This window comes from Anarrhichthys ocellatus, unplaced genomic scaffold (genome assembly GCF_004355925.1).
Source record: "Anarrhichthys ocellatus isolate YVR2014 unplaced genomic scaffold, GSC_Weel_1.0 scaffold143, whole genome shotgun sequence".
NCBI lineage: Eukaryota > Metazoa > Chordata > Actinopteri > Perciformes > Anarhichadidae > Anarrhichthys > Anarrhichthys ocellatus.
In genome coordinates, this window is record NW_022280173.1 from 1 (window position 1) to 70356 (window position 70356).

The 70356-nt window shown below is 40.5% G+C and overlaps 7 protein-coding genes and 1 non-coding gene across 14 annotated transcripts; 3 read left to right on the top strand and 5 right to left on the bottom strand.

Moving 5' to 3' along the window:
- The first annotated feature begins 449 nt into the window (after positions 1-449).
- Positions 450-4866, top strand: lim2.1 (lens intrinsic membrane protein 2.1). The gene is made up of 5 exons (XM_031877659.1): positions 450-642; positions 1859-2040; positions 3232-3381; positions 3614-3748; positions 4653-4866. Exons 2-5 carry the CDS (start codon positions 1866-1868, stop codon positions 4712-4714), a joined length of 522 nt encoding a protein of 173 aa, XP_031733519.1. The 5' UTR covers positions 450-642; positions 1859-1865; the 3' UTR covers positions 4715-4866.
- A 3554-nt stretch (positions 4867-8420) lies between these two features.
- Positions 8421-10463, top strand: bsx (brain-specific homeobox). Its single transcript, XM_031877666.1, has 3 exons — positions 8421-8664; positions 9290-9480; positions 9997-10463. The coding sequence occupies exons 1-3, from the start codon at positions 8421-8423 to the stop codon at positions 10237-10239; spliced, it is 678 nt and encodes a 225-aa protein (XP_031733526.1). The 3' UTR covers positions 10240-10463.
- A 3443-nt stretch (positions 10464-13906) lies between these two features.
- On the bottom strand, positions 13907-44414 carry jhy (junctional cadherin complex regulator). 5 transcript variants are annotated; one of them, XM_031877654.1, is made up of 9 exons: positions 44281-44327; positions 43517-43552; positions 42471-42900; positions 35380-36094; positions 30483-30958; positions 29871-30138; positions 24808-24894; positions 20238-20366; positions 13907-16749 (listed from the first exon to the last, which is right to left on the bottom strand). In XM_031877654.1, exons 3-9 carry the CDS (start codon positions 42845-42847, stop codon positions 16549-16551), a joined length of 2253 nt encoding a protein of 750 aa, XP_031733514.1. In that variant the 5' UTR covers positions 42848-42900; positions 43517-43552; positions 44281-44327; the 3' UTR covers positions 13907-16548. The 5 variants fall into 5 exon arrangements, with proteins under 5 accessions (XP_031733514.1, XP_031733512.1, XP_031733511.1 ...); XM_031877652.1 differs by lacking the exon at positions 43517-43552 and having other exon boundaries at positions 20238-20360; positions 44281-44414; XM_031877651.1 differs by lacking the exon at positions 43517-43552 and having other exon boundaries at positions 44281-44413.
- A 2064-nt stretch (positions 44415-46478) lies between these two features.
- hspa8 (heat shock protein 8) lies at positions 46479-51078 on the bottom strand. Its single transcript, XM_031877634.1, has 9 exons — positions 50964-51078; positions 49735-49944; positions 49095-49300; positions 48862-49014; positions 48093-48648; positions 47712-47914; positions 47315-47513; positions 47003-47235; positions 46479-46917 (listed from the first exon to the last, which is right to left on the bottom strand). Exons 2-9 carry the CDS (start codon positions 49937-49939, stop codon positions 46729-46731), a joined length of 1944 nt encoding a protein of 647 aa, XP_031733494.1. The 5' UTR covers positions 49940-49944; positions 50964-51078; the 3' UTR covers positions 46479-46728.
- Positions 49367-49459, bottom strand: LOC116400050 (small nucleolar RNA SNORD14). Its single transcript, XR_004213882.1, has one exon. It is a non-coding gene; the product is annotated as a small nucleolar RNA SNORD14 (small nucleolar RNA).
- A 1296-nt stretch (positions 51079-52374) lies between the features above and the next one.
- Positions 52375-59200, bottom strand: crtam (cytotoxic and regulatory T cell molecule). 3 transcript variants are annotated; one of them, XM_031877636.1, is made up of 11 exons: positions 59140-59200; positions 57649-57789; positions 57373-57525; positions 57085-57204; positions 56285-56449; positions 55580-55861; positions 54265-54342; positions 54017-54085; positions 53740-53889; positions 53535-53621; positions 52375-52856 (listed from the first exon to the last, which is right to left on the bottom strand). In XM_031877636.1, the coding sequence occupies exons 1-11, from the start codon at positions 59183-59185 to the stop codon at positions 52681-52683; spliced, it is 1467 nt and encodes a 488-aa protein (XP_031733496.1). In that variant the 5' UTR covers positions 59186-59200; the 3' UTR covers positions 52375-52680. The 3 variants fall into 3 exon arrangements, with proteins under 3 accessions (XP_031733496.1, XP_031733495.1, XP_031733497.1); XM_031877635.1 differs by having other exon boundaries at positions 53535-53636; XM_031877637.1 differs by lacking the exon at positions 59140-59200 and adding an exon at positions 57947-57967 and having other exon boundaries at positions 53535-53636.
- Positions 59201-61297: 2097 nt separating this feature from the next.
- Positions 61298-62395, bottom strand: h2ax1 (H2A.X variant histone family member 1). The gene has a single exon (XM_031877638.1). It carries the CDS (start codon positions 61706-61708, stop codon positions 61322-61324), a length of 387 nt encoding a protein of 128 aa, XP_031733498.1. The 5' UTR covers positions 61709-62395; the 3' UTR covers positions 61298-61321.
- Positions 61773-63835, top strand: LOC116400033 (late histone H2B.L4; the record flags this gene model as incomplete). The annotated part of the gene is given in 1 exon segment (XM_075447404.1): positions 61773-63835. A coding segment is annotated over 1 exon segment (540 nt), but the record flags the coding sequence as incomplete, so codon positions are not given.
- Between the last annotated feature and the right edge of the window lie 6521 nt (positions 63836-70356).

Here is a 70356-nt window from a genome sequence, read left to right on the forward strand (position 1 = left end):
TGACATCATGCTGATACAATATCTGCTGTCTCAACATTTTACATTGAATGTCTGATTCTCTCTCTCCTTCTCCTCCTTTGTGATTCGTATAGACTTCAGCACATTTTAAATGATGATATAGATGACCTGTATGTGATAATATTGCTTCACATTTACTGAAAGTGAAACTAAAGTTCATTGTAGCAAATTTACAAGTGAAAAACCGGCATATTGAGACTTAATAAGACTTTTAAAACGGGGTGATAGAGTTTGCTTGAAAAATTAGCCAGAACTCAGAAGCAGAGCAGCCAATGACTGATTTACTGCCTGGCTTACCCTCCACTAAAGCCAGTTCAGCCCTCTACTTTCAATCAAAACCATGAAGTCATCAGTATTACTTCAGCTTGCCAAGCTTTAACCATTTCTGTTTTTTCAGCAGATTCCCAAACCACAAAACTGGTGCGTGCTGATTGGCCAGTGTCCGGCCTGGCCTATTGTCTGAGCGCTGTGTTTGTTGGAACCCCAGTTTCTCCCTATTCAACCGTCAAACGCTAGTGTTATTAGCCTGCGGGAAATCTGCCTGTCTTGGCATTATAGGATCTTGTTGTATTTTGTCAGGTAACCCTGTCTTCATAAACATCTTCATAAAAGGCATTGATTAAGGTAAGATGATACTAAATTTGGTCTAAATTTGGTCCAAATTTGGTTCATTTAGTTGTTTGTGTTTTTCTTTATATTTCTTTCTGCTATTTCCCCCCATGTGGAGACATAGCTGCAGCTCTAGGAGCTCCACAGGGAACGTTGTAAATATTAGTCATTGCTGTATCAGAGAAAGTACACACCAGTTTTTGTCTCACTTTATTGTCTTTTAAAATGTCTTTATACATAACTCCATGGAGAGGAAAGTTTTCACTCTGCAGCCAATTAGGTACAAATGTACAGATATGAGATGCTTCTGTGTTCATGGGGTGAATAAAAACCCGGTCTCCTCTGGAGGCCAACAAATAAGGAAAGATAGAGATGGATATATGTTAGCCTTATACTTAGTCTTTTTTTCTTTATCTTGGTGAGTCCATTGTCTCAGATGATGTGAAATGATGTGATTGAGAAGAAACAGTCAGCCTCGAGGTCAGTGCCAGTGACAAGGCCTCTCTTTGAATGAAAAGGAAATTCACTTAACTTGTTTTTTGTAAAGGGGGTTTAACCTGGCTGGGAAGAAATTACTTCCTAAAAATGCATTAAATCCAACTGGATGACTTCAATAGAATTTGATAAATTCCACATAACATTGACATTATGAGACCATCTCCATTTGTTTTTACATGGCGGGGATCAAATGGATTATAAAGTGCTCTGCTTTGGACTAAGACAGCTCCTGTAACTGAGGCTGCTCAGAAAAAAATAGGATCCTGTGGAAATACAGAGCTCTTCAATGAATACACAGAGCTCTTCAACAAGCATCTATCAACCCCCCCCCCCCCCCCCCCCCCCCAAAAAAAAGAAAATAAATCAGTGGCAGTCCTCTATGAGAAGGATGGCTGCAGGATATTGCATTCAGGTGGAACAATGAGCAATAGATGTATCAAGTATCAAAGCATCACTGTGTGTGTGCGTGTGCACGCGCGCACGCGCGCGTGCGCACTGGTGTATGTACTGACTGATCTCCTGGAAAACAAAGTGGAGCACACACACACGGGCGACCCCGCAGCTCAATCCATTGGAAGTAATATGTTCATTACAACACAATTACTGACACTTAGAGCCTCTCTCTCTGAAGTGTGTGAGTGTGTGTGAGGTGGAGAGACGAAGGGGCCCTGCCACTGACCGCTGATGCTAAGTGACCTTATGTGTGTGTGTGTGTGTGTGTGTGTGTCTGCAGGTGCAGGATGTACAGCTTTATGGGTGGAGGTTTGTTCTGTGCAGGAGTAGGGAACATCCTCCTGATAGTTTCCACAGCAACCGATTACTGGATGCAGTATCGGCAGTCCAGCAACTACATGCACCAGGGCCTGTGGCGCTACTGTATGCCGGGCAAATGCTTCCCACACAATGACAGCATCGGTAAGTGTTGACACAGAGGGTTCATGGAGATAACTGGGAAAGTCACAAACATTTCTCAACGAGGCAGAAATCATTTCATTGGCTGAGGTAAAGCTCATCTTTACTTGACAATGGTGGTAACGAGGGACGCGATGACGGATTGCGTGAAAAAACAGTTGATCGAGGTGAATATGTATTATTGGGATAATCAGGAACATCCTGATGTGAAAAAGCTGTCAAGCTCACTATCATGGTAGAGAAGTGACAAATAGAGGTTGATTTAAAAAAATACAGGAATTATCATGTCAGAAAGAGCAGACTCACACAGTGCTGTTTTTTCTTTTATGTATCCTTTATTTATGGAGGGAAATTATAAATTCATAATTTTTGTTTTTCACTGAAAAGGATGTTCACTAAAAAAAGATGTTTTCTCAGTTATACAATAAAAATAATTGTTTCTTTAAAAAAAAACTAAGGTAGAGTGATTCCAATATGTTTTAATGCCGTTTTAAGAGTTTAAAGAATAATGTTGATGATTATCGAGCGTGAATCGCAATTATTTTGGCCAGAAAAATCATGACATGAAATTTTCATGTCATCCCATGACAAGCAGTAACTATGCATTATACACATATATATACATTCAGCATACTGGCAAACAAAATGCTTTTATTCTTAATTTGAATTTGGAAGTGTAGCTTTGCTAACTTGCAGTAGCATATTTTAGCAGTAGCATATGGACTTCATGTCGCTCGTTTTTTTCACTGGATTTTAGTCTAATGTAAGAGATATTTATGTCACAAACACATAACATTTTCATATTAAATACAATAGAAATGAGGGTAATATTTGTCATTACAGAATAACACAGAGAATGTGCTTTTTATTTAATAACAAATAATATGCTGTGATACTTTGATATTTAGAAAGAAAAGTTATGGTTATGGTAAGATTTGGTCATTGTGATACTTTATTTAGTTTAAAAATAACAACTGCCTCTGCCTCCCAAACAGCAACTTAACTCTATATTAGTGTGTCATGTGGTCGATGGTTTTTGTTAAAGATCAGATTGATATATTCAGGATTTCCATCTGACCTGGATGAAATGAGGTCTATTTTTTTCTCATCATATTGGCGCGTTAACATTGCGTGAACTGTTGACTTGCACTGACCAGACCACTGACTTCCATTGACATTTGACCTTGTCCACAGCCCACTTAGACGCCACCCGTGCCCTCATGATCCTCTCTCTTTTGGCCTGTTTCATCGGCATCATCATTGGCATTATGGCCTTCATCCATTACTCCTCCTTCGACAGGTTTGACAAAACCTTTGCTGCAGGCATATTGTTTTTCATCTCATGTAAGTTCAACTCTATTGTATTGTTTTTCTTCTTTGTTGGTTTGGTTAGAGCTGTAACTTGCAAATGATTTGACCTTAATTGATCAATCCATGGTCACAAATGAAATACCTCAAGAAGCATAATTTCAGTGATTTTCCAAATGAAATATTCCATGAGCAGCCAGTAGTAATGTTTGTCCATTTCTACAAACATTTTCTTTATGTTTCATTTTTTTCTTTTTGTCCTGCCCAGGCTTTTTAGTGTTTCTAGCAATGTCTGTGTACACTGGTGTGACTATTAACTACTATGGGAAACGCTACGGAAACTGGAGGTTCTCCTGGTCCTACATTATTGGCTGGGTGTCAGTGGTGCTTACCTTTTTTTCAGGTAAACATGCAACCCAACGAACCGAACTGCATTATATTTCCTCTCTTTCACAGCAGTGCCACCTGTGTCAGGGTTCCACTCGTGTTCTCTTTGAAATGCAGTGACATTTGGCTGTGATCACTTTCTGCTAAATGTTAACTTCTTGAATGAGTTCCTGGATAAGCAAATAGTGCACTCAGTGAGGTGTACCGGAAACCTCTGCTTGGAGGATATATTTTATAAAGTCATGGCAAGCAACAGGCTCAACATTTAAATTTTACATTAGATCCTTTTGACAATGCAATGTAAGATAGCAGATACAATTGTTTTAACCTCCATATTGTCAATGCCTCAACTCGAACCTGCATAACTAGCTAATGCTATTTACACTGCATGTACTATTTTTAATAAAGACAACAACAGTAGGTAGAGTAGGTAATATCAGACAATGCAACGACTCACTTCCTGAGCAGAAAACAGTCAAGACCATATATGGGACAACCCAGCTGAATCAATGATGGGACATTATCAGTAAGTGATGCTTGTAGTAAGTGCTCATCTCTGAATCCTCCACCATGCTGTGCAGAACCTGCTGTTCAGCAGGCTTTTCACTATACTGAATATGAAAATAGTTTAGAGGTAAACAGCACCCATATGCTGAAAATACGGGCGGGCGTTAAAACTGAGGCCGAAAACATCTGCAAAAAACTATGGTAACTAACAAGGAAGTGGTGGAGAACAACACAACAATGATACACATTTATTTATAGTTATTTGTATCATTTGTATTCATTAATTGGATGCCAAATAAACAGTGTCATTTAGGTTTTCTATGCACTTCAAATGTGTTTGAACATAGCAGAAATCACAAACAATAGTTAATTTCCTGCTGGATAACAAAGACCTGCCCTCTCTTTCTCTCCAGGTATATTCTATTTGTGTGCCTATCGGATGCATGAATGCCCCAGGAGCACTAACTCTCATTAGAAGACTGACACCATCATCCAGAAATAAGCCATGGATTATGATCATGAGAGCTGCATCGAGGCTGTGTGTGCATTCTCACCATCAGCATGGAAGCAGAGCTTAACACTTTGAACATGAATGATCAAAGTTTAAATGATTCCAATAAAACAATTGGGGAGAATATGACTCTTGCTTTTAATCCACAGACACTGTGCATATGTTGCTTACTCTCTTTAAGTCTGCGTGATTTACTCATCTGCTGTTACTGTGCCTCTACAGATCTTTTTAGCATTGTATTATAATGCTTTTGGAGGCTGACCAGCTGGTTTTATGTCAGTCACCCATTCAGAGGCTATAGCTTTATGACTCTGTGTGTCAAGATAGAGTTATTGCTAGGGTAGCCATGTCTATAATGCATTTTAAACATACTTTTATTATGCTTATAGTACTGTATTATAGACATATTCATAATGTTTTTTTTACTATTTATATTATAAAAACACATTATAAAGCATTGCAGAGTGACTAATAAGGTCAACAATCATATTACTTCATAATTCTTGGTCACTCAGTGACACTTTTTTGTGTTGTTCTCAATAAACTTTATATTTTTCCATTTACTTAGAGCAAATAGTGACCATTATAGTTATAACCACCTATAATGTGTTATATCTGCCGATACCTGAGGAATGTCATTACTTCAACTGAGAGTAATCACACTATAATGCATTATGCCAGTGATTATAATGAATTATATATATTATGAACAGCAACTATGAAGTATTATGATACTTTATATATACTATACTATAGTTTGTTATTGTTATATAGTATTATGAATGTGTGTTTTGCAAACTATACTGCATTATAATATATATATATATATATATATATATATATATATATATATATATATAGGTTTTTTTTTTAAAGCACAACCAGATGTACATTTCAAAAAGATTGTTGGCAGATGCAAAGAAGTCACACAAAGAAAAAGAGATATGCCTACATGAAAACATTCTGGAGAGTGCATTGAAAAAGTGCCTATTGACGTTGGTCCTTGTTTTAGGGCAAGTTTTAAACCGAGCAAACAAATATATGATACGTGTATGGGTAGAAAGAACCATGAGGGATCTATGACATACTGTATGTTCCTCGGATTTAGAAAAGATAAAGGTGGGTTATTAACCTCCTAGCGTTCACTATCTCCAGCACGGCCAGTATTACTCGTTCTAAGAAGTACCCTGCACTGCTGCAAACCTCTTATCCAAACGTGCCACTTAACGGAGTGATGCACTGCCTGACCGGCTCAAAAATTTACTTAATGAAATGGCCGCATAAAGCCGCTTAACCGCGCCTCAAGAATGGATCCTTTAGACGATTTCATCACCATTTGTTTCATTTACTTTCAGTAAATTCAAGCAACTTGTTATCCTGGTGTGCGCCAGAAAAGGGATTGACGCCCAGCCAGGTGCAGCAGGATACCTCCATCTGCTATGGCCATGTCTTTAAACGCGTTTTTCTTTTCTGCTGCTTACATTAGAAAAAGGAAAAAAAAATGTATTGGTTTTGACTATCGAAAAATGTTATGTGTTTTCTGCATTACTTTTCTGACCTATTCTGATGGAAACATCAATGAGACAATGTGTATCTAGAGGAAGGATGTAATGACTGAATGAATTAGTATAGAGTCGTCTTAAGGTAGAGCTAACGTTCAGTGCCCACCATGCCAAACGTGTTTGATTTGCAACCATCCAACTATGCTAATGTGCATTTTGAGCGCACGTGTCCATTTAACACAAACCTATGCAAACTAATGCAGCGAAGAAGCACTTTTCCAGCGCAACTGACTGACAGTAATTAATTTGTTCTCCCTCCATCTGATCAAATGGAAATCCTGTCCTCCAGCACCAGGATTACAGCTTCCGCTTTAACATCTCCCTTAATTGCCTAATAGCATTGCAGCGTGAATTCTGCCTACATTAAGACACTTTCACATTAACCGGCCTGATTGGAAATGTGATGACAACACCATATCAACAAATTATGGCGCAGCGCTTTCTTTCGCAAATGGGCACAAGAGCGGCACTTGTACTCTCCCAGATTTTAATACCAACAATTACAGCCAATTTGGGCGGAATTACTAGACAGACCAGTAGCGGTACAATCCTCCTGCGACACGGGCTACACGACTTCATTTAAAAACCACTAACATGAACGGAGAGATCAGAAGTTACCCGAGCGAATTAAAAACACATGTTAAAGTTTCAAGACAAGAAATCTTAAGTTCCGTGTCAAAAGCATGGATGAGAGAGCTATTATAGAATTATAGGAAAACACATCAAATCGCTCAAGTCCATTCATATTGTAGGGATATTATAGAAACGCCACATTGATGCCATGAGAAATACAATTTAGACTAATGGTGAAATACACACAAAATACCTATAAATATAAATTTGTGTGTTTTTACCAGCCACGTGTAATAACGCAATAATGCTGCCACATGACATGAACTAATTTTCCACATATTAAAAGGAAATTTACCAAAGAAGAACTTTAGGCATATTCAAATATTTTAACCAGGGATAATATTAAGGATTTTATAGAAGTCACCATTAGGCCTAAAATGGAAAGTAGATGTTCCTTACAATAAAATAAAACAACGAAATCATCGAACCACTATACCAACAAGCGGGATTTTCAGCACCATGGCAAGCGCCAACAACTAAACCTCTTAGATACTTAGTGAGCAACATGCTGCAGATTCCATGAGGAATAGCTCATCTCCTTTGTGTTCATATGTTTTCAGGAGATGCAGAGATGCTGCAGGAGCTAAGCGTTTGTTTCTGAACGTGCTTCCTTTGTTTATTATGTCCTGTTAGAGCCCGAAAAAGAGTGGCGATCCGACAAACCACAAAAACACTAATATAATAAAAAATTGAGGAATTGGCATAACTATATTCATAATATGGCCTACAACAGAGCATAACGAAAGACACCTAAGTGTAGAGGCTGTTATAAAATATATTAATTGTGGGCTATACATTTGGCTGTCTCACATCAGAAAAGCTGCTGTTAAAGTATAGTAATAATACACAACTAAACTAGCCCATAAATACCCCGTTAAATGCGTTATAAGCATCATACTGCAGACTCCAAGAGAGATGGCAGCTACATCTCATTAGTATCCATAATCAACATTTAGTACAAATTTTGTTCGTAGGCTCAATAAAGAATAATTCTTCCACAAGGCCATGTGTGCTCGCGAACCTGGCAAAAACAGCATGGTTGCTAGGCAACCACATAAGCACCGCTACGAGTGGTGATTCTCGGATGGATTTTTAGTTGCTATTCAAATGAACTGTGATGCTGCGGTCACAGGTGCGCTGCATTTCTGGACTCTTGTTTGCTTTTTTATTTTTATTTTTTCACCAGCTCCGGACTTGTCTCAGCCAATCAGAGCGAAGAACGGGCTCCTCACGTCTCCCCTCCGCCCATCCACAGCTTTAATTGGCTGATGCGTAAATCAATTTCCCCAATCCGCTATCTGTCTGAATTAATGCTTGTTGGAAGTCTGCCCTCCCACTGATGTCTCTGTAATGCTCGGCGAAGTGTCATTCACTGATCACACAGGGACTGCATTTAAGCCTGGGAGACTTGGGGAGAAGAGGCAGATGCTGATGTAGGTTTGAAGGCAGGGACATAACAAATCCAAACTAGCACCATGAGTATGAACTACGCGTCTGCGGTGCCCACGCAGAGGTCGACGTCGTTTTTCATTGAGGACATCTTATTGCACAAACCCAAGCCGCTGAGAGACGTCATTCCTTCGCCTTTCTGCGGCTCCCTGGCCTCCCGGATGCCCATCCTGGAGTATGGATACCCGCTGATGCCAACCCCGATCCTGGCGCCACATCCGCACCATCCTCTCCACAAGCCAGAGCACCACCAGTACTTCTTCACTTCTGGTAAGCATGGGAGAGCCTGTGACTGAGAGGTGTAGAGAGAGAGAGAGAGAGAGAGGCCTTAGTGTAACAAGGAAACTTGTGTCAGATAAAAGACAGTTAAAGTGGCCATGCGGCTGGAGTCTAGAGCTATAAACGCTGTATTTGATTAGTCACAACGGAAAGTCATGATCAACTCTTATGAATTTATGGATGTATTACCTTATAGGGAATAACATAATTTGCAGTGATAGACTTGTTGAAATGAGTCACATAGCCTACGAAATGCAGGTGGGAATGTTGAACTCTCCGGAAATAACAATAACCAGTATGTAGGCTACCTTATTCAGTTCGGCTTTTTTTCAGGAGATAATTAATATATAGCAATTTAATATAATAATTAAGTTGTTCAAACGGCATTAAAATGTACGTTATTTATTTTCATCTTAATTTAAGCCCAAAGGGCAATTATGCTGCTCTGATTATTCTGTAAACTAAAATGTGTTTTTGCATTCATTATAAAGTAATGTCATTAAAATATGAACGCCTATTATTCCGTTACAGTTTCTCAGACATATAAAGAGTTTGTGTGTGTTATGTTGTTGTTGAACACTTAGAATGTCTCATCACTTGTTCTTACCACCTGTAGGCATGCAGATGCCGGCCCTGTTCCAGCACCATGCAGAGTTACCGGGGAAGCACTGCAGACGCCGGAAGGCCCGGACGGTTTTCTCCGACTCGCAGCTTTCTGGCCTGGAGAAGAGGTTCGAAGTCCAGCGGTACCTGTCCACACCGGAGAGAGTGGAGCTGGCCACGGCGCTTAGCCTGTCCGAGACGCAGGTACACACACAGACACACACACATCTGAAAGCAGGAGATACAGGGATGCTGCCATGGAGCAAAGTGTATGTGAACGTGGTTCCTTTGTTTATTCGTTCAATACTTATTACTCTTCATGACCCAAAGAAAAGCGGCGGCCCGCCAACCACCATGAAATACAATATAATAATACATAAATCATATACCTCCAGGGAACAGATGGTTTTTCAAATTCTACAGGTCATTCTCAGATTGTAAAGCCCACTGGGGCAAATTTGTGATTTTAGATTTTGGGTTTTACAAATAAATTGGATTTAATTTTAAAAGTCTACTTCTGACTATATATGAAATTTAGTAGCAAACATAATTCAACAGGCCAACTCTTACTGTGTCTTTAGGTGTATAACCCAAATTAATAATATTGACTTATTTAAGGGATTTCTTTAGATCACAGATCATTAAGGGATGAATTGCGTATATTTAGGATCGTTTTTACAATTCACATAATTCACTCTCACATGCACAACTGCCGTGCAGGTAAAAACGTGGTTCCAGAACCGGCGGATGAAGCACAAGAAGCAGTTGAGGAAAGCGCAGGACGAGCGGAAGACGCCCGGGGAGCTGGACCGATCCGCGGAGAACTCCAGCGAGAGCGAACTGAACGAGAAGAGCGCGGAGGAGCTGAAACATGGACTGGAGCCGGACTCGTACCTGCTGGAGGAAAACGATGACGATGTGGACATCGAGGATGACATTTGCTCCCCGGATCATCTACTATAGTAGGCTGCAGAGTTGTTTTAACTGCAGCTACTTCCGCACTGTAAATGCACTGTAGACAATGGTGGCCTCTTCCTCTTACCATTACAAATATATAGCGTATTGCTGTTTTCAACATCAAGGGGGAATAGGTTTTACAATACAATGTTAATATTTATTCAAACATGCAAAGTGGGCCCATTGATTTTTAACATTTGCCCCATTTCCTCTATGAGAGTTTTCGTGTTGTTACATCCGACAAGACACAGAATAATTCACGCTTTTATTATTACTATTATTAGTAAAAACTAGACGTTTATTTTGACATGTCATTTAGCTATGTCTTTTTTATTTTCAGAGCGAAAATGTGTACAGATGGTTATAAATAAGCCAATGGAACAGCTCTTTGCTTTGTAACATAAACGCGTCATGCTACCCATCCTTTTGCACTTTTATCCCAAACGAAATTTGCCATGCTTTTCTTTTTTTATGGTTATCTCTTTTATTTTAGTGCATTTTTTATATATTATTTGCTGTTGTTCATATTGTTGAAAGTTTTGTAAAGTAAGTTTTGGTCGAAGATACTTCAGTGACTGGCATTGATATTTGTCTGTAAATATATATATATAGTATATAAATTAATCGGTTATCGGCTTCGTTTATTCTGTTATCCCTTTATTTTTTCAAAGCCAATTTGTTTGTTCTTTACAGTTTTATACCTCCACCTTGCAGGGATTATTTGGGGGAAAAATAATAACTACATAAATAGCTACCGAATGGATTATTAATGTGGTTATTTTTCTGCATTAATATGCAGTGCTATTATTTAAGCTGCACGTGCGCATGGGATCCTGTTATCATGGTCAATTGTTGAAGTGAGCTCAAACGGCTCTTTGCTCGGCTCTTGTCAGCCTTTATTGAGGAACCGGTCTCCACAGCATGGAGCTCCGTTCTGAATGCGAGGCTGCTTGTTCTCTGCGGTCATCCTGCGCGGTGGCCTGGAGCCCGCTGCGCTTTCAACCAACTAACACAGAGGAAAAACACAGACAGCGAGACATCCCCACTAGTCAGCAGCTCTCTAACGCGATGCTACACTATACTGCAGGTTTAAGATTACTGTATCTATTCCTCACTAAAGGTAAGCCTCTGACAGGGATCTTTGTTTATTGACACACTGAACTTACAAGGATATTTCTCGTTAAATGATGCTCAGCTTAGAATTAAATTCACCAAAAACAACAGCAGGATGTTTACTTCATAACACTCACAGATGTGGCACGTGCATTCAATAACATCTGTTAGTGGTAAAAGCTTGATGGATGAATTTCGGTCAAGAAAATCAGTCATGACAACAGTCATCAGATGGAAATATCTTCATATCCGGACCACCAAAAGAAATGGTTAATTCTTTCAGAATAAAAACAATTATAGTGGCGCAGCTGTGTTGAACACTTGTGTTTATGGTAGCAATGTGTTTCTGCTGGTAAACTGTCTCTGAAAATGCAGATAATGACTCCATGTGTGTAAAATATTTGGTCCTAAGGCAAGTGCTTGGAAATCCAGTAGCCTTATATTTTTCATGAAAATGTGTTTTTCATTTATTTTAAGTCATGGTCAACACCGCTGATAATAATTTAATATGAAACAATACATATCTATTTGACCCCCAAAAAAATATTGTTTTTGCACACTAGTAAGAGAATTTAATTAGCCAAGAAACAAAATAAAAATGCCCTATAGTTCAAGCATACAAACATTTAATGTATTTCTTGTGCCGCCATAAATCTTTTTTTCGATGCAGAATGTGGCAGGGAAAATGTTATTTAGATTTGAACTGTATTATTATTTCTAAATCAGCAGCAGTCCAAATTCAGTTTTGCAGTAAAAATACATTTTTACACATTTCATTTATATAGTGTTAAGACATAACATTCTGAGTTTTGTTCCTGGAACAAATGGAACAAAACAACAAAAATCAATCCAAGAAAAACATTCAATGCACATTTTGGCATTTTAATGTCAGTGAACATTCTAAAGATTTTTGATTTGTGTAATCTGGTAACATCATTTGGAGCTGGAATTTCCTGCAGTGCCGTTTTGCCTGCATGTGTCTTAAGCAATATGGTGGATGCTTTTGAACCATGTCAGTGTTATTCTATTAATTCACTGGCAAAGCAATATACTAATGGTCATGCTGCAGGATGTCTCATTCACATAATCTTTCAATAATCGTGTTAAACGAATGTCAAGCATATCAACCAACATCAAATCCACTTTGCACATTTGACCTCCGGTCCACAGACAGCTCTGCTGTAAAACTGTAGAAGCAGATTAATAAAAAGATCAGCCTTCTTGTGAGTGTTGTAGTCAACTCTTTATTGTCCAAATATTACTGTGATAACAATGGAGGGAGGTGAAGTAAAGTTGTTTTTTTTTTTTTGATATTTGATAACACATGAGCCACATACACATACGCACATCTAAGAGTCTTAGGCCATGTACATACATGTACATGTACATCTGCGGATCTTGCTGTTGGGGAAAATACTAATTTTTACTCCGTATTTGCCACGTTTACACTGAGCAGCCACACTTTGCCGGAGTTTTGGAGCACCCTAAGCGGAGGAGTCTGAAAACTCCCCCGAGGCTGGAGGTGTTTGAGAACTCTGGGGTTGCGTTTGAGTGTGGACGGTCGGAAACTGATGTGCTTAGAAAAAATATATGCCCACACCCGTGTTGGCTACTGGGTTGGTTCTTGGCAACCATGACTTCTCCGTCCCTGATTCGTCACACTCACTATCACGTGACCCGTACCCGGAAGAAAACAAACTGGGCTACCAGCGATTCATTTCAACATGGACAACTAATTGCAATCGTTGCTGCTAGCACAACAGCTAGCAGCAGCTAGCAGCTGTTGTGCAGTAAAAGTCTGCATTTCTGTGGAGGAAGCAGCTGTTATTGGAGCGATTAGCGAGCGGCGTGACCGGCATCAGCCCTATGGAGCAGCTCGTTGTTTTTAGATTCTAATGAGAAGACATGCTGCACTAACGTTTTACTTATTCCGTTTGGTAGCCTTGAGAGACCTTAGTCTGTAAGTATGTATTTATGAAGCATGAAAAGATGTACGTAGATATATTGTATTCGCTCTGTTAGTATAACATTTGTGTTGTATTAAATGCTAATCGCGGTTAGCATTTCTCCATTGGCGGTAATGTTAAAATTAGCTTAGAAGCTAGCTAGGCGGACATGATGTTCAGAGCTACTAGTGAGAACAGACACCAACAACACGGAGGAAACGAGTGAGAGACGTGTGTTGACCACATTGATGGACCCATAATCTGGTAAACGTTTATGTGTAAGTGTTGATGTTAAAGTAAATTTGATGTGAGAGAGAGAGAGAGAGAGAGAGAGAGAGAGAGAGAGAGAGAGACCTGCAGCGTTGTAACTAAGTCTGAAAAATAAAACTTCTAAAACTTTCCACGAACTGTCTGTTTGAGTTTATAGAGGGAGATTTTAGAGGACGATCTTAAGTATCAAATACAACCTTTCATTATTAAAGACTACTTTATTACTTTGTCGTATTTGTTTTTAACTAAGCAAGCAATCCACTTCCTGTTTACACCGTCACGCGCATGCCCAGTGTAGTTAATGGTCACGTGCTGTCCGCCTTCGAAGGCTGGTGTGGATGCAGATCAACTCGAGAATGATGCTGAAACTCCCATGTGGACGGAGATCGGTTCTATTTGACAACTCTGCATCCAAGTAAAAACGAAGTAATGTTAGAACAGTCCCGATCACATGTTTTATTTTCTTTTACCATAAACTGCATCTCTGACTGGGCATTTGACAATAGCATGCGTTCCTCTCTTGGAACGCATGAGAGGAACATGGTAACATGCTGGAGTTGCCATCCTTTCCTGCCTTTTTAAAATGCAATTCATGTCATCTTCAAAATGTGATTGTGATTAACAGGCAGTGGGGGAAAAAACTAGGTGGAGAACAGGCCATGCAGAAGGTGATCAATTAAAAGATTAACCGTTTGCAACACATGGAAGCATCTGCATTTGGACCTAATAGCAGGGCCATCAGCTCATTTTCAGGAAGCCTGCCGCCTACTGAAAGCGTGCTTCTCACATCAAAGCCTCCATGTCTGCCTCAGCTTCCCAATGGGCAGAAAGGGATGCTAATTTGGCCCCCTTCATGTATAGCGGGGAGAGACTCTGTCAATTAACTGGATTTCAATGGCAAAAAATGAGTAGGTGGGACCTAAAAAAGAAGCAAAGAGACTCAGTCTGGATAGGCGGCGTTTCTCATTAAATTAAAAAGGGCTCGGTCATTTGTTTCCAACCGCCCATCTGAGGACTTAACACTAAAAACACAGGGCTTCAAAGAGTCCATGATGGGTTAAATAGAGACTATAATCTCATTAAAATATTGCACAGAGGTAAATAGTGCTTTGATAATGATCTGAGGGTTCAATTAGTAAAATGAGCTGCTTGAGAGTGCTTTGTGTTGGGGAGGAGTTACTACTTACAATAAGGCTATAAACGCAGGACTGCGAGCAAATCAGGGGAGCTTCAAAGTGTCATCTTCATTTGAGCAGGTTTTCTCTTCCGTGAAGGGGGGGTTGTGACCCACAACAAAGGGCGTGTGGAATATTCTAAGTTAAACAGTGTGTAATGGGGTGAGAGGAGACAAAGTGATAAGGTGGCTAAACCAACAATATGGGGAAAAATGAAAATTGAGTGTGGACATTAACCAGTGCTGTGGAATAGTTGGAGGTGGACTGAATCAGTGCAGTCAGTGACATACAACAACCACATCATTGCATTGAGGCCAGTAGGTCTTCAGAGAGATGCTGTTAAATATTGAGATATACAGTTATGTCTGATAATAAGTGCAACTACGAAAATCAATATAATGCATAGAATACAAATCTAATGTAATCTTTACTGCTTGTGGTAGGTGATAGGATGATCCTGTGTGTGTAAATATATATTACAGCAACAGGAAGGACGGATTCAGAGCAACACCTGCTTCATCATTCATCTTAACACACTGGAGAAGAATTCATGACTAACAAGTTGGATGTAATAGACGAGGCATAACAACAGAATTCATCCCAAGTGTGGGGGGGCATCTTTATCCACCTAATTCCTTCTCTAATCATTCTCAAATATCTAGTAAGGTCCTGTTCAGCCTACCTCAGGTACGCAGAGTTGCTTTGACATGTTTTTAATAGCAGTATTGTTTGCGCATAGAGAAGATAACATCAAGATACTATTAAAATATTATATTTTGCAACATAGTCTATCCATTTCAAGTGCAATAGTTCTCACAAAGACTGGTGAACACTTAGGGAGAGAATGTCATTAAACTTGATTAGTCAAAGAGTCAAAGCACAACACTGACAACACATGACAGTAGCATTATTGTTACCACGCTGCTACTACCAGCGTGGTAACAATAATGCAGGTTTATTCAAACTTCAACTACACTACGCTGCAGACAAGTAATGATGCACACATTGCAACACTGCCAAGAAGGTTGCATTCACACCAAATCAGGTGCTTAGCTCAGAGTCAATTTAGTGACACTCATTTTATTGGCCCATTGATCACCGCCAATGTGATTGGCTATCTGAGCGTGATGTAGGCTTGCATTTTTTCAAAAAAGGATTCCGTTTACATTTTTTGCCACAGAGCTATTGTTTTTTTAATCCCAAACACACTCCACACATTCAAATAAATGGAAGGAGTGGCATTTTTGCTGCAACACCTGATTTGGTGTGAATGTAGCCTAATTCAGACGCAGGAACCCGTAGCTACAGCTGAGTGGTGAAGCCAACGCAGAAATGTTTTAAACTGCATTTCCTTTAAGTGGCAATAGACACCAGTTCCAAAAAATCTTAGTGTGAGTCCATACAAAACTGCTTTTTTCTTTTTTAAAGTACACCTGAAGATGTTAGGATCTCAGTAGTTAATTCCTATAATCTGTCTTGGTGGCTCCAGTAAATAAATCCAAGCTTCTAAATGACCGTTGTAAACCTATTCTCTGGCATCTATGGTTGAAACAAACACTAGAAATTAGTAATCTAATGAATTCCTTGTCAAATCTTTTCTGGTGACACACAATGTTAAAAGTAAAACACGGATGCTGTCTAAGGCTGCCAGTCTTCTCAGAGATCTTCTTTATTACCTAACTTTTGTATTTATTATGTTGGCGTGATACTAGGCCGAACTAATTGAATGAGGCAGCATGTTGTGTCCTACATCTTAGAATATCTATGAGAGCATGGGATCCATGGACTGTTTACGGGAAGTGCAGTTTGCCTCAGACAGCAGGTACTTTTCTGAAGAGTGCCACAGCCTGCTTTTCTTCTTCATGCCGTTTTCTAAGGACTTCCAGTGTGGCCAGCTGGGAGACGTCCAAGTAAGAAGCGTGCTCAGTGAAGCCTTCGGACCGGTGTTTCTGTCTCTGTTTTGGTTGAGACTGTACAGGGGGTTTGGCTATGGTCTTGGCATATTCCAAGGCCTAAGCGTGAAAGAGACAGAGAGATCCACGCATGTTAATGTACAAACTAATTACTGAAAACAAGTTGCAGTCAAAAATGGTACTGGTGCTCCAGAAATGTCTGCAAAACCTCAGTCCACTGCAACCTTTCAGAATGGTTGTGTTTATCTGATGTACACTACAAGGTACATGTCATGGTTATATAACTTTACTGGTACATTAAAATACAATACAGTACATGTGATGTATAATTCTCCATCGTCATTTTAAAACTTCGTAAAACAGGACAAGGTTTTCATGAGATTAGGTCACCATGGTAACCTAATCTGCCTGGCTAACCTGCAGCGGAGCAAGTGAAGTTCAAAAGATCGAGTCAGAATGTGTAAACAGTTTACTAACTGTTTGGATTAATAACATCACCCCTGGATCCAGACAAAATGTAAAGCACTAAATTAAAGAAGCCTAACAAAGAGCACCAGGCTCAATCTTGGTTTTTCATCATAATTTGTAGTATCACACATGATAAATGTCACTGGAGGTCAACCGATAGTGGATTTTTAAAGGTCGATATAATAATAGTTTGGAGCAGGAAAAAGACAATTGCATATTAATCAGCTGATAACCCTCATTACAAATAAATAAATGAAATTAATCCGAATGAACAACCAGTCTATTACAGACTGTAAAAACTGGAAAACTGTTGAACTGAACATCTATAATTAAACAAATAAATCTGGATCACTGAACATCAAACTCAAAGCAATATATACCTAAATAAATAGCCTATATAAATCTCAAACTCAAAGTCAAACTCAAAGTAATTAATAAATCTATCTGGATCACTGAACAAAACAAATAGGTGCAGCATTTGATTTGTTAAAAGAGAGAAGTGAAAGGTTTGTCATGGCCACATCAACTGGAGTACATGATGTGCTTTACTTCTGTCAGTTATTTTTGCATAATCTGCTCACTGTCAGTTTGAATTTAATCATTAGTAAGAGAGTATCTTAAAGTCTGATTTGTTGGATTACATAGTTGGAATATGTTCTATATATTTACAATGGGCCATGTGCTGTTCTGTGGTTTATGGTCAGGATGTTGCATGACCGATTATATTGTTAAATACCACTCTTACAAACCATTGATTTTGGCACATATTCCTGGATTAAGGATGATCCTAAAGTGTGTGATTCATTTCATGAATCGTGAGGTGGCTGATTATTTAGAAGAGAGAATGCTAAATTGGTAAATTAGTTAAAGTAACAAATTAATGATTTCTCTTCCTCCATGTCTGCCTGTCTTCTATCGTGGACAAATAGCTGATAATGCTGCGTAATATATTCAAGATAACTTTTGTGGGGAGAAATACACTAAAAATCAGATATATCGCATCGATTTTACTTTTCTGCTTGTCACAAAATCAGCTGTTCACTGGGATCACAAAGGTTTAGCCCAAATTTTCTACCGTATCGTCAGAAAGAATCATGCACTGAAGGTTTTGGAGTTTTTATGGAGTGGAGAAAAAAATTTAGATGTGGTCTACATTAAAAGATGTAATTTAAAGTCTGTCACACATTTATTGCTGGAGTGCCGGCGCGTCGTCTTAGTCACTGGGAATTTATTCAATTACGTTACACATAAAATGATGGTGACATTATTTCATTTTATTTCTGACAGTGACTTTTTAGTGTATTGCCCTCAAATTCCATCAAAGCATGTGGCGACATTATGAATTAAAAAAAATTCTATTGACTCAATAAAATAAAAAACGATTGAAGAAGATAAACAATAGTACCCTGGACTCTTTGAACGTCAATGATGAGACTTTAGGTTTTCAGACTTTGAGGTTTATCAAGCCAAGCATTCATCTGCATTTTCTCTACAGTACTCCTTTCTGTAGTACAACAACTTCCTAACTTTGAATTGTCATGTTGTTTTGTGTATATTATATTTATTCGTAATATGTAAACATCGAACAAAAAGTTCGGAAATTAGTGTTTTGTAGATTATTTCTCTGTTGTAACAATGCTTCTTGGCAATAAATCTTATTACGTTGGAAAGCCTGTTTATTTACCTTTCAAACGGTGCCCCATTTGTAAGGAACATGCATTTGTGGGATGAGCAGCACAGCTGAGTATGTGGGTTGCGTCCATGAAAAATTTGCCAAATCTTCTCTGCCAATGCCAAACAGCGTATTCTGCCATCGACTCTCGTTTGGTGTTGTTTGGTGGATTGGATGATTGAAGTCTATCAGTAACAAGGAAGAAACGAGACATATTGGCAATTTTACAATTTATTCATTTAACAAACAGGAGCCTCAGTAGCGTGTGGAAGAACCATACACAGCCACAACAACAGCCTGGCACCTCCTCCTCATGCTGGTCACCAGCCTGGTCACACACTGCTGTGGGATGGCATTCCACTCCTCAAGCAGGATTTGTCGCAAGTCAGCCAATGTGGTTGTGTTGGTCACTCTGGCACGAACAGCTGGTCCCACAAGTGTTCACTTGGGTTGAGGTCAGGACTGTTGGCAGGCCATTCCATTCTCTCCACTCCCAAATTCTGGATGTAGTCTCTGATAAACCCCGCTCGGTGGGGGCGAGCGTTGTCATCTTGGAGGATGGAGTTCGGTCCCAGACTGTGGAGAAATGGGATTTCCACTGGTTGCAGAATCTCATCTCGATATCTCTCTGCATTGAGATTGCCTCCAATGAAGACAAGCCTTGTTTTTCCAGTGATGGAGATGCCGCCCCACACCATCACACTGCCTCCACCAAAAGGTGTTACTCTATCGGTGCAGCAATCAGCATAGCGTTCTCCCCGTCTTCTCCACACTTTGACCCTACAATCCAACTTCCTTCGGCAGAATCTGGACTCATAGCTGAACATAACGTTCCTCCACATGTTCAGGTTCCAGTGCAGGTGTTGCCGACACCAGCGTAAACGGGCCTGACGGTCAATAGCAACAGCAGAATAAGCTGTTTGGCATTGGCAGAGAAGATTTAGCAAATTTTTCATGGGCGCAACCCACATACTCAGCTGTGCTGCTCATCCCAGAAATGCATGTTCCTTACAAATGGGGCACCATTTGAAAGGTAAATAAACAGGCTTTCCAACGGTATAAAATTCATTGCCAAGAAGCATTGTTACAACAGAGAAATAATCTACCAAACACTAATTTCCGAACTTTTTGTTCGATGTTTATGTTGTTAAATACACATACAGTAAGAGCGCAACTGTTAAGTTAGTCATTATTTAAAAAATCTGTATTTTCCCCTAATGTATAGTCATATTTTGCTAAACCAGCTGTGTGAGACTGGTTATCAAGGATCAGGTAATCCAGATACCAGGTTGGATCCATGTAGTGACATTCTCCCTGATTTCATACACTCTTTGTCATTTTGCTTAGTCACAACTTGTCTCTCAAACAACCACAAGCACACATTCCTGTTGTGAAAAAGACGTGCTAGGTTTCACACACATACACATTCAAAGAAGCACACACACACCTTCATCCTGGGAACTTTCTTGTCATTGCCTTCCGGGTCCTTGGCCAGTAGAAAGGGAATCCTACTTATCTTTTTGTTCTGCTCACGGATCACATTTGAATACAGCTTCTGTCGTTTCAGTTTCTCAGCATGATGACAGTGAAAGAGTGAGAGAGGGAGTGAGAGAGAAATAGAAGCAGATTATAAAAGGGGGTTTTAATTAACTGAGCCATTTCTCCCTTAAGGCCCTTCTCTTTGTGCTCCCCCCAGCAGAGCCTCTCCACGCAGCCCAACAATACCAAACACAGCCAGCCATTCAGTGGGGCTATCAACATTTACTCATATCATTCACTAATAGGCTTGGACCTGGAGATGCCCAGGGCTCAATCTGGTGTAAATTGGCCAAACATGCTCACTTTTTACAACTGGGGATTAAAAGATACATCCCAGCATAAAGCACTTAACTTCTTTGAGGTACCCTCATTTGCTTAGATGTAAGTGTATCTGTGGAACAGCATGGGAGCCTTTAAATAAAGAACTATGACAGTTGGAAGAGAGTCAGTGGACACACAGTGACACTCGTCATCAGGATGTAGACACAGACATTATTTTGTCCAAACAAATTCTAATCACATTTGTGAGTCACTGCTTACAGCTGGTATTGCAGCAAAACAGCAAATTAATATAAAATCCTGGTATGTAGGGCAGGTTTTGTATTGTGTTCTTCTGTATCATTCTTTTATTTAAAGACCAGAGAGGCTCTGAAATAGAAAATAGAAAATGTGTACACTAGTCTACAGATTCATTTCTGTCTCATAATGCTGAAAAGCTCTAAGTAGACAGATAAATGCATATGAAAACTAGAAAATGCATTTCCTGCAAAAAATGCGTTGGAATACTGAAAGCTGAAATAAATCGCAAAACAATTGCTGAAAATACAGAAATGGGAGACCACCTGTCTGAAACATGTTGAAGGCCAAAAGCATTGGACTGCACTGCTGAAAACCCTTCTAATTGAAATGTCTAACTGGCAGACTTGGAAGCTAAACTGTATAATCGAACAAAGCTAAGAGCTGAATTACAATGCAGGAAAAGCTTGAAGCTCAACGATTTTACTGTCAAAGTTATAGTAGTAAAAGTAGTAGTATAAGTGGTAGTAGTAGTAGTAATAGTAGTAGAAGTAGTAGAACTATTAGAAGGAGTAGTAATAGTAGTAATAGTAGTATTGGTAGTAGCAGTAATAGTAGTAGTAGTAGTAGTAGTCATAGTAATAGCTCTTGTAATGGTCGTAGTAGTACTTGGTGTAAAAGTAGTATTTGTAGAATTAGTAGTAGTATTAGTAGTAATAGCGTGTGTAGTAGTAGTAGTTGTAGTAGTTTTAGTAGTAGTTGCAGTAATTGTAGTAGCAATGGCAGTTGTAGTAGTAGTAGAAGTGGTAGTTGTACTATAATATTAGTAGTTGTAAAAGTATTAGTATCATTAGAATAAATACTAGTAATAGCAGTAGTGATATTTATAGTAGTAGTTGTAGTAGTAGAAGTGGTAGTTGTAGAAGTATTAGTAGCATTAGAAGAAGAAGTATTAGAAGTATCAGTAGCCGTAGTAGTTAAAATAACAGTAGTAGTAGTAGCAGTAGTAGTAATAGTAATACTATTACTATTACTACTACTACTACTACTGCTAATACGGCTACTTCAAATACTACTATTACTGTAATAGTAGTATTTAAAGTAGCTGTATTATCAGTAGTAGTAGTACTAGTAGTAGTGGTGCTAATAGCTGTGGTAGTATTAGTATTGGTAGTAGCATGAATAGCAGTAGTAGAAGTAGTAGTTGTAGTATAAGTAATAGTAGTATTGGTAGTAATAGCAGTAGTGGTAGTAATAATATTGGTGGTAGCAGTAATAGCAGTAGTAGTAGTAGTAATAGTAGCAACAGTAGAAGTTGTAGTAGAAGTAGTAGTAGTAGTAGTAGTAGTAGTAATACTAGAAATATTAGCAGCAGTAGTAGTAGTTGTGACAGTATTAGTAAGAGCATTAAGTATTTCAACAAAAAAGCCTAATTTTGAGCTTAATGTTTAAATACAGTTAATCCATGGGGCTTTAATTTTGAAAGGGTGGGACTGGGTGGGGGAGAGAGGGGGAGAGGAGACAGAATCATAATGTTTGACACACACAAACCGAGGTTATTAAATGACAGGCTTCATCACAAGCATTCAAGTTAGAATTCACTGTGTGGCTTTTATTTTGAAATGGGGGGGGGTTAAAGGGGAAAAGTCCTCAAAAAATCTCTAAGACCTGAATGACTGAAGAGAGAGACACAGAGAGAGAGAGACACAGACAGAAATATAGAGACAGAGTGAGTGAGTGAGTGAGTGAGTGAGTGAGTGGGAGTGAGAAAGAGAGACAGACAGACAGAGAGAGTGAGTGAGGGGGGCATGGAGTGAGAGAGGGAGAGGGAGAAAGGCAGACAGACAGACAGAAAAAGACAGACGGAAAGAAAGAGAGAAATGACAGAGAGAGAGAGAGAGAAAGAGAGAGAGAGAGAGAGAGAGAGAGAGAGAGACAGAGTGAGTTTGTGACTGAGGGAGTGAGTGGGAGAGGGAGGGAGACGGACAGACAGACAGACAGAGAAAAACAGAGAAAGAGCCAGAGTGAGAGAGGGAGAGACAGACAGACAGACAGAGAGGCAGAGGGAGAGACCCAGACAGACAGAAAACAGAGAGAGAGAGACACACACAGAATGACAGGAAGACAGAGAGCGACAGAGAGAGAGACACAAATACAGATGGACAGACGATGGCTTTTACTGAATATCTCTAAGTCATTTGTGTATGTGTGTGCGCGTGTGTCAGTGTGTGTGTGTGTGTCAGTGTGTCTGTGTGTTTATCAACTTCACAAATTAGCTCAATCAAAAACACCTGTGTGCCTGCAGGCCTAACATTGAGATAAAGCTGTGAAAAACCTGTCAAACTAATTCTCAAAACCCCCATATAGCTCCTATTGCTCCGATATTAGAACTGGCAAGGAAGGATGACTTGAAGAACAGATCATGTGAAAATGATGTCTGTAGTGTAAAAAATGTGGCTTCAATGGTGATCTAGAAATGTTGGACGGTTGTCTGTGCAAGATGTTCTTGGAGTAAGAATTAACATTGGTCGCTATGGAGCAGATAGTTGGTTTTCCTCGCGTTTGTGCCAAATGTGTAAATCTGTGGGATTCCACCGTCATTTGTCTACAACAAGGACACGATTAGCTACACTTTCACGAAAAAATAATGCATGAAGAGTGAAAATTGTGGAATCAGTGGCAAAATAAAAATATTTTTTTCACAAGATTCTGAAGCTCCTCTTTACTCTAGCAATGACATCACGCACTCTGAGCTGCGCAATACACACCCATTATAAACTCAGAAAAGGACTGCAAAATCATAAAAGTTAAATTTCTACAGTTCAAAAAGTGTAAAAGATAAAAAGCTGAATCATGGGGTATTAGTTCAGGGTTTTCTCAACATTTTAATGTTGAAATGGTGCCTATAGCTGAAAGTATGAGGAAGAAGAAGGCTTTCAAAGTTTAAGAAGTTTAAGGGGATTTGGAAAATGTTCTCCATAGACATCCCATTTAAAATTGTTTTGCAAAAAGCTTAATAATTCAAAAAGCATAAGAGGTAGAAATATAAAAAAAAATCATAGCAGAAGTGTCTTTAAAGAGCTGAACATTTTGATTTTCGAACGGTTTCTGTAGCTTAGAAAATGTGGAAGAAGAAAAATGTACGGAAGAAATAGTAGTTGGATAAAGAATCAAAGAACAATACTTGGAATGCTGCATCAGCATTCCAACAATAAAGATTCAGTTAACAATACTTGGAATGCTGAATCAACATTTAGCATTCTGTTTTCAGCTTATTCACTGTTTTTTAGAGAAATAATTCTGGCGGTAAAATTGCCCCACTTTTCCACGTGTGATGGGAATAAGAAGAGTTTGAGGCACAAACACACACATAGACACAAACACGCACACACACACACACACATACATAGACACGCACACACACACACACACAAACACACATACATAGACACAAACACACACACATATAGACACAAACACACACAAATACACAGACATAGACACAAACACACATACACATAGACACAAACACTCATAAACACAAACACACACACACACACACATAAACACACAGATATAGACACAAACACACATACACGTAGACACAAACACTCATAAACACAAACATATTGAAACAAACACACGTAGACACAAACACACACAAAGTGCGAACAGAGAGGCCGCTGTCGTGAAGTGAACCAGGTGAAGTGAAGGATACCCGAGTTGATGGCAACTACACTTGTTACTGTCACACGCTTGGAAAGGGAGGGGCTCAAACAACTAGATGCCACTAAAACTTACACAGTGTCCCTTTAAAAGAAAATAAATGACAGGCCTGTCAATGCAACATGTTGATATATCTTTGCAGTTTCTGGATAAATGAACCCACCTAACACAAACGGTTGGGTCTGTAACAATTTCTGCTGAGTTGACACTGACTGATGTTGCAGGTCAATACTTACTGTCTCTTCCATGGCTGTGTAGTCAGGACCCAGGCCACGCAGATTTATATCTGACTTCAGCTGCTTGTAGTCTTTAAGACTGTATGCCTGAGAGAGAGGGAGAGAGAGAGACAGAGAGATCGAGAGAGACAGAGAGAGAGAGAGACAGAGAGAGAGACAGACAGAGTGAGAGAGACAGAGAGAGAGAGACAGAGAGAGAGAGAGACAGAGAGACAGAGAGAGAGAGAGAGAGAGAGACAGAGAGAGAGAGAGACAGAGACAGAGAGAGATTCAAGTTTTGCAGGACACCATTTGTGCCATCAAACATCTAGTCACACTTTTGATTACTTAATTTGAAGCTGACCTTTGTTGAACTGAACTCTATTTATTTTGATGGCAGTCAAAATGGCTCAAACATTAGATTCCTGACTGCAATTTGGATCAATTTTGATGTTTGTCATTGGGTTCAAATGGTGCACTGAGAAAATAATAATAATATACCAAATAATAGACCAATGCCTAGCGGATAACATAGCAAGACAAAGCCTCAATGTGAGTGACACTGTCTTCACCAAACATTCTGTAACTCTCTTCTTGTTTGGCCGTCTCACTAGCTTGCAGAAACAAAGAGAAACACTGATAAATCAAACATTACAATGCAGTTGACTCCAGTGAGCTATAAGTGTGCCAGAAAGTGCTCAGCAATTTGAGGAATATTTTCAATATTGCTTAAATACAGTTGTTACGTGTGCTGTTGTTTGTGCTCTCCCTCTGCCCACCCTCAGTGTCATCTTAGGTGCCGCCCATTTCCCGGGATGTCAGCTGCGGCGGGTGATCGAACGCGGCTGCGCTCCATCAGTGGTGGATAAGAAGCTGGGAGCTCCATACGGACAGCCCCTTGGGGCAAACCGCAGTAGTGAAGCTGTGTGTGTGTCGGTGTGAAGCTGTGGATTACATCACCTTTGTTCCAGTTGTGTGGGCTGTTGTTCGTATAGTGTCAAGTATTGTCGCTTTCTCGTCATAAGAAAGTAGTTTTCAGTTGCTGCCATGTGAGCATTCAATCGTTTTGTTAATAAATATTATTTTGTTAACTCATCTATTGGTCATGATTCTCTTTCACTGGGAATTTTACTTTATTACTCCCCTCATCCCTTAGAACCTAAAAAGGGGAACGTAACAACAGTACTATGGGTTACACTACAGTATCTCTAACTACAACATATATACTGTGTATGGTGAAATATATCAAAGTCTAGATGGCATTCCTTGGTCTGATTAAATGGGGTGAAGTGACCTTAAGTGCATCTGTTTGGGGGATTCTTGACATGATAAAGCCTGGTTCTGTTTCATGCTCAGCCACACACATGCCTCACACCCAGTGACTGTTTCACATTCAATGTCCCCAGACGATGAAGCTCACTGACATGAATGATCCCTGACACCATGAGGGTGGCCTTTTTAGTGAATTATCTCAACAACTTTTGGATGGGTGTCATGAAATTTGGTACAGATATTCATGGTGCCCATCCTGATGAATTTGGTGATTCTCTGAATAATCATCTTGTCCCACTTGCACATCAAAGTTCTCATTTATCCAGCGATGTATCTCAAAGACTTCTTGATGAATTGGCAGCCAATTGTATGCAGACTTTCATGGTTCCCAGACAATTTATCATAATTACTTTTCCTGGCCTAGAACCACCATGAGTGTGTGAAATGAAATGAGTAAAATGGTGGCAACCATTGAAAGTCGTCTCAACACCAATCAGATGAATTGCCATGAAATTTGGTTTAGACATTCATGTCCCCCTCAGGATGAATTTTAATAATGGGGTGATCATTCCATTTAGTTTCAAAAATTCATACTTCGGTTTATGACCTGTGAAACTAATGCCATTCCCATCAGCCTCAGCATGGCCACTGTGAGCATGTCAATGCTGACAGTTTAGCTCAAAGCACCACAGAGCCTCCGTACAGCCTCACAGAGACCCCTGGCTGCAGACTTTGTTCTTTACGTTAAAGTGATTATACACATGATCCTTTCTTATGCACTGTAGTTCAGTGAGATTGCCTCTCAATCAAACAATAAGTCTCGTGAGGTCTTTTTCTGTCGATTTTGATGGTAAATGTGTGTAAGTGGTGTTTTGTTCAATAGTTGCTATCTAGGTCTTGCTAACCACCCTAACTATTCCAAATAAACCAGAAACCTATTACTCCTGTGTATTAGTTTGTGTGCACCAGTGGTTGTTAAATAACTTGACACAAACAGTATAAAGTGTCAGCTTTGAAAGGATTTTGCATAGCATGCAATATTTCCTAATCAGGCTTTGATATTACATTGAAGTACTTTTCTCAGGGCACTCGATGTTGAGCTGAGGTGATACTGCAAAGCAACAAAGAGATGTACTGTATACCCGCTCCTAAGCAGCCACTGGTGATGATGGCGTGTGTGTGTGACCATATGCGCATGGGGGCATGCAATCCACAAGCTGCCCCAGACAATAGGGAGCTAATCATTCCAGATTTTACTGGCTGCTTTTCGGAAGGAGGATTTCAGTTTGCTTTAGCCATTGGTCATGGACACAACAGGGTACCTTTCTTTCCAAGCCCTCTCCCCTCTCACTCCACCCCTAAGTCACGCTCATCTGCTTTCATGCCCGGGCGCTGCAACAAGACTGCTTCACAAATTGAGCCTGTAATCTCGTCAGACATGATGGTTAACATGGTGGGAGAGACGGGAGGTCAGGGGGTGAGGAATCTGGGCACCACAGGATGAATATGTGTAGGCTCCAGTGTGAATACAACTCTAAAAACTTAACCATACTTTATAGTCTTCCTTGAGTCTAGCTAACTCAATTGTTAGTTGAGGTAACAATACATATGATACACTATACCAGGGGTATCCCTGACTGATCTGATTGGTCAAGTCTTGACTATCGTTGACTGATTTGCTCACTGATACCCCCTCTGTTTAAACTTTATATTAAAAAATATATAAAATGTCCGAGATACACGTGACTATCGTCTAGCTGTTATAATATAATAATAATAATGGTGTTTATTGTGTGTAGTGTGCATGTACAGTGCCGGCTATCCAAAATCTCTAATGAGCAGAGATCGATGAGACAGACAGAATGACAGACATGGTTTCTAAGCCTGCTTGCTTTTCATGGCTGTAAATCAAACTTCCGGTTCTTATTACATTTCCACCCATTGTATCAATCCACCAACAGAAGGGAGACGACAGGGAGGTGAAGAGAAAGTCAACGATAGCCACAAACGTCTTTTTCTAGCGCCTTCCTCTGCAGATTTCAGAGATCCTTCATAAATTCATAAAATGTCTAGAGCTCTGATAGTGCTACATTTCTATATGAGCACTCTGATTAATAAATGTATTCTTTGATTTTTAAACAGTAGCTTTATGTTGTGAGGCCAAGATGCTGCTCCGATGGTCCTGCAAATTTTGGATAGTGCAACTTACTCTAGATTTATTCACACACACTAAGGAGATTAATTGAAAGCACTAGTTATTTTGAAAATTTTACTTACAGTATTGAAAACTATGGCAACAGTGGCGCATGTACATGCTGTGGCCGATAGTGCCCATGAATTTCGCTTCATTTTTGTCTATATTTGTTGTTTTTTTCATGTTTATCACTAATGGCATATGACGGAATACATTCATCAACATCTAATGTGAAGATGTCGGCCATATTATCTGCCCAGAGAATTGTTTTCTTGCATTCCTTGTGATGCAAATTCATAATTTGTTTTTGTTTGTCATGTGTTTGTTGTGAATGAGCTACAACTGAATTTCATTGCGCATCCCTGTGTGGCATTATGAAAATGAATGATCCTTGTATCCTTGAATCCATGAATAGACTGATATTTAAACCAAAAAAGGATATATCTTAGAATTTATTGGGAGAAACCAAGCAATTTATGTAAAATCTGACATTCAGCACCCCCATATAACCAGAAAAGAATGGTCCTTTATTTCATAATCACATTTTTCCGACAATGCGACGATTCGACTGTGAGACTTAGATCAAATCATCAAATCTGGTTTGTTACAGAGAACCATCTGACAAGCTGTCATTGGTGATTGGTCTGGCCAGAAGTTGTTCAGACAAAAAGGCATTACTTCAAGAAGATGGATATCCTGTGATCCCGCGATTTTAACATAATCCTGTGATATTGCAAATCCAGCTGCTGTGCAAGGTAAACTTAAAGCATGGCAGAAAAAAACACTATGTTAAAATATCAATATTTTGTTTGTTTGTTGTCAGTCTGCACCAATTATGGGATTAGTTTCACCAGTGAGACTTGTACCGGCTTGAACAGCAAGAAGTATTTTTGCGACAGTCACCTGTATTTAAATATACCCGACATCAGGACCCATCTCAGCCTGGCAAACCAAAGGAGAGGTGGAAAAAAAACAACAGCCAAATCATTAAATGCAAATGGTAATCTTTAGTGGCCCTGCACCTCACAGACTCTCTCCCTTCTAATCACCTTATCCTCTAACACATCTTTAAATGGCTTTTCAGAGCCTGCAGCTCTGTGGTTTATATAGTCATCATCTTATGGCAATTAAGTGTAGCTTAGTGGAGCTAGACAATTAACCTGATGTTTTGTGCCCTTAGTCACCAGAACACTCCTGCTGGATTAAGCTGTCCCTGCATGGAGACAGCTGAGGGGATTATCTGGGACTTCAAAGGGGAATTTATTTGTGTAACCTCTTGTGTACGTGAGGATTAAAAGGGAATGCCACTCAATTGAAGAATTCATGTGTCACTTTTGTTAGGTGAAACTGCATAATGAGTCCTTATTTTTCTAACTACAACACAATTATTTAGTATGTGTTGAGTGAGTTTTGTGGCCCTTGAGCCCTGTTTAACCACAGTTTTAAAATGCATGGATTTCAAACAAATAGTCACGTGGTGTATTTTATTATCTGTGTGACATCCCAGATTAGATGGCAGCTATACAGAAATACAATGATACACTGACGAAAAGCTAACCTCCTAAGTAGGTGACAAAACTGTCAGCATTCACAAATGACACTCACAAGACACACCAACCTTGTAAGTGACTCTCACCCTTCGCTGCTTCTGTTTCTCCATCTGAACCAGGTAGCCGTTAGAGCTGCTTCGATGGACGGGATTGTCTGTGTTCCCATCAGGGCTCAGCTCAGGCTCTTTTCCTGTCATTGACTTTCCTATAGCCGACAGAAGTGGGTAGGAGCCAGAGCCCAGTGACAAAGAGGTGGTGGGTGTCCTGAGGAGGTTTTGTGGAGCTTGCTGCTGGTCCTCCCCTTCACAGGTTAATGGCCACTTTAATGCAGCTGTCCTGAAACACAAAGTTATTGGTGGATGAATACTGATGACACCCATAATAATAGACTACTACACCAGAAAGTATTTTTCATATTGTATTATTTTATATATTGCATATGCTTATATTCTTTTTCTTTTGGTGTAACATTGCTAATTGGTTTACATAAAGCACAAGTGTTCTGTCATTTGTGATTGCATTTAACCATTGTGTTGTGATCGATCTCGTGTGTTTTTTATCTCATTTGCTCTATTTCTTCTATCTGACCGCTATTATTCGGTGCAGCAATGATCCAATTTACCAATGAGATCCTCAAATTGTGAGATTTGGTCAGAAAACAAATTCTATAAATGGTACACCTTTGTCGTTCTTCGGAGCAACTCTCCAGGTCTCGGTGGTGCAGATGTGCGTTTACCCCTCTCCTCATCTGGGAGGATGTCTTGGATGATGTCTTGGGAGGATGTATTTGCATTCTTGGATGTATTTGTTGACATCCAGGGGACAAGGCAAGTTCATTTTCAGATGCAAGGCTCCAATGTGAACAACCATGAAGAGACGCTAAATTGATGTCATTCTGGCCTCTCTGCTGGATTAACGGAAGGAGATGGGAAGAAGTGTTGAGGTTGATGTTGAGGTGGATGGTGGGGAGCAAAGGCTGCGATGGAGTTGTCTTCTGGGGGTTTGGCTGAGTTATGGCGGCCGGTCCTGCCAATGGGGAGCTCAGACAGTCTCCCCAGTCAGCTTTGACCCCCGGGGCAGAGGGCTGCTGCTGCGGTTGAAGGTGTTTGGGGTATTCTTTTCGCTGGGCTTTCTTCCTTTCGCTGATCTGGGTGACCTGGGGTTAGAGCAGGATTAACAGTCTGAGGATAACATTTTTTCATTGATGTAAAACGTCAGAGCAACAAAAGGGTACTGATAGTGACTTTGGTATGCAGAGATATTATTTCACAAAACCCAGACATATGGCAAGATCCAAGCATATACCATGATTTCTCACATAAAACCTCCATATCCAAACAGAAAATAGGCATGTAATAACAAACAGTCACTACCATACACAACTGGAATACTGTGTTTTAATACCTGCATACAAACTCTAATTGTGGGTCTGATTTTGCCATCATCATAGGCAAAGACTGCTGCTGTGAATGTTGACTGTCTGAATCTTCTGCATTCTGGAGATATGCTAACATACAGAGTATAGCTTTGCCTATTTCTGGAAGTGTTCTGGAGGACAAAACATCAACTCTGAATCTACCCATTCACATCAGAAAAACAACAACAGAACACGAGCTCTTTATAAGAGGCACAATTCTTTCCCAAGTGTAAGAAGGGCTGGAGCTCTTCTTTGCATGATCTTACCAAATTATTTAGCAGGAGGTCTATGAGCAAGTAAAAATTGTCCCTGTTCAAAAAAAGAAACATAACATCATGCATCTAATGCCACTGATTTAGCAACCATCAGCTTTGTCCATTCCAGTGGGAAAATATTTATCCTCATCCGCTTGGCAGCGCCAAGGTGGCTGCTCAAGTGCTCGAAATAATAATGCTTCTCAAATCCTCTCCTTTTCACTCCGGCTGCTCTTTTTTCTTTTTTTAAAGATCATCCCTGGCAAGCTCCAGTGCAACAACAGCATCAGCCACTGTGTTTATATTCCCTAAAATAAATTAGAAGACAAGGTGATGGTGTCCCAACTGTGCAGCAGCTAGATGGCCCTTGCAAGAACGTAAACATCTAAGTGTCGATAGACACAATACTGCAAAAGAAACAGTGGCATCAATACGGCATCCATTACTACATCATAATACATTAATTTACTTTTTCAGTTGTTACTAATGTACCCGTTTGTGGCATGGAAATATGTTCAGTTAATGCTGTAATGAAAATCATTTAGTTAACTCCCCTCCGTGGCAGAGGACCATCTGACTGGATCGATGGTATTGACAGGCTGAAGACTTTTCCACTGAATTCCACCAATTATGTGAGCTTGAATAAGGTCACAAGGAATGAGTGGATCCAGTTGTAACATATCCATCAATAAGTGTGTTTGTGATTGCATCTAATAGGCTAAGATGCTACTGTTGTGCTGAGAGGAAGTCAGGACACTGTTGCACAAACCACCTAAATCTCATGCTGTTTCAATATGTAAGCTGTATGGTCCTCTGTCTGTGGCTTTTGGGGACATTTTTATGCTTTTGGCAATTAACTGAGCCATACATGAACTCACCAACCAAATAGGGGAATCTTTTTGAAATGACAGAGAGCCTTTTAGACATGTGGGTGCTGTTACAGATGATCAATAAGGATAGAGCAATCGTTTGAAGATCAGGAGCAGGTGTCAGTGACTACTTCATGTCCAGCAGTGTACACACTTGCACACACCTTTACCCATTCCCCCTGCCATTGCCTTTTGTCACCCATTATAAACCTCCCAATCAGTTGGAGCAAATGATCAAGCCTGTATTGCATTTTGAGCATGGTAAGCTGTGTAATATCTTTTTTACTAAATTGGGAGGCTCGTAATTGCTTCCCTGCGAGACGATGTCACAACAAAGTCTGGCAATTGCAGCAAGCTGTATTACCTCCTGTACCCGGGAAACATCTGCTTTTTGCAATGAAGACTTCAAAGGGGCTGTGGATCTTGAATTGCATTTAGCTGCTATTGTGGCCAGCCCAGGTAATCTTGATTAGGTGTTTAGACTGAGGCAGGGTATACAGTGGCAGAGAGCTCCCCAGAGCTTTGGTCTAAAGCTATTAAAAGATTGTACATTATGTTGCCCTGGCTTTGAAGTGAGGGCCTGCCAGAGGAGTAGGGACTCTAAGGGGTGAGTGCAATAGCAGAAGATTGATCTGCTACTTCTGTCTTTATCAAAGGAGGCCCAAGCCCCGACGAAGCCAATCATGGCTACTGCCACTTGGCTGAGCTAACCATTTGCTGCATTAGGAAATTGTGTACATTTAATAACACGTCTAATTATCACAAGTTGCCTTCAGATGGCCGTGCTCTATAACAGAGGGCTGTTTTAAAAAGGGCCTAGTAACAACTGGCATGTCTGGACACATATTGATTTGTGAAACTGATGTGATTTGTACATGGAGTGTTGCTATCTTTTGCAAGAAGCCACGGACAAGGAAGGGTGGGAGGAAGCACAACAAGCTTTGTGATATAACATGTGGTTATTATGAAAAGAAAAATCTGTTTGTCTATCTGACCTTTAAAATTACATTTCAAAATATCAAATATTGAAGGTAGAAGATAACAATATTCTCATATGTTACTTCTTTAATCTTATGATGATATAATATTTCATTCAGTACTTGTGAAAATAAAAATACCTATTCCAAACCATTCCAAACATGAGGCACCAGAAGGTGCTGTCTTAATGACTAGAAACTGTGACTCTGTAGAATCAGTTCAATATTTGTGCATTTAAATTAAAACAGTTCAACAAAATGTGCCTTGAGCATTTGCCACTGACATGTTTAATTCAGCCTCTTATTTTCTAATCATTCAATAATGCACGTCAAAGAGAAGTCTCACGATGATGGCATCTAAAGAGTTTTGGATCTTTTGATTTTGAGAAACCTGCTCATGTTCACATATCAAGAATGAACTATACAAGTTTGTAACAATGGCATGTTAATCACAATGCTGCAATGAACTGCAGTTTTTACATAGATATTCCTATATTTTGGTGAGTCTGTTTTTTAAAATATGGTTGAAAAGGACTTTGCTTTAAGCCTATTTCTGATCAGCTTTGTTGATACATTATACAGTTGCCAGAACATACCCAATTCAGAGATTAATCTTATGATAAAACAGGAAATAGACGACAAATTGGTGCCCCTTGTTTTGTGCCCTATGTCCCCCTTTAAGTAAGACACTAGGATATTCTTTGGGGAGACGGGGCAATGGAAAACTAATAAGTGAATTCAGAGGGAAATGACAAAACACAAGGGTTCCGGAGAGGGAAAGGCTCTGGCTCTGTTTACCATTGCACAAAGCTAACGGCTCTTGACTATGTAAATGGTGATGATATGAGACATTGTCGAGGGCTGGGGCTCAGGTGGTTGGGGGATATTATAGCCAGCAAACAGTCTTGTGGCCCAACAAATGGGGAATTCGGGCCATCCCGACCAATTATGCCACTGTGCCAGGTGCAGGGATCTGTAAGAGCCTATTGGTAACCATGCGTCTCTGATGTTCTTGTTGTACACATCAACTCATAATAAGCACTGCATTGCCAGTCATAGCTATTTTTATATGGTGGAGAAGAAGGCAGATGAAAACAGCTATGCTCCTCTGCCAAATTAATTTTGCAGACCTGGTCAGAGCCAACATCATAGGATATTCTCTTAGTTGTCTGAGATGACAATAAAAGGTATATAGATACCAATAATATTACTAAATGAGAATAAACTTGGCTCATGCAGAAGGAAAGAAAAATTCTGCTCGGGGGAAAAGCTGCATTCAAGGAACTGCCCATTAACTGTCTCCAAGAGGAGTAAATATACTGACACTCACACTGCTTTTCATCTGAGTGGACAGTAAATGCAGATCTCTGATAGACATAAAGACACAACAGCATGTGTTGTGCAGGAGCACTAACAAGCCCCAGAACTGACCTCTGTGTTTAAAACATCTTAATGGGTTAAGACATCGCAAAACATACCACTGCGCTATCATCACTATCACATTAATTCGCTGATACTCCAAAAGCTATACTTACTGCCTAAAATACACAACAACACAAACTTGCCAATAGCTGTTGAGGCCTAATACCTCAATCATGACTACAACCACAATCTGCCATCTTCATTTCCAAAATAAACAACCTAAAAAAAGGTAATTCATAGAGGCCAGTATCAAATAGATTAATCTGTCCATCACCAAACAAGGCCAAGCAGCAGATCACAAAAACTCAAGTGTAAACAGTGACCGTTTATTCTGTGATTTAAATAATTCATATTGCATATTTCATTCCAATATATTTCCGGTAGTCCCCAGTGAAACCTAACCTTAAGTACTGTAAGTGTAACAAAAGCTCGACAGCCCAAGAATCATTATCTATGTTAGTGCAGCTCCTGCTGTCTGTTTCTGTAATTGCAACCTGTTTTAAGAGAGGGCCTGCTTATGAGTGGCCATTACAGAGCTGTTTGAGAATTTATCACATGACAAAAATCCAATTCTCATTCAGGAATTTTAACCGTCAGCATATGTTGTTGGTTGAGAAAACTCCAAATGATATACACACCTTATTGACGTTATGAGGCATATCCTGCTTACGTACATGCACACTCGCATAGGAGCCATATGTGGACGTGTTGCGTCCCAAGGTTGTTTTGTTGCGTTCCACTATGTCCTCTGGCAGTCTTTCTAGCTTTTTGTTGAATAAAACCTTGGGAAATGTGCTCATTTGCTGTATTTGAGTGGGTCCCCCTTGTGTATGCCTCAGTTCTTGCAGGCTGTACATAGCATGAATATCCTTGGTCAGCTCAGGAGACCTGCTTGCATTTTCCCCAGCATTGTCACAGCTATTCAAATACTTCGCTCTGAATCCTTTCAGCAAACTTTCGTCACTTTCATTTTTAGTGATACTGCAGGATGGCTTTGAATGGTCAGCCTCTGGTGATTGAAGTTGTAACGTATGGTTGTAACAGTGGGGTGATGTCACCGTGCTAGTCTGAACATCATCTGGGTGGAGGCGGTACGGCTGGTCAGGCTCATTGCCAGCCATATCAGGAGTAACCAGAAGAGCTGGACTTGTGTCGATGATGTATCTGTATCCTCCTTTTACTACGGGTCCTTGGCTGTCACCACGTGACTGACCAGGTTTCTCTTTAGGGACCTGGTAATATTCCTCAACAGAAATGTGTGGACTCTCGTTGAAGTGGCCAGCTCCCCTCAGGTTGGTCCTCCAGTTGGGGTCATAGCGTAGGTCATTATAGGCATCGTCAGTTAGCAGCTGGCTGCGAGGTTAAAAAGAAGACAACAGCAACAATGATCATATGTTCAATAACTAGCCTGAGACTAATAGTTGCATCAGTAAGTTATAACTCTATTGCTAATTGCAATCCATTAAGAAAATAAGAGACAAGAAATAAATTGGGAATTATCATTATGTCCATATATGTACAGTACAGGCTCAATCATATTATTGGTAACTGATTTAATTGTTGGTAAGCAGCTTTATTAATGAGACCTGAATGTCACATAGGCCTTTACTTTAAGGTCAAAGGAACAAGGGGCATTAGACAATTATTAGAATGATGATGTCCTCAAACAAAAAGAGCTGGGACTTCTGAAATTGAAACAGATGAGGGAGATTATGTGCCTGTATTTACAGATAATTTTTCGAATTTTCACCTCCAGGCTCACTAATGAGAGTGTATTTGAGAGCTACTAGCGGGGAAATGGTTCACAAATGGCAATTTTCAGCTTATGAAATGGCTTGAAAATTGCAGGCTAAAATGTTCTTTCTGATGGTGATGAAAAGATCTCATTAAAATAAATAGCAGAGAGCCTCTTTGTTGTGCTTACGGAGAGGACGAGTGGAGCCTAATTCTCCTGCCGTTATGTCGTGCGTCCGGGGGGGGGGTTTGCCTAGGTGTAGGGCCCTTCACTTCGATGAGACCAAAAGGGTAAGGGATGTCTCTCTAATGACTCAGACTCAAACAAGTTGGAGAATGCATTATAGACAACATGCAGCTGAACGTGATGCTTCCAACACTGGCAAAACATCAGAGCCTAATATTTCTTTCCGAGATACAGACACCTAAATACAAAAGCCAAAGAAATATTGTGACAAACACTGAATGGGTAAATGAAAAAACTGACCATACTCAAATATCCTTTTGCAATATTTCGAGCGAGGTGTAAAACATAGTCAAGAGGGATGAATGGAGTTGCTTAAATAGGAATCTTTGGCTTGAATGAGAAATGCCCATTGGGTTTGTAAACTATGCGATGGCACTGTGTGAAAAGGCTTACCCTCTTTGAGGACTATGAGAACACAATGATGGGAATAAGACTGTGTCCACTGCCTTAGCTCTATGAAATGGAGCCTTTTGTGAGAATATATCATGGTCATTTTCCTTTGAAACAATGTACTTTGGAATCGGACCCACACTTGGTGGGCATCACTCTGCGCGGGTTAATGACGGTAAAATGGAGAATGCCCCTTCTATATTTTGGAGGGAAATGACTGTGGCTGTGTCTGCTGGAAAGTGAAGGGAAACAACGGAACGAGTCGAATAGAGTGCAAAAAAGATGTGGTGTTGTTCTCACCATAGATGGCTACCTCTGCTCTTTCAAAAGAGAGAAAGAGAGATCCCCTTTTCAGCAACAATGATCCTTGTTAATGGACCATGAGTGACACTTATTGTGATCCAGCCAAACAAAACAAAAATCTAATTTACCTCAAATGAAAGCTGTTATTCTGAAAGCTCCTGAATTAGGCCATTTTCTCTACAATGTGCTATCGGTGCCTGCATCTCATTAAATTAATTGACACCACTTCATTGTTAAGCGATGAATGAGGGCTATTTATCTTTCATCATCCATGTACTGTTTAAACGTAAAAGGTTTGATTGCTGCCGCCATTCTCCTTTCTGTATACCATCTAAGCAGCACTATTATCTGCTTAATTTCAATTAATTTGTCACAGACATTGAAAGTGACCGTCTAGTTCAATAGGCATTTGAACAAGGGCGGACCCATCTCAATCTCATCATGTTGAATAGCTTATATAATGCCACGTTTATATCATTATTGTGATACACAAGGCTACACAGCCAATAATGTGATAAAAACATTACAAAAAGGTATCTTCTATATTTGTATTTGTAAGAAATTAAGCCTGCAGGTTCTTTTTTTTTCAGTTTTTAGCAATTGTGCCACTAACATAAATCACTGCCATCTACTGGCCAAACCTCATAACTCCATTTAGTCACACGTATTCTAGAGTCATTTAAAGGATACATTGGGGGATATTCTTTATTTCTCTTATTGTCAACAAATTCTATTAAGGGTTAGACCAATAACACCAATAATTCTGTGTGCATCAATGTCTGATGTACTCTACTGTTCAAAAGTTTGGAACCACCTGTTATATTGATGCTTTTTTTCTGTCCTTCAATAATATTTGTTTTAACTAAATGAAACTAGTATAATACAGACAACAAATGTATTATTTACATTTACAAGAAGAATGAAATGAGTAAAATACTGCGGCAACCATTTTTCCCCAAATACGCTTTGATTTGGAATTTGTTTTCCAGTCCACAAAAGCCTAAGGGACCCTACATCATTATCTAGGGTCCCTTATCTATTGGTCTCTGAATATTTTGGGAAGCTGTTTGTCTGCAGTCTACTCAGTGGTGTGATTGAACAGGTTTGAACTGGGATTTGTCAGTCAATAGTATGTTTAGCTAATATTACCCAATCAAGTTCCAGTAGAGCTTCTGGAAGCACAACACGTTGCCTGTTAATTCCAGCTTGTTTTAAGCATTATTGTGCACTTGGCATTGAACTATTTTAATCTACACACATTTTGATGCTCATCTTCCCGTTTATTTTACCAATGACTGGTGGTTTCTTCTGTTCGTATTCCACTGTTATTCAGAGTGATCTTTGTCTGTCTGTCAGTTGGTTGACCCATTGCACAGCATTTTGTTCTCCATGTATGAAACAACCCTTCATACAGTAACAAGTAACATCTATTTGAAAGACCATTCAAAAATATAGAGTAGTAAGAAATTTGACTGCTGCCCATCAAGCTTTTGTAGCAGGAGATTGCAAACTTTTCAACAGTTTTCCTCTGTGCCACAGAGCTCCACTGCTGTCCAAAAACTACTAAAACACGCTATGCCATTACATTGGGTGACATGGAGCCGGGACAGTGACTTAATATTTTAGCATTGAAAAGAAAACCGGGAGTGAAAAAGGAAACATTGGCATTGAAAGGTTATATTGGCACTGAGTAATAAAACAAAGGCATTAGAAAATAAAGAATGAATGTAACATACTTTTTCATTTTTTATCAAGCACTTAAATCTTTTTATCTTATTATATTTTTATATGTTTTTTGCATTCTGTGGATTTCAACAACAATCTTCAGAATTTCTGCTGTAGGTCAGTCTTTTTTCCGTTTTTTTATGCTTACAGTTTCTATCATGTGACAGTGGTTTAACTTTTATTTCCCTGTCATCGTTTTTGTGTAGAGATGAAGGGTTTGTGGGGCGAGGGTCAGGCGAGTGTGATTTCCATATCGTCCATATTGCATGTAAGGACAGAACGCCTTGCTTCCTGAACCTGCAGCTACTCCAAAGCCTCTGGCATGACTGCACATCTACTGAATGACTTCCACACTACACTTGGAGTTCCAAGTGTAGTGTGGAAGTCATTCAGTCGGCATTGAGAGACAGACTTACTTGTTGTCTGGCGTAACGACAACTGACGTTATGTTGCACAGCATACAGTAGGAATATCTGTAACACTTACACAACACACTTGTATACATGCACACAAACACTTACAATACTCCCTATAACAAATACAAGCTAAGTCCATACCATATTCATAATCAGTTTTATACGTCTTATATTAATGTCTGTTTATGTTGTGTAACACCTTTGTCTGTATAATTCTTAACGTATGTAATTGTGGTTTGGCAGAGGTCCACTGAAACACGCGCTAACATGAGCTAACATGTATGAGTTAATTGTAGTTACTGGATGGAACTCCAGTTCTATGAGGACATGAATAGCCCTCTAACATGTCAACCCCCTCAAAAAAGATGGCGTGAAAATCAACGTAAATTTCGCCATCAGAGGGTGTACACATAGGCTCTGTGCTGACGTCCTGATGAATCAGCTCCATAATTCAGATACATAATACCCATATATAAAGTGATATTGCATAGGTCAATTTGTTCTGTATAGGCCTATAACTATCCTAACATTGGTAACATATTTTTAACCTTTACATTTCAGAAGAGTTTTAGTTTGAGATGACTAAAACATGAAAGAACTAGAGTTCATGCCCACGCATGAGCGAAGCATGCCATCTGTACAGGGAGGAACAATGCAAAATCTCTCATTTCTGGAAGAAAGTTATGGAAGGAAGCAGCTGAGCACTGATGCACAGCAGGGACATGTGATCTACTTGGGTCCAGTGGCATCATTTACTGTCCTTAGAACATTAGTGGTGAATCTGCAAACTGTTTTTCTTTCAGTCAGTCTGTCTTCAGAAATCCTCATAAAAACATCTCCACTTTCAACCTGGCTGGACCAAATGTTTTGGCCAATTTCAAATGCCAACAGCACACCATAAGATAGAGATGTATTGTAGAAAACTACAATACATCAAAAGATGAAGTATTGAAGAGTATTTTCCACTATAGTTTTATTTTTGTTCGTAAATAGTTTTTTTGGGCTACACTCCAAAGAAGACAATGTGAATTTAACTTCTTCTGCATTGACAACAAAACAAAAAGGTTGGTCACATTCAAGCTTTTCTCAAAAGCCATTTACAGGCCATTGGATAGGGTAGAGATAGTGAAAACAGCTACTGAGAGCTAAGAAATTACAGATTTGAAAAGAACAAATTTGTATTGTAAGTAAGGGTACACTTACTGTAAGTTTATAGAATTTTAATCTTGTAATTTTCACAAAACCATTTTTTTGATGTCATATACTTACATATACACATACACGAAATTTGACCTCTGCATTTGACCCATCCGTGTATATAGGGAGCAGTGGGCTGCCAATGACAGGTGCCCGGGGAGTTGGGGGTTCAGTGTCTTGCTCAGGGACACTTCGACACGTGGCACGTCCCAGTCGAGGATCAAACCGTTGACCCTGCGGTTACCAGACAACCCTCTTAACCCAGTGAGCCACGGTCGCCCTCGCCCCCTCTATCACGATAGATGCAATATCTTTTCTGTTTTATTCTGCAGTTCCAGATGCGCGTGTTCTCCTCATCAGCACAAAACAGCTCTCAACAACTTCAATAGTCACGAGATGGCATCCATAAGAACACACAAATATGTTTCAACCAGTGGTGGGCCATCAGGTCCAGCAAGGCCTTCTCTGCTGGCCTAAACAGAATCACAAAGTTATAGCTATTTTATAATTTTTCATAAATACACTACATGTATTCAAATTATTTTTCCAATTATCTTATTTTCTCATTGCACAACTCCTGTCTTCCTCAGTTGCTCTGCTTCCAGTGCAGCTTGTTTTAAGTAGAGCTTTTATCCAATCAGATTTCACCTCTCTGTCCCGGACACCGGGCAATGTGTTTATTATTTTACTGTAATATATTACACACTGTCTTTTACATTTAATGCAGCACTTCTGAACCAGAGTAGTACAGACATGCAGGTTTCTTGGACTTTTATTGCACATATGAGAGACTGAAACCACTCAAATGAGAGGTGTTGTAGTGCTTCGGCCCTAGTCTTGAAGGGCTGTTGTAAGTTCTACAAACCACCAGATGTCACTGTGTCTTTTCTGTGTATGAAACCCCAAAGCTTCAAATCTTTTTCGGCACAAATAAACTGAGTAAAACAAATATAGAATACTGCCATTACCATCTTTTAACACAAGCCTAAATCCTTGTTTTACTGGAGTTCTAACTTTGCTGGTGTGATATTGTAGTGTGCTAGTACATTTCTACTGTGATTTAGTTTATGTGCCTTACTCACTAACAAAACTATATGTGACATATGATTGTGTACTGAGAAGAGTGGTAACAGGACCATATGGGTTATCTCTGTCTTTACTTTGATAAGGGGAAGTAACCAAATGGGAGGTGCAGTTAAACCAGAGAATGTTTAGGTGTGAAGATTTAATCAAAGGTAACAAAGACACATGTCTTTGTGTGACAAGGCTCAGAAGAGGAAGGGGATGACTGGAGGGGTCAATGGGGAGCTTGAAACTGCTGATCAATTGTTATAATGTAAATATCTGATGTTGCCCCCTACTGTGTCTCAGATGTTTAAGAGCAGGAAACAAACTGAACTCTTGGCTCATCCTCTGCGGACTGTGTTGAAGCCTTCTCTGTGCAGAGAATAAATACTTGAAAGACAAATTTCTTCCCTCAATGTTTCTTGTTTCAGTATTCAGTATTATAGGACTCACTCGGTACTATTGAATAGTTTTTCCACCACAAACTATGTACTCAGAATGTGTTCATTACAGCCTGATGTCATTGTTAGGTGCCATTTCATGGTCGACAAAACACGCCTCCTACCATGACTAACTGATGCTGGGTGTGTATATGTGTTACTTTGGATACCATCATTTAATTGCAACACCAAACAGAAATTGAGTAACTTACCTTGTTCCCTCTCTTTCATCCATGTGTGTGTCTAAATATTCAGTCTGTAACAGGGTGGGGGTATGTTTGTCATGGGGGTGTGCTGCTGTATCAAGGCTATCATAAACCTGATGATCCTCAGTTTCATCATCATTGCACGCATCTTCATCTCCCTGCTGTAGGCCTTCAGCATTCTTCTTTTCAGGCAGTGTGTATTTGATTTGGTCATTACGCATTTGTAGCTGCTGCTGGTAAGTTCTCTCGTGAGCCAAGCTCTCTGTGTCGGACTCCACAGAGTCCCTCTGGTCGGCCAGAACTGCTGGTCTTGGAGAAGGATGCTTCTCTTGCTCCGTCTTCAACATTTGAGACATCTTTTCATGTTTCAGTCCCTTATCCATCCAACATTCAATTGGAGAAGTTTGCAACAGGATGGCAATTATAAACACTGCAACTAACAAACAACAAAAAAAGACAGATTTATTGTACAAGAAGAACAGCAGGCTACAAAAGCAGCAGAAGTATGTTGAGCATTTATGTCTTGATTTCACGGCTTTGAACAGAACATTTCTGTCTGGGTAAAGTGCAGGTCAAAGATATTATTGATGCTTTAAAAACCTCATGATCTAGCACGCATGTTCTTTACATTTTTGACCCCCTTTCTAACCAAAGTTCACAATGTGCACTTGAATAACTCACAGAAAGCTGACACTAAACATGTGTCAATATTGTCTCAAGCATAAGGATACTGGCTGTATTATGATTCATCTTTCATACACAGTATAATCGGGTAACTTCTTTCACCGGCCAAGAATGCCAACTGGAATATACTGTACTTAACAAATTAGTCTACACCAATGGTGAAAACTAACAGGAAATTGTCAATCTGCCTTTTTCTCAGAGCAGACATTTTGACTTATCACAGTATGGAACACAGCTGTCACTACGACAATATCCATGGCTCCAGTCTATCAAAGTGTTCCAGTAAAGCCATGGCTTGCACAATACCCGGACCCAGAAACTGTGACACCTGAATGGAATTCAGCATCATTAATTTTTTGTATTTTCACCTGTTTTTCCTCCTGTGACGTGTCAAAATGTCCACTCTGAAAACGGGGAGTAGGAGAGTGAGAAAAATAAAGAGAAAAGTTGAAATAAAAAAATCTGGAAGTGACGCACTTGAACAGATAGCAGACATCACTAATGGCGTTGATTATGCCCACAATGTCGTAAAAGGTACCACAACATACAGATGTTTGAGGAACTAGAACAGCTTAATCCCTTTATAAACTCACTAATTATTTTCATCGAATACACATTACAGCAACTGTATCTAGTCCCTTACAGACTGGTAGGAATAGATTGATCTAGGCCTGAGTGCATTGCATGTTGGAATATAACCGCGAGTAAAACTGATGTTATGTAACTAATTCTTATACATTCATTTCAAGCGAAATTAAAGCACCCATCGTTTTACAGGGCACTCGTCACGTTAAAATTAAATAAATAAATAGGTGTATGTAAGAAATGTTTGTAAGGTGGAAAATAGTCAGTTATGTCTCTTTCTTTGCCATCGTTTAACTATAACCTATCTCATTAACTCAACTAACGTTAGTATAACGTTAAAGCCATCTGTCAGCTAGCTTAGCAGCTATTTTGCCAAACGACGCGAGCGTTGAGGTAAAACCTGAATATACTTCAGTTCAAACCACGTGAACATATCCACTGCACTCCTATTAACAGTGACAATGAAGAGAACAATGGAATGTGTCGTGTTAAACAAACCTTCAGAGAGTAAAGTAGAGCTAATGCTAAGTGAACTTCAGATACTAACCTGTTTTCCTGTCAGCACTCCGCAGCAACGCAACCATGGAAACGCCGACGCACACATGGTGCCTTCAAGTGCTCCTTAGAAAAGCTAAGACTTTTTTTATGAGAATTAATACACTATAGATGTATTTTTGCGGCAGACATTTCTTCACAGCCAAACAGATGTATCTACAAATGAATAGTCGTATTGGAACTTCATATTAGTGACAATTTTAAAAACTGCCGTTATTCAACAATATATATCGTCATATCACTTACCATAATATTGAGAATCTCCCTCACCATTTCACACTTTTTGCATGCGCTCCACGTCTCGTCGTCTCACTAAATTAACTGTCATGTGTTGTTAAGTAGAGGTTCACATACAACTTTGGCTGAGATAGTCAAGAACGCAGCTTCGACCAGTAGATGTCGCTATAAAGGTGCATCTCAATGAATTAGAATATAATCGAAAGGTTAATTTATTTCAGTAATTCAATTCAAAAAGTGAAAGTCATATATTATATAGATTCATTACACACAGGGTGATATATTTCAAGCATTTATTTCTTTTAATTTCAATGATTATGGTTTACAGCTAATGAGAACCCAAAATTCAGTATCTCAGAAAATTTGAATATTGTGAATAAGTTGAATATTGTAGACTCATTGTGTCACACTCTAATCAGCTAATGAACTCAAAACTGAGTCTTTAAATGGTCTCTCAGTCTGGTTCAGTAGGCTACACAATCATGGGGGACATTGACACCCTCCACAAGGAGGGTAAGCCACAAAAGGTCATTGCTAAAGAAGCTGGCTGTTCAGTTCTGTATCCAAGCATATTAATGGAAAGTTGAGTGGAAGGAAAAAGTGTGGTAGAAAAAGGTGCACAAGCAACTGGGATAACCGCAGCCTTGTGAGGATTGTAAAGCAAAGCCCATTCAAGAATTTGGGGGAGATTCACAAGGAGTGGACTGCGGCTGGAGTCAGTGCTTCAAGAGCCGCCACACACAGACATATCCAGGATATGGGCTACAACTGTTCCATTCCTTGTGTCAAGCCACTCCTGAACCAGAGACAACATCAGAAGCATCTTAGCTAAGGAGAAAAAGGACTGGAATGTTGCTCAGTGGTCTAATGTCCTCCTTTCAGATGAAAGTAAATTTTGCATTTCATTTGGAAATCAAAGTCCCTGAGTCTGGAGGAAGAGTGGAGAGGCACACAATCCAAGTTGCTTGAGGTCCAGTGTGAAGTTTCCAGTCAGTGATGATTTGGGGAGCCATGTCATCTGCTGGTGTTGCTCCACTGTGTTTTATCAAGTCCAAAGTCAGCGCAGCCGTCTACCAGGACATTTTAGAGCACTTCATGCTTCCCTCTGCTGACAAACTTTATGAAGATGCTGATTTCATTTTCCAGCAGGACTTGGCACCTGGCCACACTGCCAAAAGTGCCAATGCCTGGTTTAATGACCACAGTATTACTATGCTTGATTGGCCAGCAAACTGGCCTGACCTAAACCCCATAGACAATGGGGTATTGTCAAGAGGAAGATGAGACACCAGACCCAACAATGCAGACAAGCTGAAGGCCACTAACAAAGCAACCTGGGCTTCCATAACACCTCAGCAGGCTGATCGCCTCCATGGCACGCCGCATTGATGCAGTAATTCATGCAAAAGGAGCCCCGACCAAGTATTTAGTGCAGTACGCCAACATTTCTGTATCAACAATCCTTTTAATTGGCATTTTGTAATATTTTCTGATACTGGATTTTCATTAGTTGTAACTCCAATCAAAATAAAATTAAAATAAACACTTGAAATGTGTGTAATGAATCTAATAAGCGTTTCACTTTTTGAATTACTGAAATAAACTAACTTGTCAATGATATTCTAAATTTATTGAGATGCACCTGTATACCCAAATATGATTCCCACACCAGGGGTACGTTTTCTGTTTTGTGATTAAATTATTAATCCTTGAAAAATGCTTTCATCTCAGCACAAATCACCTCAAAATATTCTAATCCTACCTGCATATAAGACAGATACTGGGCTTCTGGTGAAAACCTTAGTTACAATTTTACTAAGAGCCAGCAAGCACAATGCAGCCATTAAAGAAACTTCAAATACAGATTATTCAATGCAACACCAAGTTACTAAATTAGTCATTGTCTGATGGAAGTTGAAGGATTCTACAGAGCATGAAGAAATTTGGTCAGCAGAGGGTTAAGATTTTTATTGTCAAGGCAGTGACATCTCAGTATACAAAACAATTTACCACACATGTGAACCGACAGCCCAATTGTGCAAACAACAAGTTGTTCCCAGTTGTGTCGCAAACCATGCAATAAGTGATCCCTGAACCCAGTTTTTATTTATTTTAAATACACCCTTTAGCTCGCTGTAACTGTGCTAAAAGAGGGTTACTTTCTTAGAAAACATCCAGGAGTAGCAGTTGAAGAGATGAATGTTTAGTCAACCTCCTCGATGGTTGGTCCGGAGGATCCACCACCGCCAGGTGCGGCACCACCAGCTCCAGGAAACCCACCAGCCATGCCTTCTGGCATACCACCGGCACTCTGGTACAGCTTGGTGATGATGGGGTTGCACACCTTCTCCAGCTCCTTCTGTTGATGCTCATACTCATCCCTCTCGGCAGTCTGCAAAACAAAGACATGCAAGTGTTCTGGCAAATTTTTCACAGCCAAAAATGAATAAATAGCCTACAAAAGATAGACTATTTACCTGGTTCTTGTCCAGCCAGCTGATGACCTCTTTGCACTTGTCCAAAATCTTTGTTTTGTCGTCGTCACTGATCTTGCCAGCAAGCTTTTCATCCTCCACCGTGGACTTCATGTTAAAGGCATAGGACTCCAGGGCGTTCTTAGAAGACACCTTGTCACGTTGAACGTCGTCTTCAGCCTTGTACTTCTCAGCTTCCTGGACCATGCGTTCAATGTCCTCCTTGCTGAGGCGACCTAGGTCCAAATTGCAAATTGTTAGTAATTGTGTTACAGCACATTTGAGATTAGGTTTTGAGTCTAAAGAAAAACTCACCCTTGTCATTGGTGATTGTGATCTTGTTCTCCTTGCCGGTGCTCTTGTCTACAGCAGACACATTCATGATGCCATTGGCATCAATGTCAAATGTCACCTCAATCTGGGGAACACCACGGGGGGCAGGAGGGATGCCCGTCAGCTCAAACTTGCCCAGGAGATTGTTGTCCCTGGTCATGGCACGCTCACCCTCGTAGACCTGTTTGAAGTATGCAGGTTAAGCAGATAATTTTTGGAACAATGCGTCTACAGTTTTGACAACTGTATTTCGCTCAGACATCCAAGGAAGGTCAGGGCCATCTTTGGTCTTGCAACCTCTGGTGGAAACTACGAATTGGCAGGAATAAACATCATCACTGCAAAATTGAGAGACTGGTATAGTTCATGTTGCGCTTACCTGGATGAGCACACCAGGCTGGTTGTCAGAGTAGGTGGTGAAGGTTTGAGTCTGTTTTGTAGGAATGGTGGTGTTACGTTTGATCAGCACAGTCATGACACCTCCAGCAGTCTCAATACCTAGAGACAGAGGGGTGACGTCCAGAAGCAGCAGGTCCTGGACATTCTCAGACTTGTCACCAGACAGGATGGCAGCCTGGACAGCTGGAAAAACAAGCAGCGGTTAGACAAAGACAATTTTAAGTTCGAAACAAAAAATAAAGTATAGGTCACCAAGGCTCATGATCTCCAGCTGCTATTGTTGTGCAGTGCTCATAATGCAAGCAACTGAGAGAAGGAAATATAAACTGATGTGCGCATCCATTTGGCTGAAGACACTTACCAGCACCATAAGCCACAGCTTCATCTGGATTGATGCTCTTGTTGAGCTCCTTTCCATTGAAGAAATCCTGGAGCAGCTTCTGGATCTTGGGGATACGGGTTGAGCCACCGACCAACACAATGTCATGAATCTGCCCCTTATCCATCTTAGCGTCACGGAGTGACTTCTCCACGGGGTCCAAGGTGCCACGGAAGAGGTCAGCGTTGAGCTCTTCAAAACGAGCCCTAGTGATTGATGTGTAGAAATCAACTCCCTCATACAAAGAGTCAATTTCGATGCTGGCCTGGGTGCTGGAAGACAGGGTGCGCTTCGCCCTCTCGCAAGCGGTGCGCAGACGACGGACGGCTCGCTTGTTGTCGCTGATGTCCTTCTTGTACTTGCGCTTGAACTCAGCGATAAAGTGGTTGACCATGCGGTTGTCAAAATCTTCCCCACCAAGATGTGTATCTCCAGCAGTGGACTTGACCTCAAAGATGCCATCTTCAATAGTCAAGATGGACACATCAAAGGTGCCACCACCAAGATCGAAGATGAGGACGTTCCTTTCAGCGCCAACCTGAAATTAAAATATCGATAACATTCTCTAAACCTACTCATTTATGATGAACTTCCTATATTTGGTCAGAGGTGTTACACCTTAGTCATGTTCTCTCTCTCTCTCTCCCTCTGGTGTATGTACATTTTATATGGACATTGCGTACATATAAAATTTACATAAATTATAATATTGATCATTCACGTATAGTCAGAATTGTTCCATGTTTTCTACCTTCTTGTCCAACCCATAGGCGATGGCAGCAGCGGTTGGTTCATTGATGATACGCAGGACATTGAGGCCAGAGATTGTCCCAGCATCCTTAGTGGCCTGGCGCTGGGAGTCGTTGAAGTAGGCAGGTACCGTAATTACAGCATTGTTGACAGTCTTAAACAAAAACAAGCCAGACATTAACATTTCCATCAAAGATTGCATGTTTTGGTCCTGGGTTATGCCAAATTACATACTTTTCCGAGGTAGGCTTCAGCAATCTCCTTCATCTTTGTCAGCACCATAGACGAGACCTCCTCTGGGTAGAAAGACTTTGACTCGCCCTTGTACTCTACTTGAACCTTGGGGCGAGTGTTGTCATTGATGACATTAAATGGCCAGTGCTTCATATCAGACTGCACAACAGCGTCGTCAAACCTGCGACCAATCAGCCGTTTAGCATCTGTAAAAAAAAGTGTTTATTTTAAAAATCACAAAACATCTACTTTAATGTCAGCTTCCATTAAGATCAATCAGACATCCAAGGAAGGATTTAAGCCATCTTTGGTCTTTCAACCTCTGGTGGAAACTACGAATGGCAGGAAAATCGTCATCACAGTGAGGAAGTGCTTTCGACAGGTCATCTACGACCATTTATATTTCAGTCTGTCATTCTGACATGTTCATAGGAGTCAAAACTTCAACACCATGCACTGACAGGTGCCAGTCACTCATGCAGTATTGGGCTGCACTTTGAGGTGCAAAAACCAGATTACTTTATTTGAGTCAGGAGAAAAAAGCTTAACATGTTGCCATTTTTCAGCAGACAAGCTTGACAAGAATGACATAAGACTACATTATTACTATTAAATACAAAGCGAAAAATGTAATTCATACCAAAAACTGTGTTGGTGGGGTTCATGGCAACTTGATTCTTGGCTGCATCTCCGATCAGCCTCTCTGAATCTGTGAAGGCCACATAGCTGGGTGTGGTCCTGTTGCCCTGATCATTGGCGATAATTTCAACTTTGCCATGCTGGAACACACCAACACAGGAGTAGGTGGTCCCAAGATCGATACCAACTGCTGGTCCCTTAGACATGATTCCTACACAAATAAAAGGAAGTGCTTTATTTGTTAATGTCATTGATTCAGTTTGACTTTTTCCAGTTTGTGTTGCCAGTACATGACACTGAAGTACAAAAATTGAGGAGCTGAATAATTAGATGTGGCTGCAAAAGAAGATTTTAAAAGACCTCCAGTTTCTAAAGCATTTAAAAACGAATTAGCATTTTATAATCCCAAGAGATGTAAATAGTGCTTGGATTTTTTTCAGTTATCTTGGGCACCAAGTAACAAAAATTCAGAGGTACACGACCAAGTGTTGGGGAGCCTACAGGCACCATGCGCCGGCCTTGACCAAGTCATTTCCTGGCGCGCACGTCGGGCATCTTCACTAGGGAGGTTATGCTGGACTAAGCATAACCTAGCTGCCACAGATCAGGCATCTTGAGAGCATCGCGCTAGACATTCCATGACACATCAAATTTACCACAGACAGCCGGAGTTAAGACCGAAAATTGGGAAAAAAAAGCAACTTTCTAGTTGGTTTATTACTACATAAGAGCAATAAACCATCTAACACATTACCATCAAACAGTTTGATCATAATTGTTAAGATTGAACAGTAAGAGCCTACAAATAATCTCAAGCGAATGGCGATAATAAGACTTTTGTTCTGAAAAGTTAACCGGAAGTTTATTCATACCGGCTAGCTTGACAGTTTGTTTGAGAACATTCTCGAACATCTCAGGATCCCTACCCCCACCGTTCCCACGCCGCTAAGTAGCTAATGTTAGCTAATGCTCGTGAGTAACGTCCCTATCTTTACCAGCATAAAAGTAAAATTTTCTACATTGTTAATCATCTTTATCGTTAAAGATCAGCAGAGTAATTAAAAAACAAAAGTACATTTCGAATGTCAGTAAATAACGTTACCGAAAGACAGTGAGTGAGCAAAACACTAAGGCCAACGTCCCTCACCCCTTTGAAGAGACCCACGAGGGGTGTGGGGAGTTTAACTAAAATATATACATAATCCTGTGACTATTTAAATAATAACTTACCGAATTGATGAACCGAATGTGATTTTAGGTGCTATGTTGGAATGGACAGCGGCGAGGCTTGCTTGTCCTGGCCGGTATGAGAAGGGAAAGGATGGCTCAACCGTTATCGCAGCTTTATATATGACCGGCAAAGCAGCCAATGAGACGTCGAGTCTTTGAGTCTTTACCCAACGGTCCACCAATGACGCTTAGTATAGTTGATGACGTGGTTAACGATCCAGCATACTTCCTGTTTTATGATCTGTATTTCATAATCAAAATGAAAGACCACATGGCTTGACTATATCTGGTGATGGATGTAGTTAGGTAAACGATATCCGATATTTTCTATCCATATTAACTATGTATAACGTTAGACAAAAGAATGAGTTTATATTATTTTTCTATTGAGGAGTTATTGAGGAAATAAGAAAAGGCCAGCAGCGGTGATTTGTGCAGAGCAATGTACACATTGGGGGTAATACACAGAATAAACAGAATGGGTAGTTACGAATATGTTTACATGGTATGAACAATATTCACTGTTCCAGAACGCATTCACCAGACACCAAAACTTGGCACAATATCACTCCAGCCTTAAAAAAAACCTCTGTTGGCTTCCTGTGTTCCACCAGATCAACTGATTCTGGCAGTGTTGTAATTTCCTTTAATAACTTCAACTGTTCCCACTTAATGTTTCACATATTTGATAAGTGTTTACTCGAGGAGGAGGAACGATGAGAGGTGGTCAGACTGTCCTAGGGAAAGGAACAGATCCTGTTATGATTTGCTCAACCTTTTTGTTCACCACAGATCGTACATTGCCAAGGAAAATGCTGGGTAGAGATAGCTTACGGAGTTTTAGTTTGTATCTCTGAAATTACCTGATAAAGTTGACCAAGTTGTGAAATCCAAGGTCCAAAAAGTCTAGTTGGCTGTATATTATCTGCAAGACTGCTTTGAGTAAACATACTTGAAACAAATAGGCAGATAATTAATTTACAGAATCAGGAGAGATGCTGAGCCTTTCGTTTTGCACACACCGCCATCTTGGTCATCATCATCTATTTCATGGCCTAATGGAACGTCTGCAGGGGCACCATCCGGTTTGAATTTACACACTTGGTTATGTTTGGCTTCTAGCTTGAAGGCATGTGGTTAGGCTGTGGACCCAGACAGGTGGTGCTCTGTGGCCTGGACACTTCACTTATTTCCGCACAGTTAGCAATTGGTTTTGAGTTGCTATGTGTAGATTTGAACCCAGCCAGGAGTACATCACATCCCTAGATAGAAATAGTAGAAATAATACTGGATGTAACTCCAGCTCTATGAATAAATGCACTGTTCTATTCTAGTTGTTGATTGTAAAAGGTGGGTGAACAGCGGGTGCCCTGGTGTTTTATAGTCTGTGGTCACTAACTTTTGACTGCTGGGCTGGTCTTAGGGTGCCGATTGGACATTCAGTTAAGAATCACTCATCAGTTAAAAATCACTCATCCATGTTAAGAATCACTCATCCATGTTCAAACAAAGCATGCCAGTCTGTTCTAAAACATAATTTATTGGTTCATGTCAAGACAAAATGTATACAATATTTACACGGTTATAAGCAAGTTACCACATTATTTTCTGTGTAAACATACACTCTTTGCTCCAGTAAAAAGCTAATCAGTTTAATCTGTGAGCATTCTAATGGTGCTCATGATATTACTGATATTGTACTGTATTTTACAGATTGTCATAGCTCTGTCTCCTTTATGTCACACTTGGCTAAAGTTTGTCCCGGGGTTTGAGGTTGAGAAGGCTGCTCTTTATTTACACTCTCTGCTGCTGCCATCGCATTTGTGTTCATCACTGAGCTTATCACTGTTGGTTTCTCAACAACGTACTGTGTGAATGCCTTGTTGAAGAGCCCTGAGAGAGAGAGAGAGAGAGAGAGAGAGAGAGAGAGAGAGAGAGAGAGACTTTTACAATCAGTGATTCATTGCATAAAGAGATTACTGCCCTTTTTCTGTGGAAAGACCAGTCCTGCAAGTTTAATGAATCACCTGAGACTGTGAAGTAAAATAGTTTTTTTTTAAAGATTTCAGGAATTCAGGAGAAAAATTAGGTGGTAGTGTAATAAGACAACTAGAATATACTAATATATGTGCTAACATACAGATACACATGATGTACACGTACAGAAACAGCAATAAAAGAAGGGCTGACCAGTAGTTAATGTAAAGGGTTTAATACATTTTAATAGAATTAAATGTTTTGATGTTGTTGAATTGAACTCAGAATTTCTGGTTGGGTTCCTTGGTCAGCTCAAATGACCTTTATTCCCGAATTTTTCCAACAATCAGCAAACAGTCTCCACCTAACCATGTTTTACTGAGCTTCATTCATTTCTAAAAGCTAAAAGTTGTATTCAGTCCCATTAAATTTCAAACATTTCTGTAAGTGATCCATGTCTTTACAAAGCATGTCATGGGGACAAGATAAATTCAAATGTTTGCAGTTGTATTCCAGTCTCTGCTGGCATGAATGTTTCTCAGTACTTTTCCACATTTCCTCTGCTTTAAAAAGAGTGCTGAATCATCTGCTCACCTCTTCGCCTCTGTCCTTGGGCGTTCCTCTCTTCCTGGCTTGATTTTGATTTACTGCTCTCCTCTGATGGATCAGTGTCCTCATTCTCTGTAACAAAAAAAACTGTCATACTTTTTTAAAAATATAATTTCAACAGGAAAGCACTTGTACCTTTGTGGTGTAATTACAAGATGCTGTGCAGAAAATGAGAATATGGTCTGCTTACCTCTTTTCCAGGCAATGTGCGCTCTCCTCAGCTTGATGGCAAAGAAAATGACGACCACCAGGAGACCGAAGATCAGGCATGTAACCAGGAAGACCAGTAATGATGGACTTCCTCCGGTTCTTGTCGGCATCTTTGGGTCATTAAAGCTCCCTGGAAATTGACACAATGCTAGTTAGTTCAGCAAAACCTGAATCACTTTAAAGACTGTTATCTCATTCTCATTTTCATAGCAGGCCAACTGAACTTCAGGCAACCCATGTTAAAAATGTGAATGTACCTGTTCTGTTTCCATCCGTACTGTTATTGGATGTGATGTCCTCTGTTGTCTCAGAGACAGAAGTCCAGCCTATGAGGCATTATGGAGAAGAAAGGTACACTAAATAACACTTAAAAAATCTCCTACAGTCAACCCTGTTTTCTAAGTGGAACAATGCAGCTGTGGTTGTTCAGACGTACCACTAGGTGGGATCAGACATCTGTCAAGAGTAGTTTTGCATAGAATCTTACAATACACTCATATCATACCTGTTGTGTTTGTTGCATTACTGACAATGTCATTCCTCCTCCTGGTCGAGCCTGATACAATAGAGGTTGCTGAGTCAGCTATAAGAAATAAAGACAATTTGATAAGCCTCATGAGAAAATAGTTTTCATAAAAGCTACTTTTTCTTTTAAAGGTGCAACATGTAAGATGTGGCCAGAATCTTAGTTTAGGACATTAAACAAATTAACTAACATTGTCAACAGAATGTGAAGAGATGTCAATAACCTCAAGGTACTGTGTTGCAGAGATATCTATTGAAATGAGCATGCAGGTAACCCCGTCCTGTCTTGTAATACCACTTGAACCTCGAGAGTCATAGTGTCCAGTCTGCCCTCCAGAACATGAGAGAACAAAGAAGTAGATATAATAGATTCATGGGCCGTGTATATTTTGATAGTTTGTTTAATGGATTAAATCCAAATCGGATGAAACAGGAAAATAACGTCCTCCTCGCCACCAAGGAGGCTGCTTTGCAGAGAGGTAAGCGGATTGCAGTTAGCAGTCAGCCCAAATTCAGCCAGCGGTCTAGACCCCAGCTCTGGGAGTCTGATCCCAGGGAACTGCCCCGACTCCCCACCGGATCAGCAAGCTTTCTGTTGCTGCCGCAACAAAGGTTTGACCGGACCCTCCACAAGCCCGCTGTGACTCCTGTGACAGTGCTGGGTTCTCGCTGGCCAAATCCAAGCCACGGTTAACATAGAAGATAGCAGTGTTCTTTTGACCGGCTTTCAGAGTTTCAGCAGTTTGGTTGAAAATGTAAACAGCAGTTTTTTGAGCTGGGATCTCTCTATACTCAGTGTATCTTTATATGCAAAACTCTGTGTATCACTTGACAGAGTTTCACACTATATTTGGAGACTTCCGTCACAGGAAACAGATTTAGTATCACAACTAGTGGTGGTTATGCGCCTGATCTAAATGCATTGTGAAGCTATCTGTATCTGTAGTTTCCATCTTATGGGCTCAGATTCAGGTATTTCAATAATAAGAAAAATAAGTGAAAGAGAAAAAATATTTGTATGAATAAAAAATGATTTAAAGAAATGTCATGTAGACATTAATATTATGTTTTATGAATTTTGAGTCTTTCAGGCATGCCATAATTTACTATTTGAAACATTTATTCTGCCATGTAACATTAAAATAACCTTTTTGTTGTTGTTGTTTAAAGATTCTTTAGGACTGTTCCTTTGTGTTCCTCATCTCATGTCTGCGTATCATCCGATGTGGAATATCTTGTCACTTAAAGTCCATGTAACATAAAAATGATACATCAATGAAAACTGACCCACTCACCACTAGTGCTGAGATGTGAGCCTGTGGATGTAACATGGACCAGAGGACGTCCACTGGGTGCTGTGACTGTCTTTGGCTCATAGGAGGAAAATAGTTGATTGGAGGGAGCAGTTGATAACGTTATAGAGCTCTCTGATGACGGCCCCTTCACGTCTCTGGTTGCAAGGTACACTGTTGTTCTCCTGTGTCTGAACCATTCGGTTGTTGTTCCTGGCACCTTTGTTGACCCTCGAGGCTGGGTTGTAGGGGAAGTGGTCGTGGTTGTGCGCCGACTCTTCGTTGCTGTGACATCAAGGGGATTTCAATTATTACTAAGCAGAAGTAGCATTAAATACATGGACAGTCTAAGTGAAAACTCTTGCTGACTGATTTTAACAATCTGCAGATAACACATCTGTATTTTATTTATTTTTCTAGAATACAGGAAACCCGACCATTTGCAGCACATAGAAAGAGGAAATCACATGGGGCAGTTTTCACAGGTCAGTTTCACAGCCTGGTGCTGTGGACAGTGTCATGGAGAAACTTGTGAGAAAATAACCCTCTCCAGTGCTTTCCCTGCTTTGTGACGACACAACTACATTGTCAATGTTCCTCAAATATCAGCCATTAAGCAGAAGTACTTCAAGTAAACAAGTTTTGGTTAATGCATTTTTACTCCATTTCTCTGGCGGTGAAAGTTGGAAGTGAATAAATTGTACTCACGGTCTGGTCTAATTTTGACAAAGTTCATCAGAGGTTGTGAGTGCAGAGCTGGATGGCGAACAAGGCATTTGACTGTGATCCTGTTGTCAACTGAGTGAATTTGTAGCATATCCATTGAGACATATTTGTTGTCTTCATATTTTCTAACTTCTTCTTGGCCAGGAGCTGTGGAATAGGACAGATGTCATTATTTTTATGCAGGTGTATGACGTTACAAAGAACAATCAAAATATGACATTGTTGAGAACCGTCGAAAGAAAGTTTCAACTGTTAATCTTCTCTATAATCTATATAATCTAGTTCGGTCATTAAAGGACAATGTTGAAGGTTATGGCCATCACCAGGGCTTAACATCCGCCAACCCACTAACCCACCATAAGGTGATAAAGATTATGTCATGGAGAGATGAGCCCACTCTGTGGTTGCCGAGTCTGATTTCAAAACACCTACAAAAGAGCATTTGCAAAGGGCTGGCTGTTCAAAAACAATGACAATGTCCAAGTATACTGTTATTTTTGTTCATATATTCACTGCTCTGGGCACAAAAAGATTGAATGACACCAAAATCAGAAGGTGACATTTCATCTCTCTAGTGTAGAACATTTTCTTTAAGTAGAGATTCAGAATAGCAGAGAGCAAAGAACACCACCAGCACGCAGCTAAAGGTGGCAAGTTATGAGCCTTTATGCATCAGATTCATGGTATTTTACCTTATATGCCTAACTTTGGTTCACTTCTTCATTACAGCGTAGCTTTTGCAATTTTTTCTAAGTCCACATCTTCTGTTATTACAAACTTACCAATAATTTCAGGTCCATTGTCCAATTTCCAGGAGATTTGGGGAGGATAGTGGTTCCCCTCAGCTGTGCATTTTATGACATACTTTCCTTCATGCTTAGCTACTTCCATTTTGGGACGGCCTTTAAAACAATCAACACCAGAGCAGATGTTATGACATTATTATGAATCACATCATCAATGGTCGGGACGAGTCGTAGTGAAGGTTAGTAAAAATCTTTGTCAATGTCACATAGTTGGCTTGAACTACTACAGATCATGCAATCTGTGACAAAATCCATTATTCTCACCTAACACTGTCACCTCCACTTTCTTCTCTGTTGTGTGAGCATCATACTGAGAGCACGTGTAGTTGCCTCCATCTTTGAAGTTCATGTTGGAAATTCTGATGGTGAATTCTGATTGAGACAGTTTGTCGATGCTGTAGCGCTTGTCCTTTAAAGCTGGGAGCGAGGGAGGGAAAATAAAAAGATGTTTAATATCCGTAACTAAAAAGTCAGAGACAATTTGGGTTGCTGTTTAGTTGAGTGATTGAGTAATTGAAGCAAGAGATATGTCATATTCACCTTGATTATGATTGAAGAACATAATATATCCTTCAGGGTTCTTCCAGTCGACATGGGTCATGTGAGCGTTAGTAACTGGGCAGCTTAAGCTGAGTGTCTGACCTTTTTTTACAGTCACACGCAGCCACACCGCAAGTGAAACTGCAATCAAACAAATAGAAACATCAATTTCATTGTAAATTCCCACTGAGAGCACAATGTCATTTTCACGCCACTGCAGTTTAATGATACACATAACATTTCATAAAATTACACCAATTCTAGGCAACAACTCCTTTAGACCTCACAAGCAACCTACTAGTGGAATTAACGTCCAGAGTAGATGAAGCATGTTTCCCTCCCTCGCACACAGAGGTGTCCGAACCCTGTTTCTCACAATTTGACTCATCTGTGCCTGGGACTGTGAGTGTGTGTGTGTGTGTGTGTGTGTGTGTGTGTGTGTGTGTGGAGGTGGTGTGACAGGAAAGAAAAACTACTGTTCTTCACTGTACTGCAACTACAAAAGAAGCAACCCCCTGTCACACACATAACGCATATTTTCATGTGACAGGAAGTAATGTGGTGAGTTCTTTCATGGTGAAAGAGAAAGTAAAGGTGGGTGTCGGAGAAATACTGTGGGTTGTTCTCAGGGGCTTTGAGTGCTTTTTCTTTCCTATGGGGTGAGAATGACGAGCTATTTGGAAAAAACACTTGTGGGGGCATACTGACACCCGCAGTGAGGACAGGGGGCTTCAAGGGTCAGAAGTTATGAAGACTTGTTCACACTCGTGGGTTGTGTTATAGATATAACATTATATTAGCTGAACATTGGAACATATGAAAATGATACGAGTTATACCTTTTTTACCGTACTGTATGGCAACATGTTTTTGAGAGTTTTCTCTAGACTTTAGTTATTGGTCTTCAGAATTTTTTCAAGTTCTTAAAACCTGATTTATAAAGAACATTTTATTTCAAAGGAAATACTATATGCAATGTAAATCAATCACATCACATAAGAGCAAATAAGCTGTTATTTGCAGTATACATACATAAAGAACGTGTTAGAATGTGGGTGAATGAAATGTCTAAAATCATTAAATAAAATGTAAAAACGTGGGGAAGTTGGATGGAAATCCAAATGGGGATGCAATTCATCAAAGGTGCTGTTGACTGATTCAAAAACCTTTCATGTAAAACATACAAATTGAATGCCTTAAAAAGCACGAGCTCAGGCAACATTACTTTTTTGATGACGACAAGTGCAACCATTTGATTTGTCAGAAACAGAGTTTATTACTTGGCCCAAATATTCCCCGATAAACATTCACATTTTGAAACATCACACATTGCCATAGAAAGACGACTACTGTCACTGTCATATGTTAGGAAGCCATGAGCAAAACCATAACTTCCAGTATCATCTGCCGTTTTTTAATTATCAGGTTCAGCATTAACTACTTTTCATAACAAAGCGTACCTGTCAACAAGTATTGAAAGTGAAGGACTCACCCTGTATGAGCAACACGAAGACGCTGAGCTGTAGCTTCAGTTCCATCTCACTAACAATCACACTTCGACTCTGCCGCGTTTCCTCATCTCTCAATCTATTTGTACTCTACTGAGGGACCTTCCATGACATCACAGCCCTGTGGTTTCCATAGACTTTTTGGTTTAAGGGACTATCATGTGATACCTAGTAAAAGTACAAGGTTAAAAGTTCAGGATTCATACATATTATTTATTTATTCATTTTCAATTTAGCAGGGACACTGTACTATACATATATCCTACCAGATATTGCTAAATGCTCATTTTCATCTGTAGTCCATGAGCAGAGGTGACAAGTGCTGTTTAGGTTGCAGCGATAAAGATCAGATGTATCAAAAACCTTATGATTTAAACACCAATCAAAAAATGAACAACCGCCAGGGAGCATACTATCAGCAATCCCAATACCATTAGCTCATGTCTGAAAATGATTGTTGTAGTTATGCTATCCAACGATCGTAGTCACTGAATAAAGAAGATAATAATCTTGATGTTCCAGCATGGCAAAGTTGAAATCATTGCCAATGATCAGGGCAACAGGACCACACCCAGCTACGTATGTGGCCTTCACAGAGAGGCTGATCGGAGATGCAGCCAAGAATCAAGTTGCCATTCACCCCACCAACACAGTTTTTGATAAGGTTGCAGCAGGGGGAAGTGATATACAGTATGTCAGGAAATATTTACTTCTCCCAATGAAGATTTTGATTACTTATGAGGGTGCAAAAAAAAATGCTGCTAAACTGCTGCAGTGTTATCCCAACAGCAGATGGTTAAATGCTCATCTTGCTTATTTCAATGCAGGAAGCTGAGAAGTACCTGAGGACAAGGTGTCTGCTAAGAACGCCCTCTAGTCCTATGCCTTTACCATGAAGTCCACGGTGGAGGATGAAAAGCTTGCTGGCAAGATCAGTGATGATGACAAACAGAAGAATGATTTACTCACGCTTTACTTTTGAAGTAAGCAGTGCAGATTTCATTGCAATTCAAAATTTCAATGGGTCTCGAATTTTGTAGGTTTACATAACCGCTAAGCTCTATAGATATGTCATTGATGTCATCAGAGAATGATAAGAATATGTGGTTAAATACCTGCTGGAATGCCAGGGAGCTGGTGGAGGATCCTTTGGACCAACCAGAGGATTAATCAGGAAGCTGATTAATCACATTCATATACCTGAATGTGGATATGAATGGACATTCCCAGAGACCTAATATGTCACACTCACGATGATAAGTGATATTTGCTGTGTGAACATCTGAAGATGTGAGAGCAAACACCGTCTGTGCATTAAGTCATATTTTCAGCCCAGAATAGTACATTTGGACTGAATCACGTGTCTTGTCAGGTGTTGTTTCTGATGTTTCATGCTGCTTTGTGCTCATGTATTATACAATTCATATAACTAAATATAGACATTAAAGTTTTAACAAATAAATTACATCAGCTCAAATGATTCTGAGGCAGAACAGAGTAGAAAGTTGTCTGAATGTGTCCCAATCATCATCTTCTATCATCATCATGTAGAAATCTTGAAGAGATGTTTCAGATTCACGCTTTATGTTGGGAGTTACAGACATCTGTGGCCATGGTTTCCTTGATTTTCTTAATTTCAGCATGACAGACGGCACGTGATGGAATAAATCCTCGTGATTTGGAAGAGCTGACCTTAAAACAAAATGCAGGACTGCTCACAGCCACATACTGAACAGTACCTCTTTAAACCCTGCACAAGCTGCAGTCTGTGAGTTCTCTCTCACATAAAGCTGACAGTACACAACCTCATGCAGACCGGTTGTATTCGCCCTGCGCCACAAGGCTGCATGGCATTTATTGAGACAACATGACAGAAACAACACAACGATCTGTAACGTTTTGTACAGCGAAACAATAAGAACCCCTCCCCTAAGAACTGGTCCAAGTTAACATGTGATTTTCTCCCCGGCCTTCTGATACGCCGACAACACGACAGAGACTGAGCAGTCTGTGAGCAGCGCCTATGGGAAGCGAGTGTCTAGAAATACTAGAAACAGCAACACCAAACACTGTACACTATTCGAAAGATTGTTTATCCAAAAACCGAGCAGTGGTATGGAAAGGTGGCAGGCTCCGAGGTGAGCCCTTCGTCCCGGCTCGAGTCTTTTACTTGCTCTTGGCCGGTTTCTCCGTCTTCTTAGGGAGGAGGACCGACTGGATGTTGGGCAGCACTCCCCCCTGAGCGATGGTCACACCTCCCAGCAGCTTGTTGAGCTCCTCGTCATTGCGCACGGCCAGCTGGAGGTGCCTGGGGATGATCCTAGTCTTCTTGTTGTCCCTGGCCGCGTTGCCTGCCAGCTCCAGGATCTCAGCGGTCAGATACTCCAGCACGGCCGCCAGATACACTGGAGCTCCGGCGCCGACGCGCTCCGCATAGTTGCCCTTCCGCAGAAGCCTGTGGACTCGGCCCACCGGGAACTGGAGTCCGGCCCGGGAGGAGCGGGACTTGGCCTTCGCTCGGGCTTTGCCTCCGGTTTTCCCTCTGCCAGACATCGTTATAGACAGTTATTGATCAGGCGGACACGCCGTGAACCGGTGAGTGGGAGAGTTGAGACTTTTACGTAATGCTTTTGAGAGGATACAGACCGCAGAGGCTTCTCCGATTGGCCGAGTGAATCTGAAACGCGCGAGCCAATGGCGCAGCGCGCCGAGTGGTACCGACGGTCCTCTGCCGAAAGACGTTCCAATCGCACAGGAGGAACTCACATTTCCACAGCCACGTTATAAATACGGGGCTGACTCCGGGTCGGTGACTGGAGCCGATCCTTCACCGCTGATTCAGACCAAAACTCAGTAGAAAGGAGACAAAAGGCGTCGCAAGAACAGGAAAGAAAGCTACGCCATCTCCGTGTACAAGGTGCTGAAGCAGCTGCACCCGGACACGAGGATCTCCTCCACGGCCATGGGCATCATGAACTCGTTTGACAACGACATCTTCGAGCGCACCGCCGGGGAAGCTTCGCGCCTGGCGCACGACAACAAGCGCTCCACCATCACCTCCAGGGAGATCCAGACCGCTGTGCGCCTGCTGCTCCCCGGGGAGCTGGCCAAACACGCGGTGTCCGAGGGCACCAAAGCCGACACCAGCTCCAAATAACGGTGGACAGAGACCCGACACGTTGAGGGGGGGACAACAACAGTCACCAAATCACCACTAAGACTTTGAAACCCTCCTCACCATGTCGGGCGTTTGCCAAAAGTCCGTTTGTGATTGTCAACCCAGGCATCACGCTGAACTTCTTGAGATTATTTGGAACTGTAGACTGTCATTTTGTTTAAATCAATGTTTCCATATTTCCTGATGTGTAAAATGTTTGACAAAATATTAAAAAATAGAAGAACGAGTGTAAATCGGTGCCCTTAAGCTACTGATGTCTCCTGTGATTTGCTCCATATGTTAATACTGATGAGTACACATGCACCTTAGAAAAAAAACACACACAACACACTTTATTATTGACGTTTGCACAGTCCAAGCCTGATATTAAAGCTGTGACTTGATGCAGTGGGTAGTTCTGTTTCGACTTGTACTCTGGTCAAATGAGTCATGGGGGACAAACTGAATTTCAGTAACACCAGTTAATGAGGGTAAAGGATGCAGATGGTGCAGGGTAATAATGGTGAATCAATTGTTTGGTTTGCTAATGATTCTTTGTTTGTGCAGGGTTATTATGGGGTAACTTCTCATAATTGGAGTTTTGGAAGTGAATGCTTGGATTTGAGTTAAATTGGCAGTGTGGCAGAAAAGGCTTCTACTGAGCAGGAGCTCAAGCTTGTTTAATATCCTTCATATCGTTTATGGAATTAAATGTTTTCCCGTTACTCCAACATACTTTCTTTTATTATGTTAGACATTTGAAGCAAATGTAGCAATACAAACAAATACTTGAGTAAACAGCATTTAGCTCCACCAACAAATAGCAGATATTGTGTCTTGTCGGGACAGAATAGCAGCTCCTGCTCCTACTTTTCTGACTGCATGTTGCATGTTCCTTCCTTTCGTCCACAAGGCCCCATCATCAGCAATCAGAGAACTACCTATATCTACTGGTACCTTTGTGAATATGTCATAATGATGAAGAGTAGCAGGCTAATCACACTACCTTGAGGCGTACCATTATCAAAGTATTGATTTGACATGTCTGACCCAATCTATACTTAAACTTTTCTTCCAAACAAAATCCTTTACCCAGTTATAAACTCTCCCACCAATTCCCATTTTGTGCAGCTTAATTAGCAAACCTTCCTTCCACACCATGTCATAGGCTTCTTCTATGTCAAAAACATTGCAATGACTGACTCTTTATTTGCCTGGACCTTTCTTATTTCAGCCTCTGGCCTTATCACAGAGTCCATGGTGTTCCTTCCCTTCCTAAAACCACTCTGAAAACTTGCCATCATTTCTCTCTTCTCAAGCTCATATGAAAATATTTCTGTTATCATCCTTTCCATTATCTTACACATATTAGCTGTTAGTGCTATTGGTCTGTAGCTGGTGGGTTTAGATGGATCTTTGCCAGGTTTTCTAATCGGAATCACTACTGCCTCTTTCCATGCGCTCGGTAACTTTCCTTCCTCCCACACTCTGTTATAAAGGCACAGCAGTGTTCCTTTTCCCAAATGCCTTAGCATGACGTAGCATACCTGATCGTCCCCGGGTGCTGTAGGTCTTGATCCATTTATTGCTCTAACCATCCAAAGTAAAAGGATCATCAATTTTATCATGCGTTTTCTCCCTCCTGTCTAACACATCTGGATGTGTTCGATTCATTCTTCTTTCCCTTCTCCTTTCTTCTTCCGACAATTTATCTGAACCATGAATCTTCACAAATGCCTTGGCCATTATCTCTGCCTTTTCCCTGTTGGAGACTGCTGTTTCCTCGTCAGATGTCAAAACTGGGTAATCCCATTCCTTTCCGTCTCCTCCCATCCTCTTTATCATTCCCCATACCTTTCCCACAGGAGTAGTTCTTCCTATTTTATTGCAAAAATGTCTCCAACTATCTCTCTTATCATGTCATACGGTTCTTCTCACCACTGCTTGTGCCTTTTTATATTGAATCAAATGCTACATGTTATGGGTTCTTCTGACTTGTCTAAATGCTTTGTTCCTGTTTTTAACAGCCTGGCAGCAACAAGTTTCTTATTTATCCTATTTTTACTCCTGGGTCTATACCCAGGAGTAAAAATTGGCTGCCATAATAACAGCTGAAGTTACCTGCTTGTTTATGTCATCTATATCTCCAGCAAAGGCGATCTTTGTCATTGTTCTCTCACTTAATTTTTGGAACTCATCCTAGTTTGCTTTTTGAAAGATCCACTTTGGGATTTGTAGAAATATGCCAACGCTATTTACAGGCATTAAATGTATAAGTATTATGTGTGTGCTCATTTGCAATAGTGTTGCGTGTGTCAAAGAGCAAAGGTTTGAATCTCCAGGTGAGGCACTCACGCGCTCCTCGTACAAAGAAGAAGCTCTGACACACAGGTGGTTTAGCTTAAACTTGTAACTAGATGTGTTGTGAAGTGGGTTAGTCCGTGCGATATTATGTAGCAACAACAGGTGGAAAGCAGGAACAGCTTCTTCTCTGTCCATGAGAACTGGAGGACTCCCACACACACAGTGGCCCCAACCCTGGCGTGTGCGTGTGTGTGAAGATAACTCGTCCATGTGCAGGACAAGGTCAACTCCTCATGAGAATGAATAAAGTAACAGGGAAAGGATTAGGCGGGGCTCACAAAACACCAAGAGGAGAGATGCGTGGACCGAGCCCTGACTTTCTGTCTGTTGCTAGGGATACTTAATCAATTCTTGTGTTTTGTGAAACCATAGATCTATGTTTTCTATGCTTTGATGCTTGACTTATTAAATTGTTAATACTTATGGATCGTCGACCGTCTTCTGTTCATCAAATGTAATTCCAATCAAAACGATCTGCGCGGGGTCCTTCTGAAGGTGTAGTCTTTTGGAGTCAGATTATACGGTGGGCTTTTTGCCCGAGGGTAAATCCCCAACAGATTCCACCTCCTGGTCTGACTCCCACTCGATTCCCGATCAAACATGATACTGGATAATGATCACTGCCTACTTTTGTAGCTGTCCAAACTTCCCATTTACTTACTCCAGCCAATGCATTAGACACTAATGTGATATCTAATGCTGACTCTGTAACTTATGTTTCTCCTTGTTCCTCTACCATCATTCATACAGATCAAATCCCTATCATCCCAATCTTCAATTACCCTTCCATTTGAATCTGTTTGCATTTATCAGGTCTTTCTCTCTGCCCTTGCTCATATCCTTCTCTCTCACTTTCCGAACTCTCATTATTGTCAGTTCTTGTTCGTTTATTATTCTTCACACGATTGCCTCAATTTTCATTTTTCCGCCTCATTCTCTTCTTCACTCCCATGACAATAATCCATTTCTGCCCAACTGCCCATGTCTAATCCATTCACGGAGCAGTCGTGCTCAATTGCCTCCAAAGATGTTGCTCCTTCTCGATTTAAATGTCGCGCATTTTGCCGATTAGAATTTCCTCGTTCACGTCCTGCAGATGTCACCGCCATCTCTCCCCTCCGAACAGCCCAACCACAGCTTTCCTGTGAGACTCTCCGTGTTTCGTACCATCAACCCGCCTCCAGACTATCAACAGGTGTGAGAACCGACAGGGCTGCTGACAGACTCTTTTGTCTGCAAAAGTTCAGCTAGTCGACTCCTGAGGCTTCCTGATTTTATTCTTGGCTCTCCTTCTGCCGATTGGGCAGCCTGCAGTTGGTGCAACCCACCGAGCAGCACGACCGGCCCCCACAGATGGAACCCAATCAACTGACTGACACAGTATAGGAGACTGAGGGAGAGAGAAAGAAGTGCAGTAGGGGAGAAAACACAACATGTAACAATGATCTATGAACATCTATGAGTTGCTAGAAGTTCCACAAAAGAAGTCCAAACTTCTCACATGATTTTTACTTCAAACACTGATCAAGGCCTGAGGTAAATCAGTATCAGCTAAAGCAGATATTACTAAAATGCTGTTTTAACCTTGATGCACACTTTAACAATGTCATATATAATAATACATCAGTCACAGAGGCCATGTCACTTTTTGATACTATATCAGTAAGTACATCTTGATAATATTGCTGTACTCTCTGGTTTTGAATGAGGGACCTTTACTTGGAGTAGTTTTACATTGTTGTATTTGGAGATTTGAGGATATGAGTACTTCTTCTGCCACTGCACATCTGGGATGATCAGTAAAGGAGTTGTTCTGTTTTTGTACATTTCAAAGACTTTTTGAGCTCTCTACCATGATCCAGTGGAGAGGAGAATGAGAACCTCTGATTTCTGTCATCTGATTTTTCCAGCAGTTTGAAGACAATGTGGCTGGCCCTTTTACGCATCAACTTGCCACGCTCCTTCTCGCCCAAGCTCAAAATGCCTGCATCGGACACTCCACACTCAGAAGTCCAGGTCAGTGAAACTAGCCGAGCTCACTCTGTCGTCCTCCTGCTGCTCTGACTGCCCCTGCTGCCTCCACTCTTTCTTCTGCAACCAAATATGAAGCAGTTCAGTGGCAGCCGGGCCATCTGAGGAGTGTGTCTTTATCTCTGAGATGAGGTGTGTTACAGCTTTGGGGAGTTTAAAAATGGAGCGGCTGGCGTCATGTATCAATATTCAGAAGTAGGTAGAAGCAGCTGAATGATGTTGTTTTTCATGCCGAAGGAAGGAAGGAAAAAAAGTGGAATTAATACTCTCAACTGCATGCTACTAGAGCTGGCTGTTTTACTGCTGTTTTGCATCGATCATGTATAACTTATATTAGATGAGGCAGCCTTAAAAATATATTTGAGAAGTTTGGTCTCATGCCACATTTAGCTGAAAATATATCAAATCAGACAGTTTTAGAACTCATGTTAACATGAACAGTTGAAAAACAGTACAATGTCAATTATTTTAAGTACAGTTGTAGTACTGCAGTTTACAGGAAGTATTTCATGGGTACCCCGTATTTTCAAAATTGTAACACCGAAACATACGTGCTGTAATCTAAAGCAGTACCAAGTGTTTTATAGATTTGTAAACATTTTTTATAAACAATCTCCTCAATGTTGCTTTACAAAGAATCCAGACTCTCCTGGATGATGTAACAATCCTATCAGTTTAAGTCATTTTCTTTCAGAGAATTTCGGAGAAAAAGCTTGTCAGAGACAAATTCAATATGCTTTTTTTAAATTTGTGAACAAAACATGCCTCCAGAATCCAAAGTGTATTTGATTTCAGCTGCAATTCTTTAATAGTGTAATCTTTAGTTCTAGGCCCTACCCTTTACTCTATGGTAGCACTCCCCCAATCACGAGCATGCATTCGTCAACTGAAGATTTGCATAAGGCTAGCCGAATACCTGACAAGTCATCATGCACCTCATCACCGTCTCGGACCGTTCCATGTTGGTCCCCCATGGGCCAGCCTTCCATTCATGGAGGTCTGGCAGTGGAGATGGGCGAGGCAGGATATATCAGCTTATTAGCTGCTGGTTGCTCGTCGTCCAACACAGTTTTACGGAGAGCGGTGGCAAAGCTTTGCATTAACAGAATGAATTGAAAGCACAGTGAGACGGTTATTTTCTCAGTTCTGCAGCATCCCTCCTTCGGGGTCAGGAAGGTGAATCCATCCTCCCAGGAGGAGATGGATTACCTCAGTCAAGATCCAGGTCCCGTCACCTACTGCAATAGGAATTGCCTTTGGTGCAAGTGTTCAGTGGGCGAATGCCTGCTCATGATTGGAGTGTTACCCATAGAGTCCAGTGGAGAGCTCCGCCTCTGCTTACAGGACTGGGGTTACAGATCCTAACCTTTGGGCTTGTTCGAGTTGAGCCTCGTCTGGAAAGTAGACGAGAGCAGGCGGTATCAGCAGGGGGCGGTGACAAAAAACTGCGGTTAAGTCGGACAGTTTTCAGCCGCCTTCAAAGAATAAACAGGAAGTCACAGAAACAGTGACTTCCTGTTAGATCTGATATTGGGTACTTCTCAAGTCTCTTAATTGTCGTTTCCTCGCTCATCGATGTTCATTGTAGATGTAAGAGCCATTTTGTTGCTTTTGTTTTGTACAACCTCCCACCACATGGGGGCGTAGTGCCGGTGTGAATCAGGCCACAGGTAATATAATCAGTGGGGTCATTGGACACAGGTTGTTGCTAATAGGTAGAAGCAAACAGTTTTTGACCGTGAAGACTTAACAAATGCAAATGTTATGATTTATTAGTTTTATGGAGAAATGGATAACTGAAGAGAAAGTGGTGAACTCTGATTATGTGAGGAATAAAATGCCTATATTCGAAACTGGACTTTATTTATGGCACACGTCAGAAAAAACATTACAGCAACCGTAGTGACTTTTTTCTTGGGAAGCAACGGTCACTACAATAAGTCAAAAACTGCTTCATTGAGGGAGCGTGGGAGCTCTGCTGGCGTTCGACTGGGTTCCGGTGTTACGTCCCTACTGGTTTCTGGACCTACTGGTTTCCCTTCCGTGCGTGTGTTGTCTGTCGCCTGATTCGTCACATATTCAGAAACATATTGCTGGAGATCTAAAAGACACATCTCATATCAATTGCAGGGATTACGATTGTATAAGTGAGCACTGCATCACAGCCACGTATGAAGAAATACATAGAAGAAAATGCATTTATGCAAAGATCGCAACAACCTGGATTCGAAATCTGTCCAGCAAAACAGTAAAACTCCCTAAGGCATTACGCCCTCCGCCACTTGTGCTTAATAGTTTGACAGACATTCAGTAATTTATTCATCAAGTCATCCCAGTGAGCACTAACCCGGATTTCAACGTTGATTTCTGGTTGAAAAAGCGTTGATTTGGGGTCTGAACGTCTTAGACGTATTTTAGCCGTCTTTTGAACCGGCTAAATTACGGTTACAATATCAACGTGTCACAAAACACCAATGTGTTTTAAAATATTGATGGTTTGTTCAGTTGTAGGTTGAAAGAGACGCGATTTTGGTTACTTTAAACGTATTTCTCCAAAATCATATTACGCTGGCCGGTGATATGTGGTCTACACGAAGACGTTATTTCAACGCATTCAATGTCTCATACAAAACTTCGTAAATATGGAACTATAGACTGTGTGATGTCAACAAGAAGCTCCCAGGATATCGTAATGAGAGCAGAGCACATTCTGTCTGTATAATCACGTAAGTTCACGTAAAATACAACTCTGTGTTTACTGCTGTAACACGCATGCGCACGGACTCAGTGCATTTTTCTAAGTTAGAGACGCTTGCGTGCTGTCTGCACGATGCTAGCTAGCTCTTACTGAGTTGATGAGCGAAATGAACGAGCTGACGGAATAAACGAGGCTTCACGCTAACGACATACTCTGTAAGTACTTGAACTACTTTATTTCAGTATTGCAAACCGAAATAACATTACCATACTACTAATATGTTATGCTCACCATGCGGGCGAGGCTGCTAGCTTGTAGTGTTAGCATGTAGCGTTAGCATGTTACGAACAGTAAACATAGACATGTGTGTTAGTTAATATTGGAGACACTTTCTTTGTGGACTGTCCCAGTTGCCCAACGTAATAAAATAGAGTATTTAGGACATTTCACATGTAAAATACACGGCGGACAGCGAGTGGGGCTGTACACAGTTTAAATGAGGACGTGAGTAACGTACTGTACTACTGTACTAATACGATCATGGTCAAAACATTGTTGTTTGGGTTATGGCAATATACAAACAATATAAACAATATACTGTGTAATATCCAGGTCAGCATCGTTCCGTTGAAGACACGTTTAAAATAGTCTATGGTCTCCGGTGAAGAGACGTTCAAAACTGGTCTAAAAGTCAATGTTTTTCTAATACTTGTTTTATTTACAGATGTCCAGCTTGAAAATATGTCAGATCTCCTGAAACCGGCTCCTGTGTGGCTTTGAAAACGACATTTAAAGGAGAAGGAGATTATGGTTTTATATAAAGAACATTGTTTATATTTATATTGTTCTTAATAAATACAAATGAACTGTTGCCTGTCACTTGGTCTTTTTTCCTGTTAGTGGAAACTGTTGATGTGTTACTAACATTAAGTATTTAGTTGCTACATATTG

What these genes read in the sequence shown, in the direction of transcription:
- lim2.1 (XM_031877659.1), top strand. Translation starts at nt 1,866, where the DNA reads ATGTACAGCTTTATGGGTGGAGGTTTGTTCTGTGCAGGAGTAGGGAAC. An exon ending in CCCACACAATGACAGCATCG is followed by an intron (nt 2,041 to 3,231) that starts GTAAGTGTTGAC and finishes CCTTGTCCACAG; the next exon opens with CCCACTTAGACGCCACCCGT. An exon ending in GGTGCTTACCTTTTTTTCAG is followed by an intron (nt 3,749 to 4,652) that starts GTAAACATGCAA and finishes CTTTCTCTCCAG; the next exon opens with GTATATTCTATTTGTGTGCC.
- bsx (XM_031877666.1), top strand. Translation starts at nt 8,421, where the DNA reads ATGAGTATGAACTACGCGTCTGCGGTGCCCACGCAGAGGTCGACGTCG. An exon ending in CCAGTACTTCTTCACTTCTG is followed by an intron (nt 8,665 to 9,289) that starts GTAAGCATGGGA and finishes TACCACCTGTAG; the next exon opens with GCATGCAGATGCCGGCCCTG. An exon ending in TTAGCCTGTCCGAGACGCAG is followed by an intron (nt 9,481 to 9,996) that starts GTACACACACAG and finishes ACTGCCGTGCAG; the next exon opens with GTAAAAACGTGGTTCCAGAA.
- jhy (XM_031877651.1), bottom strand. Translation starts at nt 44,317, where the DNA reads ATGGTTGCGTTGCTGCGGAGTGCTGACAGGAAAACAG. An exon ending in GAGTGCTGACAGGAAAACAG is followed by an intron (nt 42,901 to 44,280) that starts GTTAGTATCTGA and finishes GTTGTTTGTTAG; the next exon opens with TTGCAGTGTTTATAATTGCC. An exon ending in GGGTGAGAGTCACTTACAAG is followed by an intron (nt 24,895 to 29,870) that starts GTTGGTGTGTCT and finishes CCTCTCTCTCAG; the next exon opens with GCATACAGTCTTAAAGACTA.
- hspa8 (XM_031877634.1), bottom strand. Translation starts at nt 49,939, where the DNA reads ATGTCTAAGGGACCAGCAGTTGGTATCGATCTTGGGACCACCTACTCC. An exon ending in AGCTGTGGCTTATGGTGCTG is followed by an intron (nt 47,915 to 48,092) that starts GTAAGTGTCTTC and finishes TTGTTTTTCCAG; the next exon opens with CTGTCCAGGCTGCCATCCTG. An exon ending in AGCCTGGTGTGCTCATCCAG is followed by an intron (nt 47,514 to 47,711) that starts GTAAGCGCAACA and finishes TACTTCAAACAG; the next exon opens with GTCTACGAGGGTGAGCGTGC.
- crtam (XM_031877635.1), bottom strand. Translation starts at nt 59,185, where the DNA reads ATGGAACTGAAGCTACAGCTCAGCGTCTTCGTGTTGCTCATACAGG. An exon ending in GTTCTTCAATCATAATCAAG is followed by an intron (nt 57,526 to 57,648) that starts GTGAATATGACA and finishes CCTCGCTCCCAG; the next exon opens with CTTTAAAGGACAAGCGCTAC. An exon ending in CCAAGGACAGAGGCGAAGAG is followed by an intron (nt 52,857 to 53,534) that starts GTGAGCAGATGA and finishes TCTCTCTCTCAG; the next exon opens with GGCTCTTCAACAAGGCATTC.
- h2ax1 (XM_031877638.1), bottom strand. Translation starts at nt 61,708, where the DNA reads ATGTCTGGCAGAGGGAAAACCGGAGGCAAAGCCCGAGCGAAGGCCAAG.